At 40.8% G+C, this 72,089-nt stretch overlaps 1 long non-coding RNA gene across 1 annotated transcript; it reads right to left on the bottom strand.

Moving 5' to 3' along the window:
• Nucleotides 1-39,205: 39,205 nt before the first annotated feature.
• Nucleotides 39,206-57,431, bottom strand: LOC129821201 (uncharacterized). Its single transcript, XR_008754283.1, has 3 exons — nucleotides 57,279-57,431; nucleotides 39,565-39,731; nucleotides 39,206-39,405 (listed from the first exon to the last, which is right to left on the bottom strand). It is a non-coding gene; the product is annotated as an uncharacterized LOC129821201 (long non-coding RNA).
• Between the last annotated feature and the right edge of the window lie 14,658 nt (nucleotides 57,432-72,089).

Below are 72,089 nucleotides of genomic sequence, written 5' to 3'. Positions count from 1 at the left end.
CTTCTGACAGCTGGTTTAGCATTTTCTTTTTTATGAAAGCATTTTTGGTTCCACTTTTTTTGTCAAGTGATATTAAAACCATGTCTACATAGTTATAGAGGTAGGTACAGTGCCATTTCAGTCAAGTCACACATTGTATTTACATCTGCGAATGCCCCCTTGACGATTTACAAAATAATGTCCACTGCATTTACCTACAAACAGTATAGTGGAGCAAGCCCCAAACAGTTACACTTACTAGGGCACACTGTCAATGTATTTACAGTATCACTTGATTTGGCTAATTACTGTATTTTCCTATGAAATGGCGATCTGTCATGGCTGGTTGAGCAACACTCCAGATTCCTTGTCGAGGTTCAGCCCAATGCTACTGTGTCACACCAGACAATGAGATGTGCTTGATCTTTATATTAGACATCTCTTGGGAAACTTCCATGAACCCCCATCTAGTTCCAGTCTATATATTACTATATACCAATCTCTCTTTAGCGTTATAAGGTTGTTGCTATCCTGCCCTCGTTTTATTCCCTACCTGATATTCTAGTTTGTGCCATTGGCAGTAAATGGACAATTAAAGTGCAAATTATTACATTAGCTAGTTGGTTAGTTAAGAGCAGGGGCAGATGGCCAGTAAATTATACCTGAACATCTTAGTCTGGGTATCCTGGCAATTCCTCTCAGGAAGAGTGCAATTTTAATGACTGGGTGCCTCAGCAGCTCAGCAGAGTACCAACATTAGTACCTCAGTCTCTGGGGTATCTTATTATGTGGGAAGCAACATTCACCTAATTGGTAACATAACACAGTTATATTTGGCATCATTATGTGACGATGATCTTGTGTAGGAGAACACATTAGGGACCAGGTTTCTAACGAGGTGTAGCAACTTTTTTGGGCTATGCTAGCGGGTAAAATGTTGCCTAACTGTCAGTCCTGGAGGTGTTGTCTCATAATAGGCTTCCTGGAACCTCTGTTTCCTGCCTCTAATGATCCCTCTCTAGACTTACATTGAGGAAGCCCTTACCAACCCCAATGTCAATTACCACATACAGACTTTTGGGTTGTCTCAGCATTAATCATAGGGAAAAACTATTTTATGGGAGTATTCACGGACATATTCAATCTCATCATATCCCAGTCTGTTGACCCACTCAAGATTTCCACCGTTGTTCCTGTACCCAAGACAGAGAAGATAACTGATCTACAAGAGTATCACCCCGTTGCATTCACTTCTCTCATGAAGTGCTTTCAGAGGCTAGTTAAGGACCATATCACCCCCACCTTATTCTACACCCTAGACCCACTACAATTCACATATCACCCGAACAGATCGCCATTGCAATGCACACTGCCCTATCTCACATGGACAAGATAAATTCCTACAGTGCATTTGGAAAGTATTCAGACCCCTTGACTTTTTCCACATTTTTTTATGTTACTACAGCCTAATTCCAAAATGGATTAAATCGTTTTTTTCCACCTCATCAATCTACACACAGTACCCCTTAATGACGAAGCAAAAACAGTTTATTTGACATTTTTGCAAATGTATAAATAATAAATAATGTAAATATCACATTTACATAATTATTCAGACCCTTTACTCAGTACCTTGTTGAAGCACCTTTGGCAGCAATTACAGCCTCGAGTATTCGTGGGTATGACGCTACATGCTTGGCACACCTGTATTTGGGGAGTTTCTCCCATTCTTCTCTTCAGATCCTCTCAAGCTCTGTCAGGTTGGATGGGGAGCATCGCTGCACAGCTATTTTCAGGTCTCTCAGAGATGTTCGATCTGGCTAAGGTCCGGGCTCTGGCTGGGTCACTCAAAGACATTCAGAAACTTGTCCCGAAGCAAATCCTGCATTTTCTTGGCTGTGTGCTCAGGGTTGTTTTCCTGTTGGAAGGCGAACCTTCACCCCAGTCTAAGGACCTGATCGCTTTGGAGCAGGTTTTCATCAAGGATCTCTCTGCATTTTGCTCCGTTCATCTTTCCCTCGATCCTGACTAGTCTCCCAGTCCCTGCCGCTGAACAACATCCCAACAGCATGATGTTGCCACCACCATGCTTCACTGTTGGGATGGTTCCAGGTTTCCTCCAGATGTAACACTTGGCATTTCAGGCCAGATTTCAATGTTGGTTTCATCAGACCAGATCATTTTGTTTCTCATGGTCTGAGAGTCTTTTAGGTGCCTTTGGGCAAACTCCAAGCAGACTTATGTGCCTTTTACTGAGGAGTGGCTTCCATCTGGCCACTCTACCATAAAGGCCTTATTGGTGCTGCAGAGATGCCCTTCTGGAAGGTTATCCCATCTCCACAGAGGAACTCTGGAGCTCTGTCAGAGTGACCATCGAGTTCTTGGTCACATCCCTGACCAAGGCCCTTTTCTCCCGATTGCTCAAATTGTCTATTAACCTGTTTTCACTTTTATATTATAGGGTATTGTTTGTAGATTGATGAGGAAAAACATACATTTTAATACATTTTAGAATACGGCTGTAACACAACAAAAATGTCCACATTTTGTTGTGTTACAGCCGTATTTTTAAATATATTAAAATGTACATATATACACACACACACTATCGTTAAAAAGTTTGGGGTTACTTAGAAATGTTTTTGTCCATTAAAATAACATCAAATTGATAATAAATACAGTGTAGACATTGTTAATGCTGTAAATGACTATTGTAGATGGAAACGACAGATTTTTTATGGAATATCTACGTAGGCATACAGAGGCCCATTATCAGCAAACATCACTCCTGTGTTCAAATGGCACGTTGTGTTAGCTAATTCAAGTTTATAATTTTAAAAGGAAAATGTATCATTAGTAAACCCTTTTGCAATTACGTTAGCACAGCTGAAAACTGTTGTTCTGATTAAAGAAGAAATAAAACTGGCCTTCTTTAGACTAGTTGAGTATATAGTGTATATATTTACACTGTATATTTACAAAATAATATACATGGAGGATTGGAATGCAGACAATTACATTGATGGAAGCAACAATCTATTTGCAATATTAAAGCTGATCTACCCCCTACAAAAAAAGTTACAAAATAAATACCAGATGATTGTGTAAATACAAGATGAACGATAGTTGATCCCTTATAATCAGATCGCCGTGTGACGTTATGCATTTGCCAAAAACTCCATCTCACCCAAACAGCTCTTACAGAAAAGGGTCATTATCATCATTTGCACAATTTCGGTGTTATTTCGACGTCATTGTGTGGACTAAAATTAAAACAGGAAAAATCACATTTTTGACTACCCTGGGCCTTTAACTACTATCGATATTAACACAAAAATTGTCAAGATGTTCCAACCACCCACTTCTCACATCACATATCCTTCTATTCCATCATCTCGTTCACAAACGTCTGTGTCATGGAGGTAAACCCATACCTGTTGAGCAGAGCTTTCAGGGACTATTGTGTGGTGTGGATGGGATAGTTTTTATGTTGTACCACCAGAATCTTCCATTCATTTTCAAGACATCTTGGTGGAGTGATCCTGCCTCTACACACCACAACACAGCGCTATCTCTGGTGTAATTTGATTGGCAGGCTCTCTCTCCCCCATATAGTTATCTGATCTCACTGCAACGATGCTGTGGTTTGATGGACAGCCAGTAGAGGTATAGCAAAAATCGAACCTCTCTTGACTTTTCCATCTTAATCACATTGTGCCCACAGTACCTTGATATGATTGAGTTCAGAAGATAAAATAATGTGTCAGTCGTCTTACAAACTGCGAAAGGAGAGATCATTTGTAGACGTCAAACACTGATGTAGAATTTTGATAATTAGGCGCTTCCATGCAGATAAGGGCGATACTTGGTTAATGCATTGGCCAGACTGATAGACAGGGATCTTTGAGTACAAAGAACCTGCAGCAACCAGCATAATTAAGCATGTAAGGTCATGAAAAATTATGGCGCAGCAATCTGTTGAGACTGTGAATGCTGCCAATTACCAATCCTCACAAAGTGAAGCACGTAAAACGATCCCTTACATAGGGAGCATGATTATATTCCGTGCTGTAAAATTGCATGCATTAGTGATATTAATTGTTTATAAGAAGCTTGCAATGGTTGGTGAATAGTTCCTGAATATTTGCGAATAATGGGTAAATTCTGTAAAGAATAGTAATTACTATTCACAAAGCAATGAGCTACATTTTATGGACACATAGGAACACTTACTATATAATTGTTTTGGAATTAATGCTTCATGTAGTGTTGTGGTGTCTCTCGTCATGATGTGTGTTTTGTCCAACTTTTTGTTTTGTTTAATCCCAGCCCCCATCCCCGCAGTAGGCCTTTTGCCTCTTGGTAGGCTGTCATCGTAAATAAAAAATGGTTCTTAATTGACTTACCTAGTTAAATAAAGGTTAAATTAAAAATAATAAAAACTTCATCAGAAGTATACCATCATTCTCTCAGCAAGCAGTGTTATGATAATGTCACAGTCACTGTTTCGAGGTGCATGCGATAATATACCATAAGAAGTAGTCTACTTTCTAAAAACAATGTAGCCTATGGATTTTCTGGAGTAAATTCATACATTTCGAGTCTGAACTTTGACTTCTGTGGCTACAGTATACAGGTCAGGTATTTCTCTGCAACCTTACAACTGGTCTCCATACATTTTTCATTATGCTAACAATTTTGTGTGCAATGAAACTATTGAGGCAAAGCTAAAATTTCATTAGTCTCTCAAAGTGGACTTAATGAATGCCTGTCTTGATTTTGAATGATTTATAACCAAAGTGAGATTGCAGTGCCAAATCCTTTATGAGTTTCTGTAAGCTTCAAAGGCTTATAACTCAAAAGGCTTATAACTCTAAATGAAATCTTAAGGGTTTCAAGATGTCAAAACTTCACAATGTCTTTTTCCAACATACTGTAGTTCAATCTTGAAAACTCTCAGAGATAGTTCACCATCAAAGTAAAGACATCAAAATCAATAAACAGCTTTAGGCAGAACATAAAAATAAGACATGTCATGACCAACACTTTAAGCCCAGAACTGCCCATAAAAAGCATTAACTCACAGTGTATTTAAAAGTCTATGTTTGTTTCACTTCGAGGCATCACTTGCATATAGTGCTGCAGTGTCTGCTTTATTGATGACAAGAACTGCACTTCATTGATTTATTATACGATTCATCTTTAATTGATTATATATGTCAATACGTTTTTGTCAATGGTAGTAGAACTCCATTACTGTAGATGGACAATGGCATGGTACTTACGTGTGAGCTAAAAACATCAATACATACAGTTGAAGTCAGAAGTTTACATACACCTTATCCAAATACATTTAAACTCAGTTTTTCACAATTCCTGACATTTAATCCTAGTAAAAAATCCATGTCTTAGGCCAGTTAGGATCACCACTTTATTTTAAGAATGTGAAATGTCAGAATAATAGTAGAGAGAATGATTTATTTCAGCTTTCATTTTTTTCATCACATTCCCAGTGGGTCAGAAGTTTACATACACTCAATTAGTATTTGGTAGCATTGCCTCTAAATTATTTAACTTGGGTCAAGCCAGCAGCATACCACCCTGGATACCACTGCTGGCTTGCTTCTGAAGCTAAGCAGGGTTGGTCCTGGTCAAACCCTAGATGGGAGACCAGATGCTGCTGGAAGTGGTGTTGGAGGGCCAGTAGGAGGCACTCTTCCTCTGGTCTAATAAAATATCCCAATGCCCCAGGGCAGTGATTGGGGACACTGCCCTGTGTAGGGTGCCGTCTTTCGGATGGGACGTTAAACGGGTGTCCTGACTCTCTGAGGTCATTAAAGATCCCATGGCACTTATTGATAAGAGTAGGGGTGCGAACCCCGGTGTCCTGGCTAAATTCCCAATCTGGCCCTCAAACCATCATGGTCACCTAATAATCCCCAGTTTACAATTGTCTCATTCATCCCCCTCCTCTCCCCTGTAACTATTCCCCAGGTCGTTGCTGCAAATGAGAACGTGTTCTCAGTCAACTTACCTGGTAAAATAACGGTAAAAAAAAAAAAAAAAAATACGTTTCAGGTAGCCTTCCACAAGCTTCCCACAATAAGTTGGGTGAATTTCGGCCCATTCCTCCTGACAGAGCTGGTGTAACTGAGCCAGGTTTGTAGGCCTCCTTGCTCGCACACGCTTTTTCAGTTCTGCCCACAATTGTTTTATAGGATTGAGGTCAGGGCTTTGTGATGGCCACTCCAATGCCTTGACTTTGTTGTCCTTGCTTTCTGACCGATGTCTTGAGATGTTGCATCAATATATCCACATAACTTTCCTTCCTCTTGATGAAATCTATTTTGTGAAGTGCACCAGTCCCTCATGCAGCAAAGCTCCCCCGCAACATGATGCTGCCACCCCCATGCTTCACGGTTGGGATGTTGTTCTTCGGCTTGCAAGCCTCCCCCTTTTTCCTCCAAACATGATGGTGGTCATTATGGTCAAAGAGTTCTATTTTTGTTTCATAAGTTTCTCAAAAATTTCTCAATAAAGTACGATCTTTGTCCCCATGTGCAGTTGCAAACCGTAGTCTGGCTTTTTTTATGGTGGTTTGGAGCAGTGGCTTCTTCCTTGCTGAGCGACCTTTCAGGTTATGTCGATATAGGACTTGTTTTACTGTGGATATAGATACTTTTGTACCTGTTTCCTCCAGCATCTTCACAAGGTCCTTTGCTGTTGTTCTGGGATTGATTTGCACTTTTCTCACCAAAGTACGTTCATCTCTAGGAGACAGAACGCATCTCCTTCCTGAGCGGTAATGATGGCTGCGTGGTCCCATGGTGTTTATACATGCGTACTATTGTTTATACAGATGAACATGGTACCTTCAGGCATTTGGAAATTGCTCCCAAGGATGAACCAGACTTGTGGAGGTCTACAATCTTTTGAGGTCTTGGCTGTTTTCTTTTGATTTTCCCATGATGTCAAGCAAAGGGCACTGAGTTTGAAGGTAGGCCTTGAAATACATCCACAGGTACACCGCCAATTGACTGAAATGATGTCAATTAGCCTATCAGAAGCTTCTAAAGCCATGACATAATTTTCTGGAATATTCCAAGCTGTTTAAAGGTACAGTCAATTTAGTGAATGTAAACGTCTGACCCACTGGAATTGTGATACAGCGAATTACAAGTGAAATAATCTGTCTGTAAACAATTGTTGGAAAAATTACTTGTGTCATGCACAAAATAGATGTCCTAACCAACTTGCCAAAACCATAGCTTGTTAACAAGAAATTTGTGGAGTGGTTGAAAAACAAGTTTTAATGACTCCAACCTTAGTGTATTTAAACTTCCGACTTCAACTGTAGATATCAATACTGCCAGGATAAGTTATAGTCCCTTTTCTAATTTACTATCCCAAAGAACAAAATCCAAGATATTGTATCAACCCTGTTATTATTATTAGTTGTATTATTACCATCATTCATTTGAGTAGGGACAGATGCAATAACATTGACACATTGCAATTTAGATCAGTAATCTGCATTGCACCGTAACGTGTTAACTTGCAGTGCCTGTCCCTAGACAAAACCAATTTATACACCAATACTGCAACACCACACCTCTTTTAAATCGTTTAATTTCAATTGGAAAGCGTAGATTCAATGTCGATGCAATGAAAGGCATCGCACGGCCATATGAATCATTCTGTGGTATGGGGAACAATGTAATCCCAAATCTTTGAAGTTCACCAAACGGAGGCAATCTCTGTACGAGCACTCTCAGTCACTCATCGGGGCGTTTGATAACTTTAGTAAAGGTTGATTGTGATCAATATGTTTGGACTACAGAGGCAAGTTCAAAAGCTCTGTTTTTGCACGTTCAATTGTAGTTCAAGGCACAAAGTTTTTGTTCCTGTACTTTTATGGATTTTTTGGTTTTTCATTTGTTTAAATATAAAAAATTGCAGACATGGTACTGAATGCCATGAGTGAAGGTTGATTAACAGTTCTGTATTAGATTGACTGACACAATTGAACAGAAGGTCAAGGAAAAATGACATGTTTAAGGTGTCCTTCAGATATCCTACTCTATCCTCAATGGAAAAAGACAAGGAGCCTTCATTTGCATTGTGATTGCAATGACATGGGATGCTTTTCACACACAATGCAAGATGAGTCCTCTGGCAATTAGCACAGCTGCTGCTGCAAATCAATACTCCTAAATTATAGATTACCTTGTTAATTGATTTTACTGCAGAGTGTAGGAGTGTGTCTGGTTACGTTGGATATGCAGGTGTCTAGGACTGCATTAGAGTCTCAGAAATGGCTGATGTCCTTGGGATATCTCCTCCATGCTAATCACATGGTGCTGCATGTTTTTTGCTAATCATGTGGTGTCTGGGTCCAGCATGTTCCATGGGCATTAGAAGAGGACAACAGGAGATAAGTTGACAATCATGAATCTGTCTTGAGCAACGTACAATGTCTCTCTCTATTCCTCTCTTTCTTTGACTACCAGGTCGACCTTAATAGTCTTTTCAAAAGTGAATCCCACCCCTTTGCTTTTGAACGGATGTTGTGTGTCAAATGTTTTGACATGTCAACTGCTCTCCGCTGCCTTTCTCCCTAGTCATCCGGTTGATTCTCCCCAGGGGCAGATCTGTTCAGCCAGCCATCCCCACAAATCACCTGATGCTCCCTACTCCTCTCACTGCAGAGACCAGCTCTCTGGGCCAAGGCCCAACAGGAAGCATCTCAAGTTCCTCTATTTTTCTAGCCTCGATGAACCAGCCCATGACACAACCTGACCTTTCAGTCAAAAGAGACGTTTGGGGCTTGTACAGCTCACTCTGGTAGATCCTGTCCTGGCACAACCAGTTGGCTCTCACTCAATCCCCTCAACAGTATCATACCATTCATAGCCATGAGGGGAATCCGGAGGCCATACATAGATTTGTCAAGCATCCATATATACTCAGCTGAATGCACAACCATCATGCACTGTGTGGTTTCAACTACCATTCAACTACCATGCATGTTCCTCCTTCAAGTTGCCAAGACGCTAAGTCTGTCCGGCAAGAGGGGGCTTTCCTGTTATTTGATAACATCCTTTGCTGGAACTACAGACAGGGGAGATTTGGGGGTGGTCTTTGCACCTCTCCTCAACAAGCTAATGGGAGATGTTTCATCTCACCCCTCATGTGGCGTCAGAGGAGGCTAAAAGCTGTCATTTTCTATTGGGTCATTCCACTGTGCTGCTGGGAGTGCATAAAATCAGCCAGGAAATGGAGCAGAAGTGAGGACAGAGGGTGAAAGAGTGCCCGACTGCCTACTCCAACTGTGATGAGCCCCCTGTTTGTAATAGTGGCCCAGGGACCGATTATCCCATTTTCTACCTTACCAAAGGGCCTTCCCCCACCCCAAATCAGCATGTCCATGTCCTCAGTAAAGGGGAACTAAATTGACATGGGCTCTGCAGAAGAGTAAAACGCTAACAAAACATACAATTTCCCTGCTCTGACGGCAGCTTTGAGGAGTTAGCAAGGTAACAGGTCAACTCTGAGTTCGACTCAAGATAACAGGTCATAAGAAAGTGACTCACCTTTTAGCCAGATAAATATTTTGGGGTAATTAATCCTTCAGAACTAACCTGCTTCGGGGCAGACTAACTCAGGGTTAACTCCCCCAGTGGAGGCTGGTGGGAGGAGCTATATGAGGATGGGCTCATTGTAATGGCTTGAATGGAATAAATTAAATGGAGTCAAACATGTGGTTTCCATATGTTTGATGTGTTCGATACCATTCCATGCATTCCATTCCAGCCATTACAATGAGCCTGTTCTCCTATAGCTCCTCCCACCAGTCGCCACTGAACTCCACTTACCGTGAATTAAATGACTGAGCCGCGAGTTGAGGACCAACAATGAAATCTGATTCCCTCTCTCTTGCAAAGATTGCGTCATCGTCCCCTTCATTTGAGGAAGACGATTGATTAAATATTTTATTAATCAAATGTTTTTTTCTGTGTTCAATTTTATAAACATTTAATAATGACAGAATGTATTTTACATGACATGTAACATGTTTGTATGACTTATTAAAAACAAAATGAGTGTGAAAAAAGGTGCTTGTGCATTGATAAGCACATCAAAGACGGCATTAACGATAAAAAATAAAGACACCACTTCTAAAAGCCTATTTCACACCATAGCCTGCTGAACTTGCAAGATAACTTTTCTTTCATTCCTATTTTGTCACAAATGAAAATGCGTCACTGACTCTCCCATTGATTGATGTTCCACCATTGTCTCAATGAAGAGTTTGGCGTTCCACTAGCCATGTGCGACATGTACGCACTGTTACAAGCCTGCTAGAGTTAGCGGCAGGCAGACTAACAATATCCACTGTCTAGTATGGATGTGAAATGTGAAGTTAGCTTAAGCCGGATAGCTTTAGAAAACTCTGTGTAGATCTAGTTGTAGTATAGACCTCTGGAGAGCTGCTATGAATGCTACTGTAAGTAGTCTGGCTACTATTTGCATTGACCCCCAACTGTATTTGTTAAAAACTGCATTGTTGGTTAGGGCCTCGTATGTAAGCATTTCACTGTAAGGTCTACATCTGTTGTATTCGGCGCATGTGACTAATACAATTTGATTTGATAAGTCATAGCGAATGGATAACAACAGTTCTTCTCCAGTTAAATTTGTTATGGCTATTGGATTAATGTTATAACACTGTCATTCCTCACTGAAATAGCTAGTGGTCTTTGTGAGTTTAATCAAATCAAAACATTCTGTTAGATAGAATTGCACTTGTATACTTCTTGCATAATTGGGTGGTATTAACATAGCTAGCACATTTCCAAAAACAAACCAATTGATCTAAAACTTTCATCAAAGCTAAGTTTCTAAAGCTGTGAAGCTGGCACAACTAATGCCCTAGTTTCACAGTTGGCAATATATTTCAGTCAGTTGCACAGTTGCTCCTTACATTAATTTCCCTCCTCTTTATCTTAGCAAGTTGTATTTGACATTTTTCTTCTTTAGAACTAGCATACTGTCAAGTTATTATCTCTGAAATATTGATAATTTCAAGGGGACACTCTATGAAAATTAAAACGGAAATCCCAGTTAAGAGAGTGAGCATTACATACTTGAAAATGTAGCACTCTGTTTGTATCTACATATATTTTGGTTTGAGAAACATCAGGGATCCCTAACTCAAACCGGTTCAAAATCATTGTGATTCAACACAGCACAACAATTTACCTTGCAACCTGGCCCCGGCCACCTTCCTCTCTGTGAAGTGTATGTGACAGAGATCAGATCAACATTGTTGTTAATGTTCTAATTTACTTCTATTCCAATTATCCCCATCGGGACTTCATGTTAATGAACATGGCCCAGTCAATACAGAGATTCTCGCCAGCTCCACGGTTAATTAAAGGAACTCTTTGTACTTAATGAGAAACATGTCCTTCACCCAGTCAGTAAACAAGACAAACACCCAGGATTCTACACAACACACAGAGTCACATGGTTGACCATTCTGAGGATCCTACACAACAGTAGTGTCACGTGTTTGACAATTCCGAGGGTTCTACACAACATTATCACATGGTTGACCTTTCCGAGGATTCTACACAACACCATCACATGGTTGATCATTTCGAGGGTTCTACACAATGCTGCCATATTATGGTTGACCATTCTGTGGATTCTAAACCATGCTGTTATGCGGTTGACCACTTAAATGGAACTGCATCAAACTTGCATAAAACACACAAACTTGTCAGAAATAACTTGGTCAGTGGATTAGTGTATTGAGAGTAAAATCCTAACAAACACAGCAACCAAATAATGTTGTAATAAACAACAAATGAATAGTCCTTTCAGAGACAACAGTCCAAAGGACAAAACCACAATGTAAATAAATAAAAATGTCCTATTAGAACTCCTGGTCTGAGTTTTTGAGTCTTTGAAAGGAAGTCCAAATCCAAGGACTTGCTGTGTTCATACGGTACATCTTGTAAATTCGTAAATACCAGCATACGACTGGGGAAAATCCACTTTAACGCCTCTCCAACTGGTAATTACTCATGGGAAACTTGTCTGTCATTTCTCAGATCCGACTTTTCCCAAGTCACAAACTAACAACAACAAAACATAATTTAGGAAAAATAATCTATTAATTAATATGGTTTTTCAGCACTGTAATATGTTTGCAAGCGTGAAAGCTGTACTTTTAGTTTATGGTTGATGCAGCTTGTTTGCCATTAGCCAATTAACGTTCTCAACGAGTTCAAAGCACGGGAACTCACACAACTCGTTGCTCCCGGTTTACAAGTAGTATTTTCGGAGTTTCCCACTTATGAAGGAATCATTGATCCAATGGAAAACCCCCAAAATACATAGAAAGTCATTACAAAGCATTTCCAGGTATAAAGGATTGCCTAACTGATTGCTGCTCGGCAATTTAGTTGCTTCCCACTAGGCAGCTGTATCACGGTGTCACCAGCGGTAGCTAACGTCGTGGCCAGTGTACTGCCGTTGTGTCAAGGTTCTTGCCGACTTGAGGTGCTTCCCACTCTGCAGCTATATCCCCATGTCACCGGCAGTAGCTAACATGGCCATTTTATTTCCCTTCCATGATTTTAGTTCAAGTAGTATACACAATAAATAACTAAAATTGATAACCATCTAGATGTCACCTTGATACAGTCTACTTAATGGGTAGAGCATGAATGGCAGCGGGAACAACACTGGAACACAGCGGCAACAACACTGGAACACAGTGTCATTCCCTCCCGGTTGCCAAGCACTGCTGTCCCACAACAGCATGGGAGCTAGCCTAGTGTAGCCAATATCAGGGTGACAGTCACAGTAAGCACACGTACTGTATACAACGCACACAAGCAACACTACCCCCATCAGTGCTTTTAATAAAAATAAACAATCTTCAATTTTATTAACTGAACATTTGCAATTATTTGTGAAAATGAACACTCAAATACGACTCAGACTCATCCTCTGACATCAAAACTCCAAACTCTCGCGGTAGTTCCATGGTAAGTAATTGGAAACAACACCGCTCAATCAAAACCGTCAAAAAAATCACAGAGCACTGATGTTACACCCAATCACAGAGTTACACCCATCGCTGATTATCCACCCACTTATTTCACCATACCCACTTCAGACACATTCCAAGGATGCAGTAACAGATCCACAGATGACACAATCTCAATTGCACTTCACACTGCCCTCACCCACCTGGACAAAAGGAATACCTATGTATGCTGTTCTTTGACTACAGCTCAGCGTTCATCACCATAGTCCCCTCCAAGCTCAGGACCCTGGGACAGAACACCTCCCTCTGCAACTGGATCCTGGACTTCCTGACGTGCCACCCCCAGGCGGTGAGAGTAGGCAACAACACATCCTCCATGCTGACCATAAGCTCAGGGGCCTCTCAGGGGTGTGTGCTTAGTCCCCTCCTCTACTCCCTCACAACTGCGTGGCAGTGCACGACTCTAACACCATCATCAAGTTTGCTGACGACACAGTGGTGGTAGCAGTGATCACTGAAGGCAATGAGACAGCCTGTAGGGAGGAGGCCAGCGACCTGACAGTGTGGTGCCAGTACAACAACCTCTCCCTCAACGTCAGAAAGACAAAAGAGCTGATCGTGGACGACAGGAAATGGAGGGGCGGAAACACCCCCATCAACAACATGAAAATATTGGGCGTGGGCCCTCAGATCCTCAAAAAGTTCTACAGCTGCACCAATGAGGTCATCTTGACTGACTGCATCACCGCTTGGTACTGCAACTGCAATGCTCCCAACCAATGTTCCCTCTCATATTTTTCAGCACTGAGCAAATTTCAGGTCTGCTGGGTGCAAACTTGAACATTGGGAAAATTCTGTGCAACTTCTGGCATGCGTTTACTGTGAACACTGAGGCTGTAACCTCTAAGTTACAGTTACCACAGTGGACAAGTAGGCTACTGTGGCTATTTGATCATAATGTAGGCCTACCAGACTGGCCTACCATCTAAAACAATGGAGAGAATGCATCCCACAACATTTTAACATGGGAATAGCTGTTCTATCATTCAGCCTACAGTAGCAGCCAATGTGTGGTGTTCAATGTAAGCCTACATTCCATGAGACTTTTGGGAAAAAACATGCAGGACTTGACATAAATCTGTTTATCCACTTGTCCATCAGACAAGGAGGTGACTAAAATTGTGTTGTTTGATGCTAAATAAAAGGCATTATTATTCCCATACCATTATTACAGAGAATCAGACAAATGATGCTACCTTCTGCCTATTGGCTACTTAGCTTATTCAAGCCTGTGTCAAAATACAACATGGTCCCTTTAAGACAGAAAAACTATTTTGCTTTGACTTGCACACTGGACTCTACCCACACACTCACACATACTTACACTGACACCCCGACTCACACATTCGTGCGCTATCTCTCCTTCACTGACTCTATGCAGACACACTGGACTCTATCCACAGACTCACACATACTACATACGCCCACACATAAATAACACGTGCACATATGCATACTGATGCCACACACAAACACACAAGCACACCACATATGCTGCAGCGACTGTCTATTATCTATCCTGTTGCCTAGTCACTTTACCCCTACATGCTGTATACAGTGCCTTTGGAAAGTAGTCAGACTTTGTCCACATTTTGTTACATTACAGCCTTATTCTAAAATGGATTTTTTTTTTCTTTCCCTCAGCAATCTAAAAACAATACCCTTTATTAAAACCTCTACAGAGTACCTAACCCGGATCCGGGAGCACCCCCCACCCCCCCACACTGATTAGCATCGCTAGCATAGCGTCACAATTAAATAGTAGCATCTAAATATCATTAAATCACAAGTCCAAGACACCCAATGAAAGACACAGATCTTGTGAATAAAACCACCATTTCAGATTTTTTAAATGTTTTACAGGGAAGACACAATATGTAAATCTATTAGCTAAACACGTTAGCAAAAGACACCATTTTCTTACTCCAACAGTTTCTTACTCCATCAGGTGCTATCACCAATTCGGCTAAACTAAGATATTGATAGCCACTAACCAACAAACAAATTCATAAGATGACAGTCTGATAACATATTTATGGTATAGCATAGTTTTTTTTTTTTAAATGTGCATTTTTCAGGTATAAATCACAGTTCTACATTGCAGCTGCAATCTGATATAGTGCTGATGCAGCTAGAACAATTACAGAGACCAACGTTATATAACTAATTACTTGTCTTAAAACATTTCAGAAAAAAATACACAGCGTACAGACATTGAAAGCCCAACATCTGGTGAATCCAAACAATATTTCAGATTTTTTAAATGTTTTATAGCGAAAACAAAATGTAGCGCTAAATTAGCATAACCAGGCCAGCCAGAACCAGCTGGACGCGCCCGACCAGTTCACATGCACGACAGATATATGAAATAACATCGTAAATTGGGTCTTACTATTGCTGATCTTTCATCAGAATGTTGATCAAGGTGTCCTTAGTCCTGATGAGTCGTTCAATCCATTCACAATGGCAACTTCCCCTCTTCATTTAGCCTGGGTACTGGTCGACTAGCACGGTCCCTGTCCAAAGTTAAAAAACTCAAAGAACGGAACACGGCAAAACTCCCGAAAAAATTCTAATAATCTGATTAAACTATATTGAAAAAACATACATTACGGTGATATGGTCACATGTATCAAACAAACTTCGAGACGGAGATAGTTTTCATCCGTAACGTCAGCATAACAAAAGACAATGGCACCTCTAAAACGCGCGTCTCAGAAAACCGGAAGTTGTCGGTCACGCTAAAGAAATAGGTCTTATTTCACGTCAGTACAAGATAAACAAAAAATTTATCCTCTGACAACTTCCTGACACCCAGAGGAAGAAGAATGAAGTGGGTTTCGGGTCATAGGTGGCATGACCATATATAGGCAGAGCGTTGAAGCGAGCATACACATCTTGCAATCTTCTTCTGGCTCAGGGAAAGTGCTGTGAAATGACCTGTGTTTCACTCAGAGACGAAATTGGAACGGTTTTAGAAACCATAGCTTGTTTTCTATCCAATGGTATATGGTTATATGCATATAGTAACAGCAATAATTGAATAAGAGGCAGTTTAATCTGTAGAGGCAATTATGCTAATGCGAAACAGCACCCCCTGTATTCTCAATTAATGACAAAGCATAAACAGGTTTTTAGAAATTTTTGCAAATGTATTAGAAATAGAAAACAGAAATACATTATTTACATAAAGTTACCATTCAAAAGTTTGGACACACCTACCCACTCCAGGGTTTTCTTTATTTGTACTATATTATACATTGTAGAATAATAGTGAAGACATTCTTCACAGAGTTTAAGTAACAGACACATCTCAACATCAACTGTTCAGAGGAGACCACGTGAATCAGGTCGTCATGGTCGATTTACTGCAAAGAAACATCTATTAAAGGTCACCAATAAGAAGAAGAGACTTGCATTAAATTATTTTGGTTTTAAGTATTTTCCAAATGAAATGAGAATTAGACCATAAATCACGAGATTGACTTTAATACCATAATTTACAATTATAGTGTAGATTCAACAGCTGTCTGAGTACACTATCGTAATAGGTTATAAATAATAATCTGTTATTTTAGTCGTGAAACAAGGAAACTGCAGTCGAAGAAAAGTTTGTATTGGCTGTCCATTCTGAATTCCAGGGTGGCTAGGGATTAACTGGCATTGGAAAGTTGAACATATACTGCTGCTTTTGTGTGTGGCATCTGCAAGCATGAGGTTATTTAATAAGGTGCTTTGTAGGTTAAATGTTTAATTATAGTATTGTGTTCACTGAGGGATTACCTCTGACTCTTTTCATGAGTCAGCATCTCATCCCCAACTAAAATGCAGATTGAGTTAATTTTTGTTAAATTACATGCTAGCCTATTTATTTTTTGTTATTTTTTATAACCACATGTAAACTATGGATTTAGGTGTCTTCAGCTGAGCATCAAGAGTGGCCACACATTTCATTTCCATCAATGCACTGACACATTCCTAAATAAAATAAAATGTGAGCAATCTTGCAGGGCCCTGGGACTTGATCTTAAAGTAGCTAGTGTTCTGTGCAGTGTGGCTGTTGGGCCTGACTCTAGAGATTGGTTTCACTGTTGAGCAGTCCAGAGCAGAGCTGCATCCTGGAGGTATTTTCCTATTTGACTGACACCCCCATCCATCATCTGGTTTATCGTAGTCCAATCCTAAGTGACAGAACTGTAAGAGTCCTACAGCTGTCCATTAAGTACAGAATTAGCCTTCAGAACAGTGATAGTGGAATATTATAGTGGACTGCCACGGAAACACAAACTGATGACCTTTGAGAAAAGCCAATCTTCAGAGTGAGAATCTGTTTTTAGTGGTGCATAGGTTACAGAAGTCTGATATCTTTTAGGGATGAGCAACAATATCCATGACTATCCGTCCCTCTTCTGGTGAAAAAAGATTTGGTCACACTTAAGTTGGATAGTCCGGATTTTCCATCTGTAGAGTCATACTATCTGTTGATAAGCAACTGCTTGCTAAGGTTATGGTTAGTTTTAGAATAGGGGTTAAGGTAAGGGTTAAGGTTAGGGTTAGGATAAGGGATAGAGTTAGTAGATAGTTGAAATGTTACTGATAGTCTGTAGTTTATAACAGAAGAAATTGACTGTATATGAAATGAACAGGAAATACAGCTGATATCTCAAGACAAACAAGGACAAAGGATGTTAAGGGATAATTTACTGTATGTATGATAGACAAAATGCATAACATTAATGTATTTAATGTGCTTTTTGGCAGGATTCTCCAAAAGTTAACATTGTGTTCCCTTGTGAACATGCAGGTTGGCGTTTATTGTCTCAAATCTTGCCCTGGAGGCAGAACTGAACTATTTCTGCTAGATGGGCCATCTGCAAAGTCAAAATTGGCTATATCGTAAAAATATAAAGAAAAATTAAATTTTTGGTCTGAATTTAAGTTTGGGGTTAGGCAGTGTGGTTACGTTTATATTTTAAATCAGATCTTATGACTTTGTGGCTGTCTCCAGGGCAATAAATGCCAACCTGCTGTGAACACTTGGGCCTGCTGCACAATGGTTTGGGGAAGGTGTGGCAGAAGATAGAAAGAACCATTTTATTTTATGTATTTCACCTGGCGTCACCCGGTAATAATGTTTTTGTCCTGTTGCAGTAGCAGGCCTGATTGATGATCCAGTGTGATTGTTTTCATCCATCATGTCTTAAGAGGCCAGGTCAGGAGCCAGGCAAGAGGGAACTAAGAAATCACAGGCTAACCCATGATTGAACATTGTGGGGGGGGAAATTGTCAAGCCTCACCTCTCTGTCTGCAGCCTGATTTCATATGGTTGGGGTGATATCTGCTCTTGTGATCACACTCAAGAGTTTAACAAAAAACCTATACAGAGGGATGAGAAGTGGCTTTCTAATCTTTCCCTATTGTTTGTCTTTGTTTTTCACTCACTGCTTATATATTTGTATATTTTCTAAATCGGCCCCAAGTTCAATTCCAACTGGAGTGTCACCTCAATCATTTGATGGGAACACTGTAAAAAGTGATCATTCTCAAATGTCAGTGAATCTCATTCTCCTTAGAGACCCAATTTATGCTGTTTAGTTGGGGAAATATTTTCACAATGATTCACTCACATAGCAATTTTGTATTTTATATTTACTCAATGTCCTAATTACATCCTAATCCTACTTAAATCAGTCAGTTGTGAGTTAACTGCACTTTAACCTCCAGGTCAGTGCTGAATCAATATTGAATATAATTCCCAGCTAATCACTGTCAACATATCATTGATCAAAATGAGTGATACAAGATGTCTATGAAATGCTGTATCAGTTTGGACATGCTAAGAATATTCTATTCCAATTTCATGTTAGAAATATGAGTGTGATGGGAAAATTAAACATTTTAACATTGTTGGAAACCCCAATAGAAGATTTACAACCAGCACAAGACGCACTGTGTTCCCAGTTATGGAAAATGAAATGGAGAATTCAGCAGTGTAGGTCCTGCACCCAAATGTGCTTTGTCACCTGGGACCAAATGGCCCAAAACCCAAAATACTATTTTGGGAGTAATCAGCCCTTCCCTTGTCAAGAGGAAAAAATGTCCCTATCTCTCTCTGTTACAGTATCCAGATAACTGACTACTGGAATGTGTGATAGGATAATACTACTGCAGCCATGTTTGTTATTTATTTGAAACTTCTTCCCTGATGAGAACACTGATGCCATCTATATAGATGTATGATCTACAGTATGTGGTAACTGTTATCTGTACAGGGTGAACGCTAAACTACTGTATGCAAGGATTGCTTTGTCTTCTCAGGAATGCTGAATTATCTGTGTTGCTCTCTCCATCTCCACAATCTTGACACCTCTGCAAACCAGAGGTGTACTGTTGGTCCTGTAGGTATATAGTGATTGGAGGTAAACTCAACAGTAATCCTATTGGTCACCAACTCAGACTTTGAATCCAAGCAGTCAAACAGTTACAAAAGGGTCTTAGATTAATTTGCTCTGTTTTTTTTGCTCCTGTCCTTCTCTGGTGAGGTAAGTACACTGTCTCTCTCTCTCTCTCACGCTCTCTCGCTCTGTCTCTCTCTCTCTCTCTCTCTGATCATTGCTAGGTTAATATTGCTAGTAATGCTAGTAATGCTGTGTATACCTTATAAGTGAATCCATACATTTTACAATGTAATTAAACATATTTGCTTTTAGCATTACATTATCAGTCGTTTCTTGATAGACTATTCCTGTAAATCAACAATAGTCCTGCTTGCACATTGATGAATAATCTTTATTGAGTCAGATAAAAAAAAAATTATAGACTGTTCATGTTAATTGCATAGTCTTATTACAGGTTGCATGGCTCACTACAGTGGTACACCTGTTGTAGTGTGCAGTGGGGCTAAAGCTTCAATCCACTTTTCTGCTTGATCTACAAAAGCATTGGTTCTATTTTTGGAAGGGCCTTAAAACCCTAGAGTTGATTGACGTACCTCTGCTTCAATCTAAGTTACATAACAAAAACAAATGGATAAAATCAATTTTTATAGTCTAACACGAAACATTTTGTAAACCGCGTTTGTGTCGTGAATTCCGTCTCTATCAACTTTCGACGAAGCATTCGATGTAATTACAGACACTAAACATACGCTTTTCCAGTCATGGTTGGTTTCATTGCAATCCTCTGGTTGTTTGTAACACAGCCGGACTTGATGGTTCTTTTGCGGGGCGTATTGACTCAAAGGAACTGATTTGAAGACACCGAGCAATGACCTCATTGCGCACCAATAATATTAGCGAAGTTTCGTTGATTGACTATTTCGGCCCAATGACCACTGATCGTCTTAAAATCTAGCTTGGTAGATAGCCAACGAGCTGAGTTAACCTCTACCGACCCCCCCCCTCCCGGATCTGGGATCATCCTCATCAAAAAAGCTGACTAGCATAGCCTAGCCTAGCGCCACAGGGATATGCGCCAGTATGTGATGGTTATGGGTTGAAAGACCAGCCCTTGTTAGTAAACACACGCGTAAGAAGGTTCATTCGCTATTCAAGATCAGATTTTTTGCAGGCACATGTGTTACGCACAGCAGTATTTTGTAAAGAGTATTTTCAACAATTGTATAGAAAACATTATGGCGACTAAATCGGGAAAAGCAATGTCAAAGTCTAGGTATACATATTTGCACCAAATTTTAGAAGGAATTGATAGGGAAAGTGAGACAGAATTGTTACAAGAAGACGAGTCTATGGGTGAGCATAGCTTTGACTCACAGGCCGACGAGATGTTTCTGCACGGAGAGGACATAACTTTGGACTGGAAAGTTCTAATGCTAATGCCGTTGTTTGAAATGAATAATATGAAATATTATTCATTTGAGATTTTTATTTTTTTGTGTATTTATAGAAATATAATCAGTATTGAAATGGGTAATGAAATGTGTAAAGTACACATTGGCTATACATATTGTGTGTATGACCCATAACCTGTTTGTGTGTGTGTGTGTGTGTGTGTGTGTGTGTGTGTGTGTGTGTGTGTGTGTGTGTGTGTGTGTGTGTGTGTGTGTGTGTGTGTGTGTGTGTGTGTGTGTGTGTGTGTGTGTGTGTGTGTGTGTGTGTGTGTGTGTGTGTGTTTGTGTGTATATATATATATATTTATTTTTTCCTTCATTTTTTATAAAAATGGAATGGAGTTGAATTGAACAGCAAACACACGCACGGTCATTGTGCCGAGATGCGTGCGCCCGCTGCTCCACCACCCCATTCCATATGAAACAGCCATTGGATGCTGTTGGGGGGAGGGCAGGCCCACAACAATGGCCGGAGTGGAATGGAACAGCACTTCACCATAGTGACTGTGTTCCCTCCGCTCTATATAATACATATCTGTTTATTTTACGTGATCATACAAGGCTCATACATAACAAATATTATTTTCTGAAATGTTTTCTTTCACAGTGATACCGACTCCGACTGGGAGCCCCCGGTGCCAAGGTGCCCATCTCCCACTGAAGCTGGTTCATCCAGCCGGACCCCTGCTGTCTCCGGCTCCACACCTACCCCCGCCCAGCCATCTAGAGGTGTGAAGACACTAACAAAGAAGCGGAGGAGGGGAAGTGTGGAACCTGCTGGTAGAGAGGCAGACGGGCGTTGGCACACTGTGTTAGAAGATGATGTGGATCCAATTCTACCAGTATGTAGACCGAAAAGGCAGCCAGGACCTCAACTAGACATGACTGCAAAGTACAGCCCCCTTCAACTTTTTCAACTGTTTTTCACCCCATCAGTTGATGATTCCCTGGTGTCTAACACCAACAAGTATGGGGCTAAGAAGCAAACATGGGGCTGATGAAGTTAAAAACCCTCAAGGATTACTGGAAAACATCCCCACTCTATCAACTGCCTTTCCCCCCCACTGTCATGTCTTGTAAACGGTTTCTGACTATCTCACGGGCGCTTCACATCAGTAACCCAAAAGTTGATGAGCACAATGACAAGAGGAGAGGCACCGCAAGGTTTGATAGGCTCTGCAAATTCAAACCTCTCTACCCCAGCATGGTTGAGGCCTGCAAGACCTATTTTCAGCCCGCTCAGAACTTGTCCATAGATGAGACGATGGTAGCCTCAAAGGCCAGAATTGGCCTCAAACAATACATACGTAACAAACCAACAAAATGGGGTTACAAACTGTTTGTTTTGGCTGATTCTGTGTGTGCATACACTTGCAATTTTTTGGTTTATGAGGGGAAAAGCAGTTTTGCGACTGGTAAGGGACTCAGTTATGATTCCGTTATGGAGTTATTGGATTTTGTAGCCCTTCCCCAACTGCTGGGGAAGGGCTACAAACAGTTTGTGGACAACTTCTACACAAGCCCTACCCTGTTTACAGACCTGAGGAAGCTGAATATGTGGGCTTGTGGCACCATTCGTACCAACAGAGTGGGCTTTCCAAAGACAAAAGTAAACGACATGCCTAAGCGGGCTGATAGGGGTACCATGCGATGGATTCGTGAAGATGGCCTGCTCTTTGTGAAGTGGATGGATACCAGAGAGGTGGTTATGTGCAGTACAATCCACCAGTCCTTCAGTGGCGATCACGTCGTCAGGCGTGTGAAGGACGCTACTGGGGCATGGACCACCAAAAATGTCCCCTTTCTTGCAGCTATAAAGGACTACAACAAGGGCATGGGAGGTGTGGACCTGTCAGATGCGCTGATAGGTTACTATAATGTTCTCCACAAGACAATGAAATGCTACAATACATTGTTTTATCATTTCATCAACATTGCTGTGGTGAATGCCTTCATCCTCAAGAAGAAAATGGCTATGAGCTGTGGACAGCCCCCCATCTCACAGCTACCCTTCAGGGAGCTGCTCATCCTGGAGCTTGCTGGCTACAGCACAAAGTCCACTGCATCATCTTCTGCCCCCTCTACTTCTGTCCCCTCTACCTCTGTCCCTTCTACTCCTGCCACCAGTGGTGTTCACATGCCAAAATTCATAACTGCAGGCATGAATGTGCCTCAAGGCCAAAAGGGCACAGCATGGAGGCGTTGTTGTGTTCTTTGTCGCATGAAGTCCCCCATCACCTGCACCACTTCGGTTTGCCTCTGCAAACCGAAGTGGTGCAGGACATGGCATCAGCAGCACAATATTGTGTAGAGGCCTGAGGGTCTTCCAAAGGTGTACCCTTGTTTTTTTTATTTTTTTTATTTAAAAAAAACTAAAATTTGTATTAAATTTTTGATGTGTTGGAATAGCATGTTGTATATAGTTATTTGCATAAAAATGTATCACTTCACCAATTCGGCCACTTGGGTACATTTGAGCATCTTGTGTGGGACACCTGGGTGACTTCACGCTAAATGTCATGTAGCTCACTCATTCCTGAAGTTATCAGTCTGAAACTTTGCACAACTACAGTTGCCCTCTTGTGTTCTTCATCTAAATTATCCCCAGCATCCTATCTGCTTTTCTTGTACATGTGAAAGATGATGCAACAACAACAAAAATCCAGAAAATCACATTGTATGATTTTTAAGTAATTAATTTGCATTTTATTGCATGACATAAGTATTTGATACATCAGAAAAGCAGAACTTAATATTTGGTACAGAAACCTTTGTTTGCAATTACAGAGATCATACGTTTCCTGTCGTTCTTGACCAGGTTTGCACACACTGCAGCAGGGATTTTGGCCCACTCCTCCATACAGACCCTCTCCAGATCCTTCACGTTTCGGGGCAATACGGACTTTCAGCTCCCTCCAAAGATTTTCTATTGGGTTCAGGTCTGGAGATTGGCTAGGCCACTCCAGGACCTTGAGATGCGTCTTATGTCCACTCCTTAGTTGCCCTGGCTGTGTGTTTCGGGTCGTTGTCATGCTGGAAGACCCAGCCACGACCTATCTTCAATGCTCTTACTCAGGGAAGGAGGTTGTTGGCCAAGATCTCGCGATACATGGCCCCATCCATCCTCCCCTCAATGCGGTGCAGTCGTCCTGTCCCCTTTGCAGAAAAGCATCCCCAAAGAATGATGTTTCCACCTCCATGCTTCACAGTTGGGATGGTGTTCTTGGGGTTGTAATCATCCTTCTTCTTCCTCCAAACACGGTGAGTGGAGTTTAGACCAAAAAGCTCAATTTTTGTAACATCAGACCACATGACCTTCTCCCATTCCTCCTCTGGATCATCCAGATGGTCATTGGCAAACTTCAGACGGGCCTAGACATGCGCTGGCTTGAGCAGGGGGACCTTGCGTGCGCTGCAGGATTTTAATCCATGATGGCGTAGTGTGTTACTAATGGTTTTCTTTGAGACTGTGGTCCCAGCTCTCTTCAGGTCATTGACCAGGTCCTGCCGTGTAGTTCTGGGTTGATCCCTCACCTTCCTCATGATCATTGATGCCCCACGAGGTGAGATCTTGCGTGGAGCCCCAGACCGAGGGTGATTGACCGTCATCTTGAACTTCTTCCATTTTCGAATAATTGCGGCAACAGTTGTTGCCTTCTCACCAAGCTGCTTGCCTATTGTCCTGTAGCCTACCCAGCCTTGTGCAGGTCTACAATTTTATCCCTGATGTCCTTACACAGCTCTCTGGTCTTGGCCATTGTGAAGAGGATGGTGTCTGTTTGATTGAGTGTGTGGACAGGTGTCTTTTATACAGGTAACGAGTTCAAACAGGTGCAGTTAATACATGCAATGAGTGGAGAACAGGAGGGCTTCTTAAAGAAAAACTAACAGGTCTGTGAGAGCCGGAATTCTTACTGGTTGGTAGGTGATCAAATACTTATGTCATGCAATAAAATGCAAATTAATTACTTAAAAATCATACAATGTGATTTTCTGGATTTTTGTTTTAGATTCCGTCTCTCACAGCTGAAGTCTTCCTATGATAAAAAATGACAGACCTCTATATGCTTTGTAAGTAGGAAAACCTTCAAAATCGGCAGTGTATCAAATACTTGTTCTCCCCACTGTATATATAATATATATATCTTTCCTGGATTAAGGACAGACACTTTTTTTTGGTCCTTTTGCCATTCATGAATTCATGCTTTTCTATGGGTTTTAGAAGTAAAGGCCAAAATCAATATTTTATCAAATATTTTTTTATATATTTTTCTATAACTAAAGCGGTCCTAAAATTCAAAATCAAATAGCTAAATAATACATAATATGACCATCTTAAAACAATTCCATATGTCAGATTAGCACCCCGCTCTCCCCCCAACATCTTCGACTATAAAATTGAATTAGCACACAAAAACAAATGCATAACAGCAAGCTTAGATTATTCAATTTATAATGCACATTTAAACAGGCGTTTAGAACATTACAAAGTTATTGCAACAGGAGGATGGGTAGATAATTACACCATTAATCAATTGCAATCCATTATATTCTGGATGCAGTGTTATAATGAAGCCCTAGCCAAATAGGGATCTGTCACATTGTTTGTGTACACAAACGATAAGATTAATTGCCCTATTTTCTGCAACAAGGGCATTCCTAACTCATTTTGAGTTATGCTTAGATATTGACGATGTAGTGTGCTAACCTCTTAAAACCTTGCAGGGATAGTCGTCCCGCTAGCTGCACTGTCTGATTTACAGTAGCCATTACAGCGAAAGCATGCCATGCGATTGTTTGATGACGGCGCCCATCAATTTTTTTTCCCAGCGGTACAGGTTTCATAAATTCACAAATAGCGATTAAATATTCACTTACTTTTTGAAAATCTTCCTCTGATTTGTCATACAAAGGGTCCTAGCTATAACGTGACGTGTTGTTAGATAAAATCCTTCTTTATATCCCAAAAAAGTCAGTTTAGTTGGCGGCATTGATTTGAGTAATCCACTCGTTCAACATTCAGAGAAAGGAATCTGAAAATCTACTCCTAAACTTTTCCGGGCAAACCTTTCTACTCCTAAGCTTCAACAAGTCAAAATATGTTTATATTCATTCCTCAGATACCCTAAAATGTAATCAAACTATAAAATTTCTTATGGGAAATAAGTATGTTCAATAGGAAACCGATTTTAGCAGGTGCTTCTATCCATGGTGCGCGAAAACACGAATTTTCAAGACTGTGTCCCTGTACTAAAAGTGTTATTTCTTATTTGTTTTTCAAGTTACAAGCCAGAAACCTTGAAAATAGACTGCTGACACCCAGTGGAAGCCATAGGAATTGAGTGTGCCCTTATACTTGCCATTAGAAGAGCATGGTCTCTCCCATGGTTTGGTTTGTTTTTATTTGTATTTTCTCCTACCAAATCTATTGTGTTATACTCTCCTACATTATTAAAACATTTCTACAAACTTCAAAGTGTTTTCTTTCCAATGGTACCAATTATATGCATATTCTGGCTTCAGGGCCTGAGTAACAGGTAGTTCACTTTGGGCATGTCATTCAGGCGGAAATTGGGAAAAAAAGGGGCCTAGCCCTAAGAAGCTCGCCTCTTTTTTTCAATTTTCGCCTAAAATGACTTATCCAAATCTAACTGCCTGTAGCTCAGGACCTGAAGCAAGGATGATACCATTTGAAAGCAAACACCTTGAAGTTTGTGGAAATGTGAAATTAATGTAGAAGAATATAACACATTAGATCTGGTAAAAGATAATACAAAGAAAAAAACAAGTAAACAGGTAAATAAGTATTTTTTTGTACCATCATTTTTGAAATGCAAGAGAAAGGCGATAATGTATTATTCCAGCCCAGGCGCAATTTAGATTTTGGCCATTAGATGGCAGCAGTGAATGTGCAAAGTTTTAGACTGATCCAATGAACCAGTGCATTTCTGATGAAAATTTTGTATCAAGACTTCTCAAATGTGCCTAATTTGTTTATTAATAACTTTCAAGTTCATAACTGTGCACTCTCCTCAAACAATAGCCTTGCATTCTTTCACTGTAATAGGTACTGTAAATTGGACAGTGCAGTTTAAGCTTTCTGCCAATATCAGATATGTCTATGTCCTGGGAAATGTTCTTCATACTTACGACGTCACGCTAATCACATTAGCTCAACCGTCCCGAGGGTGGGACACCGATCTGTAGAGATCCTTAAGAGGTTCTAAAACAAAATGTCAATAAATACCAGAAATTAATATATGACTGAAGGACATTGTGTTAAACCATCTGTTTCAACGCCAATTTGTCTTCAATGTGAGCGCTTTTTCTTCTCCATCTGTGGCAGGCTTATCATCTACAAGTAATAGATACTGTATTTATCCCCATGCTACAGTGTGAGCACATCTGATACATAATAATATCTGGGTCATTCCACAAAATGAGTGCATTTTGCATCATTTTCACATTTTAAGAACAAATTGTGCACCAATATTCCTTTTTTTTAATACTTTGTTTTTATTGTAGGAACACAAAGAAAGTACAATCAAAGTAAAATAAAATAACAACAAAAAAAGATCTGGCAGTTACAGTAAAAGCATGTTATATTCAATGAAGTACCCTTTAATATAGACCACATGGAGACTTCAATAATTATTTAAAATACAAAACGACAGTTCAAGGTTGACCTTAACATGAAGGACAGTTTTTTTAACCTTAAAGTGAATAACTTATCACATAAAAAAAACGTCTGCATAAATTACTTTGTCAAAGCAACAAAATAACTAGGGTTTTACAATGATGGCGGTGAAACTATTCCTTTATGTATATATATATATATATATTTTTTTTTTTTTCAAAATAAACATTGAACATCTAATAGCTCAATCATAGTGTAAAAGCAGGTGAGCTGATTCTACTCCTTTTTTCCCCCAAAAAAACTGAGTGGGTCGAGCATGTCCTAACATATTTTTGGGGTGAAGCTTGCAATCAATTTTGTCAGCGTGTGTAAAAGAGGCGAAGTCAGGTGCAGGAGAGTAGCGTGATGTAAACAGGTGCACTTCATTAAAGTTCCAAAGCAAGAGCACAACATAAATAAAATGCGCTCAAAAACATGCAACATAACAAAAGTAAAGCGCGTAAAAGACACCACAGCAACAAGAAACAATTACACACAAAACATGATGGGAAACAGAGGGTTAAATACAATTAGCTTAATTGGGGAAATGAAAACCAGGTGTGTATGGAAACAAGACAAGACAAATGAATATATGAAAAATGGAGTGGCGATGGCTAGAAAGCCGTGACGTCGATTGCCGAACGCCGCCCGAACAAGGAGAGGAGCCAACTTCGGTAGAAGTTGTGGCAAATTTCCCCTCCATGTTGCACACAACAAGCTTCCATTTCCCCAGTCACAATGCTATTCAAGGATGATTTAAGAGGAAATCCTCTATCTTATTTCTTTATCTGGCACATAATAGGCATTTACTATAGTATTTTTTTTTTATTTGATCTCGAGATGGGAAAATGTGTCTTTTATTAAGTTGAACATGTGCTCTTTATGACATAATGTTACAATTTGGTGAAATCAACAGGTTTTTTTTCAACAAGTTACACATCTCAAAAGGCACCGAATTGATGGAACGACCCATCTGTAATAGGGCCATGTGAATTCCAACAGGCAACCTCTCTCCGTGTGAAGCTGCAATCAATCATGTTTTGAGAGCATCTCTTGAATTTAATAGCATGGGTGGTGGAGGATCTGGCATAATTAAGGAGCTTGTTTTAGATTAAGCTGTCAGAGACCAAGACATTAGAGACCACCATGGTCAAAATGATCTTATCCGAGACCAGAGGATTGTGTCTCACATACATTTTTGTTTTCAGACCAAGCTGAACATGATGGTGAAAGAACAGCTCTTAACCATTGCTTGCTTTGTGAACTAAAAATGTCTAAAATATTTCTAAATCAAATTATATAGACAGGCAACCCACCTGTCTATATAAGGTCTCACATTTGACAGTGAATGTCAAAGCAAAAACCAAGCCATGAGGTCAAAGGAATTGTCCATAGAGCTCCGAGACAGGATTGTGTCGAGGCACAGATCTGGGCAAGGCTACCAAAACCTTTCTGCAGCAAGGTCCACCACCAAGACTCTCCTAGAGCTGGCCGCCCGGCCAAACTGAGCAACTGGGGGAGAAGGGCCTTGGTCAGGGAGGTGATTATGGGGTATTGTGTGTAGATTGATGAGAAAAAATGTATAATTTAGAAATAGGACTGTAACGTAACAAAATGTGGAAGAAGTCAAGGAGTCTGAATACTTTCTGAATGCACTGTATGTATATACATTTTATGGACACAGTATATTTTGCATTAATTATCTTGTTATTTTTAGTCCCACACTTCAGCTCCACTCAACCCCTCCCATCTATCTCTGAACACCATCCAGGTTTTATGTATATTTGCTATATATTTGAAATGTGCTGTGAGTTTTCACAAAAGTTCTGAACCTTTCTATTCTCATAGATTCTACAGATTGTAAATTAAAGATAAAAGATTTTGCTAAGAGTGTTATGTTTTTGATCGATTGACTATGACTTTTTAAATCACACAGCAGGGCTCTCATGGCCATTGTTACTTTTGTCTCTAAAGGTAGGCTACCTTTGTCCCACATTCTGCATTGTATAGGCTAGTTTATTGCTTTTACTATACATTACAGTAATGTCGTTTTGTTATAGTTGTGGTCTGAAATTTTTTGTGTTTTGGCCTGTACACAGCATAGGCCTACAGTATGTTACTGTGTCCTGTTTGTGCAATCTTTCTAATTAGTTTTCCACTGGGAGGCAGGGCGTAGGCATGGGTTGGCTGGACACAGGCACACCCACTTGGGGTGCAGGCCCTGCAAGACCCACCCAATCAGAAAAAAAAGAAAAAAAGAACACATTATTAGTACAAAAATGCTCCTCACCACTTGCTAGTTGTGAAGGGCCAGTTTAGAATCTCCCTAGGGGTGCCTACTGAACAGGTTGTCTCTGAGAGAGGGATGTGAGATGGTGTGCTAAAAGCCACCATAAGGGAATTTAGGCTGGGTGTTATCTTTTGGTATATTGCCTTTATATGACAGTAATGTAGTTCAAAATTAGTACATTATGCAATGATGTGTATCTTACAGCAATATTGATCACTTTTATATTCCTTTATTTTACTCCCCACAGCAAGCGCCGGTTAAGGTCTTCACCCTTTCTTGCCAGATACACAACCCCCTCTACAATCTCTAATGCTGTGTCTACTGATGATTCAAGCTCCACCACTCAACAAAAGGCCCCACTCCTATTCCACTGCCCCCACTGCAGGACTTGGCTCCACTCCCCTCTCAGACAGTTCATCTTGAGGTGCGGGAGCAGAGAGGACACCTAGCCTCAACAGAGAAGAGGGATGACAAGATGTAGGGGCACTGAAGCAGAGGGAGATTAACCTGAGGACAGATGTCACGAAGCTATTGAAGATTATGTGGAGCCCGTACCACCCAGGCTCACTTGGATGTCCCCTGGATGTCCCCTAGTTGTCCTTTGACACCACCACAATGTTTGAGAGAGGTTGATATTGTAGAAATTGTGTTTTTATAGTGACCAATAACTTATAGGAACATTCAATGTGTAATAGCAGTGGAATTACCTAATTTACATACTTAGGACACTTTGGAGAGGGTGAGGGGACACTTGGAGATGTCCATTGACCGCACCTGACACCCCTTACTAAAACGTATGTAAAGTTTTAGCTGTTGTGTCTATCAATCCCACTTTTTTAAAACTTTCCTGTTCATGCTGAATTTATTTATTTGATGCATTTTGGAGAATCCTCAGAGGAGGAAGCCAGTGGAGACTCCTCAGAGGAGGAAGGGGATGATCATTCTCTTCAGTGAATTTAATTAAAAAAAACTGAAACATTTAAAAGTTATCCGTTTAAGATAAAACTGTACAAAAATATTCACATCACAAAATAATTGATTAAAACACATTGTTTTGCAATGAAGGTCCCCAGTAGCCTCAACATCACTCTGTATGGTAGCATTGTGTAGCCGGAGGACAGCTAGCTATCGTCCTCCTCTGAGTACATTGACTTCAATACAAAACCTAGGAGCTCTTGGTTCTCACACACTTCCATAGACTTACACAATAATTATGACAACTTCCGGTGGACATCCTCCAACCTATCAGAGCTCTTGCAGCATGAACTGACATGTTGTCCACCAAATCAAAGGATAGGAGAATGAATCTAGTACTGAAAGCATAAGCTAAAGTAGCTATCACTGCAGTCCATAGAATGAGGTGACTAGTTGACTCAAAGAGAGAGAGACAACAGTTGAACAGTTATTTTAGTTTCTTCGAAAATGCCATGTTAGCTAGCTGGCTATGATTATCCAACACTGGAACTCTTCCAAGTCAAGGTAAGCTTTTGGTTTCACTAATTTATTGCCCCCGGGGCCCACTGGTGTAACTGTTAAACTAATTACTGACTGTACACTGTACTGCATGATTGTAGCGAGTTTACTAACACATTAGATCTATTAGTTATGTTGACTAAGATGCTACTTTAGCTAATATGGTGACAACAATGTAGGCTGTGTGTAGCGGTTATGATATGAAGGTTTGAAGGGTGAGAGGAGGAGAGCATGTAGATGTGAGAAGGAATACAACAAGCTGTTTGTATGTGGCTATTAACCCTTGTGTTGTCTTCAGGGTCAAAAAATGACCCAGCACTTGTTTAACACCAGAGAAAACCACCTAAATTATATTTTTTCTACTTGAAATGTGATTACTTTTCTGACGGTGACCCCAACATTAGAAAAAGTGAAACATTGCCTTTGTTCATATTTCCATGAAAGCTGTACACCACCAGGGTACAAAGATCCTCTGAGATCCCCAAAGATTGGAAAGCTGCCGCGGTCATCCCTCTCTTCACAGGGGGAGACACTCTAGACCCAAACTGTTATAGACCTATATCCATGCTGCCCTGCCTTTCTAAAGTCATCGAAAGCCAAGTTAACAAACAGATCACCGACCAATTTGAATCCCACTGTACCTTCTCCACTATGCAATCTGGTTTCCGAGCTGGTCATGGGTGCACCTCAGCCATGCTCAAGATCTTAAACGATATCATAACCGTCATCAATAAAATACAGTACTGTGCAGCCGTCTTCATCGACCTTGCCAAGTATTTCGACTCTGTCAATCACCCCATTCTTATCGGCAGACTCAATAGCCTTGGTTTCTCAAATGACTGCTTTGCCTGATTCACCAACTACTTCTCAGATAGATTTCAGTATGTCAAATCGGAGGGCCTGTTGGCCGGACCTCTGGCAGTCTCTATGGAGGTGCCACAGGGTTCAATTCTCGGGCGACTCTTTTTTTCTGTATATATCAATGATGTCACTCTTGCTGCTGGTGATTCTCTGATCCACCTCAACGCAGACAACACCATTCTGTATACATCTGGCCCTTCTTTGGACACTGTGGTAAAACCTCTTACAGCTACCCCCCCCCCCCCTTCTTTCAATTTCCTCCTGAAGACATACCCAAATCGAACTGCCTCTAGCTCAGGCCCAGGAGCAAGGATATGCATATTCTTGGTACCATTTGAAAGAAAACACTCTGAAGTTTGTGTAAATGTGAATTGAATGTAGGAGAATATAACACAATAGATCTGGTTTAGATAATACAATGAAAAAACCATACGTTTTTAATTTTTAATTGTTGTATCATCATCTTTAAAATGAACAAGATAAAACAAACATTCAGATATGAATATGGGGACAATTTCAGTGAAAAACATAAGAGGGCAACAGTACTTGTGCAAAGTTTCAGAAAGATAACTTCCAAAATACGTATGCTACATGACATTTATCATGAAGTCACCCAGGTGTCCCACACAAGTAGCTCAAATGTACCCAAGTGGCCAAATTGGTGAAGGTATACGTTTTGAAACAAATAACTATATACAAAATACCAAAATGGTATTCTAACACACCCCCTAAAAAAATGGAGGGGGAAAAAGGAAAAAGAAAATGGGAGAAAAAAAAATAAAGAAAAAAAGTATATACATTTACAAAATAACATGGGTAACTATTTACACACTTTCAATATTTGGAAGACCCTCAGTCCTCTATCAAATCAAATCAATGTATATAGCCCTCAAGAGTAAATACCTCTAGATGGGCCGTGAGGTGTGGAGCCAGAGACAGCAGGGGTCCAGCTGGATGAACCAGCTTCAGAGGGGGATGGACACACGTTGGGGATGGACACGTTGGCGGCAGACACACACATCTCGACCATGCTCCCTCTAATCCATAATATGTAGACTGAGTTGAGGAAGCATGCGCTGGAGGAAGTATAGCCAATATGTACTTTACACATTTCATTACATTTTTATATATTGCAAATAAAATGTAAAAACAATCACAAATAATATTTTATATTATTAATTTCAAACAACGGCATTAGCATGAGAAGAACTTACCAGTCCAAAACAATGTCCTCTCCGTTCAAAAAATATGCTTCCATTTGAGTCATGGTCGCTAACTGAGTCATCTTCCAAAAGCATATGTTTCACTTTCACGATCAATTTCCTCTATAATTTTGTCTACATTTTTATATCTAGTCTTAGATTTATCTTTCCCTGACTTATTCACCATGATTTTCGATGTATAAACATCTGCAGATACTTGTTACCGAAACAGTGCTGTGCGTAATGAGTTTGGCTACTTCCAGTATGAAACTTCAATGGCGAAGGATAATCTTTACACCGGAGTTTACTACATGGGTTGGTCTTCCAAAACACAAACATTAGATATTGCCGTTTACCTCTGCTCATTGGCTATCTACCCAGCTAGATTTCAAGACGATCAGTGGTCATTGGGTTAAAATACAGTCAATCAACGAAACAGCGGTCATATAATTGGTGCACAATGAGGTCATTACTTGTTGTCTTCCAATCGTTTTTTTCGGGTCAATACTTCTCGCGGAATGACCCATCAAGTTAAGTTGTGTTACAAACAAACAGTTGATTGCAAGGAAACTAAACATGACTGGATAAAGTCAGGTTTAGTCTGTGTATTTACGTCGAATGGTTCGTAGAAAATTTAATGACACGAAATTCAACGAGATAAGCGTTCACAAAATGTTTCGTGTTAGGGTATAAAAATGGATTTAACCGAACAAAAGAGCATTCATTGTGTAACAATGAGCCTTGTGATTGCAAACAGAGCAAGATCTTCAAAGGTAAACAATTTATTTCATTGCTATCTGTGATTTTGCTACACCTGTGCTGGTTGAAAAAGTAGTTTGGTATCGGGCTCTGTGCTCAGATAATCACATCGTATTCTTTTGCAGTAATTCCTTTTTTAAATCTGACAACGCAGTTGGATTAGCAAGATTCTAGGCTTTTGAAGCATGTGAGACACTTGTATTTTCAGGAATGTTTAATATGACTATTTATATGACTAACAAGAGCTTTTGGAATGACGTGACCAGATTTTTCATTGTCTTGGAAGGCGCGAGAAGGGACCCTCAGATTGCATTCTGAAAAGCTTTCGGTATAGACGATAGAGAACCGGCTCTGATTTTATTTGATATATGTGTTAAAAACATCATAAAGTAGTTATTTTAAACCAAGTTATATCAGTTTATATCAGTTTATTGAGTTTTTCGGCATTTTCTTTTCTTTGCGTTATGTGAAGTTGGGCACCTTTGTGCCACATGGCTAGCTTTGGCTGCTAATTCGACAGGAGAAGACGACATTCTACAACCAAACAACGATTATTCTGGACAAAGGACAACTTGTACAACATTCTGATGGAAGCTCATCAAAAGTAGGAACCATTTATGATGTTATTTCGATTTCTGTTGAAAATGTTTAGCAATATTTTCCGCCCTGATTTTGGGCGCTGTCTCGCTATAACGTAAGCTGTATGTCGTACTAAAGTTATTTTAAAAAAATCTAACACAGCGGTTGCATTAACCTTTCACGAGCCTCAACCCCGGATCCGGGAGCACCCCCCCCACACTGATTAGCATCGCTAGCATAGCGTCACAATTAAATAGTAGCATCTAAATATCATTAAATCACAAGTCCAAGACACCTAATGAAAGATACAGATCTTGTGAATAAAGCCACCATTTCAGATTTTTTAAATGTTTTACAGGGAAGACACAATATGTAAATCTATTAGCTAAACACGTTAGCAAAAGACACCATTTTTCTTTGTCCACCATTTTCTCTCCACCAGTAGCTATCACCAATTCGGCTAAACTAAGATATTGATAGCCACTAACCAAGAAAAAACCTCATCAGATGACAGTCTGATAACATATTTATGGTATAGGATAGGTTTTGTTAGAAAAATGTGCATATTTCAGGTATAAATCATAGTTTGCCATTGCAGCCACCATCACAAATCTCACCAAAGCGACTAGAATTACTACAGAGAGCAACGTGTTTTACCAATTACTCATCATAAAAAATTTCTTAAAAATACACAGCACATAGCAATGGAAAGACACAGATCTTGTGAATTCAGACAATATTTCAGATGTTCTAAGTGTTTTACAGCGAAAACACAATAAATTGTTATATTAGCATACCACATATGCAAACGTTACCCGACCATTGATTCAAGCCAAAGAGAGCGATATCGTTATCATCGCCAAAATATATTAATTTTTTCACTAACCTTCTCAGAATTCTTCCGATGACACTCCTGTAACATCATATTACAACATACATGTAGAGTTTGTTCGAAAATGTGCATATTTAGCCATAAAAAAACGTGGTTATACAATGACAATACTAGCAAAACTAGCCTGAAAATGTCGGTCGCCATCTTTCACAGTGATCTTGTCTCATGGATATCTATTCATAAACTTGACTAAAAAAATATAAGTTGGACAGCTATCGAAAGACAAATTAGTTCTTAATGCAATCGCTGATTTACATTTCTAAAATTATCCTTACTGTGCAATACAGGGTTCGCCAAGTGAAGCTATACCAAACAAAACGGCGGAATATGCGTTTAAAATTTTTCGACAGAAACACGATTTATCATAATAAATTGTTCTTACTTTGAGCTGTTCTTCCATCAGAATCTTGGGCAATGAATCCTTTCTTGGGTCTAATCGTCTTTTGGTCGAAAGATGTCCTCTTGCCATGTGGAAATGCCCACTGCGTTCGGCATGAACTGGAAACGTGCCCAGAGGTTCAAAGTGTCTCAGAAAGCAATGCCTCAAAATCGCACTAAACGGATATAAATTGCTATAAAACGGTTTAAATGAACTACCTTATGATGTTTCTAACACCTATAACGAGTAAAAAGATGACCGACGCTATATTACTGGCTAAACCAAGGCTTGGAAAAAGGCCAGTCAGATATCCTTCTTGCGTTGAGCGCAGAGTCCAAAAGAACGCTACTTCCGGTATTTGGTGATTTATAGAGCCCATGATTGCGCAATCGACTCCATTCAAATTGTCACCACTTACTGACATCTAGAGGAAGGTGTGGGCAGTGTTTGTATCCTCATAGGATTTACAGTGGCTTTAAAACTGATCTGGAACCAGAGGCCAAGAGTTCTGAAAACTCACTCACTGGGAGGAAAAGTGCTGTAGAATGAGTTCTGTTCCACTCAGAGACATAATTCAAACGGCTATAGAAACTAGAGAGTGTTTTCTATCCAATAATAACAATAATATGCATATTGTACGAGCAAGAATTGAGTACTAGGCAGTTTAATCTGTAGAGCAAATTATGCTAATGCGAAACAGCACCCCCTATATTCTCAACTGGTTAACTTCTCACGAGTCACAAACCCAGATCCGGGATCCCCCCATCAAAAAAGCTGACTAGCATAGCCTAGCCTAACGCGACAGGGATATCATATAATATAATTTTCATGAAATCACAAGTCCAAGACAGCAAATAAAAGATAAACATCTTGTGAATCCAGCCATCATTTCCGATTTTTAAAATGTTTTACAGCGAAAACACAATATGTATTTCTAATAGCTAACCACGATAGCAAAAGACTCAACCGCATATTTTCACCATTTTTTTACCTCATAGGTAGCTATCACAAATTTGACCAAATAAAGATATAATTAGTCACTAACCAAGAAACAACTTCATCAGATGACAGTCTTATAACAGATTTATTGTATAGCAAATGTTTTGTTCGAAAAATATGCATATTTCAGGTATAAATCCTAGTTTTACATTGCAGCCACCATCAAAAATTTCACCAAAGCAGCTAGAATAACTACAGAGACCAACGTGAAATACCTAAATACTCATCATAAAACATTTATGAAAAATACATGGTTTACAGCAAATGAAAGACAAACATCTTGTGAATCCAGCCAATATTTCAGATTTTTTAAGTGTTTTACAGCGAAAACACAATATAGCATTATATTAGCTTACTACAATAGCCAACCACATAACCGCATTCATTCAACGCAAAGGTAGCGATAGCGAAAAAAACAGCAAAAGATATACATTTATTCACTAACCTTCACAAACTTCATCAGATGACAGTCCTATAACATCATATTACACAATACATATATGGTTTGTTCGAAAATGTGCATATTTAGAGCTGAAATCCGTGGTTATACATTGTGAAAACGTAGCAACTTTTTCCCAGAATGTCCGGATATATTTCTGACACTCACCTAATCTGACCAAATAACTTATCATAAACTTTACTAAAAAATACATGTTGGACAGCAAATGAAAGATACACTAGTTCTTAAGCATCTACAATCCAAAATGAAATCTAGAATTGGCTTCCTATTTCGCGACAAAGCCTCCTTCACTCATGCTGCCAAACATACCCTTGTAAAACTGACTATCCTACCGATCCTTGACTTTGGTGATGTCATTTACAAGATAGCCTCCAACACTCTACTCAGCAAACTGGATGTAGTCTATCACATTGCCATCCGTTTTGTCACCAATGCCCCATATACTACCCACCACTGCAACCCACCACTGTATGCTCTTGTTGGCTGGCCCTCACTACATATTAGTCACCAAATCCACTGGCTCCGGGTCATCTATAAGTCTTTGCTAGGTAAAGCCCCGCCTTATCTCAGCTCACTGGTCACCATAGCAGCACCCACCCGTAGCACGTGCTCCAGTAGGTACATTTCACTGGTCATCCCCAAAGCTAACACTTCCTTTGGCCGCCTATCCTTCCAGTTCTCTGCTGCCAATGACTGGAACAAATTGCAAAAATCACTGAAGCCGGATTCTTATATCCCCCTCTCTAACTTTAAGCATCAGCTGTCAGAGCAGCTCACCGTTCACTGTACCTGTACACAGCCAATCTGTAAATAGCACACCCAATTACCTCATCTTTATATTGTTATTTATCCCCTTGCTCTTTTGCATGCCAGTATCGCTACTTGCACATCATCATCTGCACATCTGTCACTCCAGTGTTAATGCTAAATTATAATTATTTTGCCACTATGGCCTATTTATTGCCTTACCTCCCTACTCTTCTACATTTGCACACACTGTACATAGATTTTTCTATTGTGCTATTGACTGTACTTTGTTTATGTGTGTCACGCCCTGACCGCAGAGAGCCTTTTTATTTCTCGATTTTGTTAGGTCAGGGTGTGATTTGGGTGGGCATTTTATGTTCTCTATTTCTTTGTTTTTGGCCGAGTGTGGTTCCCAATTAGAGGCAGCTGTCTATCGTTGTCTCTGATTGGGAATCATACTTAGGCAGCCTGTTTTGCCACCTTAGTTGTGGGATGTTGTCTTCGTTTAAATGCATGTTAGCCTTACGGAGCTTCACATTAGTTTTTGTTGTTTATTGTTTTGTTGGCGACATTTTAAAAAATAAAGAAAAATGTACGCACACCACGCTGCACCTTGGTCCGGTCATTTTCAAGACGACGGTCGTGACAATGTGTAACTCTGGGTTGTTGTTTTTGTCACACTGCTTTGCTTTATCTTGGCCAGGTCTCAGTTGTAAATGAGAACTTGTTCTCAACTGGCCTACCTTGTTAAATAAAGGTGAAAAAAAGTTTGTCTTATGGTCATTTTTGACCCGGCAGTTATAAAATAATTTACACACCACAAAAACCATAAAGACACACACACACAGACACACACACACACACACACACACACACACACACACACACACACACGCAGCTCCTGAAGAGGAAGATCACCAAAGTTGGCACAGTTAGAAAAAAGAAGCCTGAGCTCCCCCCTGCACTCCTCGCAACAAGGGGGAGAGAGACCTTCTCATCAAAGTTTGCCTTCACCCACACCACCACTGTAGTTTCTTACCTCCCAAAGAAGAACAAGAATGTGGTCCTCCTGAGCACACTGCACAAAACGGCTGAGATCAGTGATCGTGAGTACAGGAAGCAAGCCATCATCCTGGACTACAACAACAACAAAGGAGGCATGGACAACCTGGACAATGTGAGTGGAACGTACAGCTGCAGGAGGATGACTGCCCGCTGGCCCCTTGTCATCTTCCATAACATCATTGATGTGTCCTCATAGAATGCCTTCGTAATATAGAACAAGATCAACCCTACCTGGATGCCTGATTAGCGGAACAAGAGGAGGGTATTCCTGGAGCAACTGGGAAAGGCACTTGTAACCCCACACATTCAAAGAAGGGAGCGCCTCCCCCGCACAGCAGCCTCTTCAGCGCTTGTGAAAGCTGTTCAGGGGGCTGAATCTTGTCCTGATCCACCTGAGGCTGCAGTTGGGGCAGGTAAAAGGAGGAGATTACAATTCTGCCCCCCAAAGAAGGACTGTAAAACAAATACTATATGCTGCACATGTGAGAAATACATCTGTAAAGTCCATGCACACACACTTGCATACTCTCCTACATGTGGTAATTAGAGTTGATTGACTTATGTTCCTTGCATTTGTGTTTTGTTTAATATCTATTATGTTATTTTATTCTTATTTATTGTTGTTGTTTATACACCTTGTGGGTGGGGGCAATGGTTAAAAAATGGGAGTTGAATTCCTCATTGTACAGTATATAAGAATATATCTGTAACGGGTGACGCTCTCCTCATCCTCGGAAGAGGTGAGGAGAGAAGGATCTTCAGACCAAAACGCAGGCTCAGGGAAATAAGCCATCTTTATTATAAATTACGATGGCACACGAAACGAAACAAAAACACTTTCCAAACTACAAAATAAGAAAACGACGTTGACGCAACCTGAACATAAACTTACATAACTAAACATAAACTTACGTACAGGAAAACAGACGACATCGAAACGAAACGAAACAAACAAACGCTACAGTCCCATGTGGTACGAACATAACATACGGACACAGGAGACAATCACCCACAAACAAACAGTGAGAATGCCCTACCTAAATATGACTCTTAATTAGAGGCAAACGCAAACCACCTGCCTCTAATCAAGAGCCATACCAGGCAAACCGAAACCAACATAGAAACAGATAACATAGAATGCCCACCCAACCTCACGTCCTGACCAACTAACACACAAAAACTAACATAAATAGGTCAGGAACGTGACAGTACCCCCCCCCACAAGGTGCGAACTCCGGACGCACCAGCACAAAGTCTAGGGGAGGGTCTGGGTGGGCATCTAACCACGGTGGTGGCTCAGGCTCCGGGCGCGGTTCCCACCCCACCATAATCCATCCTAGCCCCCTCCCTTCAAGAATGTCCACCCTCTTACTTCCCCCACAAAATCCTCCTAATAACATATCTAATAATGACAATACCGGGACAGAGAGATAAACCAAGACAGAGGGATAGATAAGACTATAGAGGTAGATAAAGATAGAGAGGGAGATCAGGATAGAGGGGCAACTCCGGACTGAAAGGCAGCTCCGGACAGAGAGACAGCTCTGGACTGATGGGCAGTTCTGGGTATCTAGCCTTTTCAGGCTGAAGGGCAGCTCATGGCTGACTGACGACTCTCGATGCTCATGGCTGGCTGACGGCTCTCGACGCTCATGGCAGGCTGACGGCTCTCGACGCTCATGGCAGGCTGACGGCTCTCGACGCTCATGGCAGGCTGACGGCTCTCGACGCTCATGGCAGGCTGACGGCTCTGGCTGCTCATGGTGCTCTGACGGCTCTGGCTGCTCATGGCGCTCTGACGGCTCTGGCTGCTCATGGCGCTCTGACGGCTCTGGCTGCTCATGGCTCTCTGACGGCTCTGGCTGCTCATGGCTCTCTGGCGGCTCTGGCTGCTCATGTCTGGTTGGCGGCTCTGGCAGATCCTGTCTGGTTGGCGGCTCTGGCAGATCCTGTCTGGTTGGCGGCTCTGGCAGATCCTGTCTGGTTGGCGGCTCTGGCAGATCCTGTCTGGTTGGCGGCTCTGGCAGATCCTGTCTGGTTGGCGGCTCTGGCAGATCCTGTCTGGTTGGCGGCTCTGGCAGATCCTGTCTGGTTGGCGGCTCTGGCAGATCCTGTCTGGTTGGCGGCTCTGGCAGATCCTGTCTGGCTGACGGCTCTAGCGGCTCCTGTCTGGCTGACGGCTCTAGCGGCTCCTGTCTGGCTGACGGCTCTGTAGGCTCATGGCAGACGGGCGGCTTTGCAGGCTCATGGCAGACGGGCGGCTTTGCAGGCTCCTGGCAGACGGATGGCTCAGACGGCGCTGGGGAGACGGATGGCTCAGATGGCGCTGGGGAGACAGATGGCTCAGATGGCGCTGGGGAGACGGATGGCTCAGATGGCGCTGGGGAGACGGATGGCTCAGATGGCGCTGGGGAGACGGATGGCTCTGGCCGGATATGGCGCACTGTAGACCTGGTGCGTGGTGCCGGAACTGGAGGCACCGTGCTAATGACAAGCACCTTCCTACTAGTGCGGGGAGCAGGGACAGGGCACACTGTATTCTCAAAGCCTACTCTATCCCTGATGCGTGGTACCGGCACTGGTGACGCCGGGCTGAGGACAAGCACATCAGGATTAGTAGGGGAGAATATACAGTGTGTACAGGGCTCTGGAGACGCACTGGTAGCTTAGTGCGTGTGGCCGGAACTGGAGGCACCGGGCTAGATACACGCACTACAGGGAGAGTGCGTGGAGGAGGAACAGGGCTCAGGATACGCACTGGTAGCCTAGTGCGTAGTGTATACACTGTAGGTACTAGGCTGGGGCGGGGAGGTGGTGCCGGAAATACCGGACCGTGGAGGCGTACTGGCTCTCTTGAGCATTGAGCCTGCCCGACCTTACCTGGTTGAATGCTCCCGGTTGCCCGACCAGTGCGGGGAGGTGGAATAACCCGCACCGGCCTATGTAGGCGAACCGGAGAAACCATGCGTAAGGCCGGTGCCATGTATGCCGGCCCGAGGAGACGCACTGGAGACCAGACGCGTTGAGCCGGCCTCATGACACCTGGCTCAATACCCAATCTAGCCCTACCAGTGCGGGGAGGTGGAATAACCCGCACTGGGCTATGCACTCGTACAGGAGACACCGTGCGCTCTACTGCGTAACACGGCGCCTGCCCGTACTCCCGCTCTCCACGGTAAGCCTGGGAAGTGGGCGCAGGTCTCCTACCTGCCCTTGGCCCACCACCTCCTAGCCCCCCCCCAAGAAATTTTTGGGAATTACTTACGGGCTTTTTCGGCTTCCGTGCCAGACGCGTTCCCTCATAGCTCCGGTTCCTCTCTCTGGTAGCCTCCGCTCTCCTCAGTGCCTCCAGCTGTTCCCATGGGAGGCGATCTCTACCAGCTAGGATCTCCTCCCATGTGTAGACACCCTTTCCATCCAAAACATCGTCCCATGTCCATTGCTCCTTTCTCTCCTGTCCCTTACTCCGTTTCGTTTTCCCTTGCCGCTTGGTCTTAGCGTGTTGGTGGGTGATTCTGTAACGGGTGACGCTCTCCTCATCCTCGGAAGAGGTGAGGAGAGAAGGATCTTCAGACCAAAACGCAGGCTCAGGGAAATAAGCCATCTTTATTCTAAATTACGATGGCACACGAAACGAAACAAAAACACTTTCCAAACTACAAAATAAGAAAACGACGTTGACGCAACCTGAACATAAACTTACATAACTAAACATAAACTTACGTACAGGAAAACAGACGACATCGAAACGAAACGAAACAAACAAACGCTACAGTCCCATGTGGTACGAACATAACATACGGACACAGGAGACAATCACCCACAAACAAACAGTGAGAATGCCCTACCTAAATATGACTCTTAATTAGAGGCAAACGCAAACCACCTGCCTCTAATCAAGAGCCATACCAGGCAAACCGAAACCAACATAGAAACAGATAACATAGAATGCCCACCCAACCTCACGTCCTGACCAACTAACACACAAAAACTAACATAAATAGGTCAGGAACGTGACAATATCATTATGTTGCCAAACCAAAAAAAGTTCAGGACTGTTATTGTTTCCCTTCAATGTATGTTTACACCTATGCAGTACCGTTAGCAATAATAATAATAATAATAATAATAATAAACCTCTACTTTAGTAAAGAAAACAATTATGACAGGTGTGCTGTAATAAAAACGAGTGGTATCCACTGATTAAATGCAGTCTTTCTGCATTGTGAAGAGGGAAAACCCAGATATTCACAAAGTTTGTGATGAATGACAGGTTGTTTCTTCAAGCAAAATAGATTTGGAGTTTAACATTCAATTAAGCTGCTTTATTTTAGGGATTTATTGAAGGCGGGTCCTTTGTGACCCTTAGGACAAGGGGACTAAACAGAATGTTAAGACTAGACAGGGTTTAAAGTGAACTGTTTGCGCGTGATCAGGGGTATATTCATTCCGCCGATTCTGTTGAAAGACATTTCTTAAACGGAAGCAAACGGCACAAAACAGGGATAAAATACCTGAATTTGTCCAATAGAAACTCTCGTTTGCAACTGTTGGTCTAATAATTACACCCTAGATCAGCTAGATGCAGGCAAGTCCATATTGATTGGGTCACTGTCTTTCCATATATCACTGTCTGTCACTTCAAATCTTTCTCTCGACCTGTGTGCACCTATGTTGTAAACTTTCATTCATAGGATAGGTTGTAGCAACTCGTGATGGGTATAGGGAAAAATGTTGTGTAAAGTAGTAACCTAAACCAATCGATGTTACATTGAACTGGGTGAATGGAATATGAATGAAAGGAAAGGGGGATACATAGTCAGTTGTACAACTGAATGCATTCAACTGAAATGTGTCTTCCGCATTTAACCCAACCCCTCTGAATCAGAGAGGTGCGGGGGGGCTGCCTTAATCGACATCCACGTCTTGACAGTCATCCAATATGCTGTAATAGAAATAAGGCCATGCTCATAAATGTTTTTTTGTCCTCCCTCATCTAAAACTGCATTGATGTACACTGTTGGCATCCTACAAGTACATGTTTTCAAAACATATCATTTGAGATGGATAATGTACCCGTAACACCCCCAACAAAAAATTACATAACAAGTACAAATGTGGTCACAAAAAATGTGTATATTCAGCACACTCAAAGGAATCACACCTGCAAAGCCTGTTACGCACCTGCATAAATTAAGTCTGAATACCAACTACTGAGAAGTGCGTAGGAAAGGTGTGCGTAGGAAAGGTGTGCGTAGGAAAGGGGTACATTTCCTGCATCTGAATAGGGCCCCTAATGCATCAATTCAAGGTTTTAAAGGAATTACACATACATGCTTTCCTTATGATTATATTTTATATGCACTATTTTAGCAATGTGTGGCTAGGTAGTACCGGAAATAAAGGTAGAGCTAGTACAAAACACAAGCCATTATATTTGAGGTACAGCCATGAATGAATACCACTTAAAGGGGTAGCTAGATCACGCAATCAATTTAAACAGAGATGTTGCCAATCAGTTCTATTCATTTCTGGATGAGGCCTTTCGATTTTTATTAACATGCATTGTACAATCTAGACAACAATTAGCAGAGAATATGGACTTGTTTGATAATTGGGTAACACTTTACTTGACATCTAGCACCATAACACGTTATGCCACTGTAATAACCATGTCATATGTCAAAACAGCTGACATTACTTGTCATAACCTGTTATAATACGGTCATAACACTGTCATGACACATATATTTAGACCTGTTGTGTTATATATTGTGTAATTTTGTGTAAAAACACACAAAGCAAAACATTCCAATACACCACAGACTAGGTGTCAACAGTATGTTTATGTATTGTTGTTGTAAAAAAAAATATGACCATGTTAAATTATCAATTGCGTACACAGGTCAGACATGCACCTACCCCCATGCACCTACCCCAGTGCTCTGTTGCTGATGCCTGGGAAGAATGCAGGAGCAGATTTCAGGAGCAGGACAAGAAACGTTATTTTTGATGACTAAGGGCATGCAGTTAAATGAATGGTAAATAAAGGTTAAATAAATAAATGAATGTATGGATGTGTTCGTAAATTCAATCTGGAGTACCAGAGTGCACTCAGAGGGCGCTCTGGGTGTTCGTAAATTCAATCTGGAGTACCAGAGTGCGCTCAGAGAGCGCTCTGGGTGTTCGTAAATTCAATCTGGAGTACCAGAGTGCGCTCAGAGGGCGCTCTGGGTGTTCGTAAATTCAATCTGGAGTACCAGAGTGCGCTCAGAGAGTGCTCTGGGTGTTCGTAAATTCAATCTGGAGTACCAGAGTGCGCTCAGAGAGCGCTCTGGGTGTTCGTAAATTCAATCTGGAGTACCAGAGTGCGCTCAGAGGGTGCTCTGGGTGTTCGTAAATTTAGAGCGTTGTCAGGCAGTCAAGCCCCCAAGCTAAATGGCTAAAGTTGGCTAGCTTGCTAGCTACTTCCAGACACAAATGAGAGAACACATCTCTCTGACCATTTTTCTCGCCCTAGCAGAGCTGGTTAGGCTATTTTCATGTTATCCAGAACGTTGGTGACAGTAACTGTGCTGCTGGCAACAATTGAATTATGCTTTTTTGCCGATGTTTACTGGGTGTTATATTCAATGGGTGTTGAGTGTTTGTAAATTCAGCAGTTATTCTGCGCTCTGTCACACTCAGACGAGAGTGCTCTGAAATCTGAGAAGATAGCCAAAGTGAATTTATGAACACACCCTTAAATGATTATGATGGTCATAATACTTCTTGACAGTGTCATAAAGTGTATTTTCTTAGCCCAAGTAAAGTGACATAGGATGGACATAATGCTTCATGACAGTGTCATAAAGTGTATATTTTACAAGTTATGTAAAATAAGATAAATTTGACTTTAAAGAATTCACTACAACAAAAACAAAGGATTTAAGAGACAAACGTTCAAATTAAATTAAACTTCTTGGAAGGAAAAACAAATATTTTAATTAATATGGGTTTTGACTCTAATATAGGTGTCATAACCAGCCATAATATAACGCTATATATGTCACAACAGTTGTAAATATATGGGTAATGACGGTGTTATGACCGTATTATGACAGGTTATGACAAGTTATGTCAGCTGTTATGACGGTTGGTTGTGACCATGTCAGAATGTGTTATGACTCTGGGTGTCAAATAAAGTATTACCGATAATTGTTGTTGGGATTGATCTTGGGTATTCTGCATAATTTCCTTTCAGATATTTTGCTCAGGAAACTTACCCCATTCATCACAAAGATGGCAACCCTCTGCGTTATTCATCAATAAGGATATAAACTCTTGAAAATAAAAAGTGTATTTATTTATTTAACTTCTCACAGCTACAGAGAGAAAGGAAGAGAAAAGGGGGTAGAAATGATCAAATATCAGAGCTCGATAGGCTCACATCATACACAAGAATATGAATTATTATTCATACAAAGTAGCAATATATTAATTAGTATAATATATTAATAATAAACGTGTTTAAAAAATTAAATAACATTACAGAAATGGGAAGTTGGACATTTTATTCTCGTGGTATAAAAAAGGTGTGGAATTCTCATGTTTCATACAGTGTTTAATCAAGGCATGATATTCACAGTTAAACAAAGTGATACAATCAACAGGTCTAAAAAATGTAATTAGCTTAAGGAGACGGGGCGGCAGCGTAGCCTAGTGGATAGAGCGTTGGACTATTAACCGGAAGGTTGCAAGTTCAAATCCCCGAGCTGACAAGGTACAAATCTGTCGTTCTGCCCCTGAACATGCAGTTGACCCACTGTTCCTAGGCCGTCATTGAAAATAAGAATTTGTTCTTAACTGACTTGCCTAGTTAAATAAAGGTAAAAAATAAAAATAAAAAGTTGTGTATCTTATTAATTATTCATTTGTAAGGTGTGTATCTTATTAATTTGTTAAGGCCAGTGCTTTTCCAATATGCTGCCCGTCTGCCCCTGACTTGTTTTTTCAGAGGATAGAGGAAGTCCAAAACAATCTGTTGGTAGTCTTGCTAGCCATTCCCTCAGGTACCTCTCCCTCACACGCTGGCTGGATGGCTGGCCGGAGAAGCAACCTTCAAAGAACTAGTGGACTTGTTACATTCCAATTGAGGGCAGAATAGAAATCGACTTCTCATTAAATTTGTGAGGCTGTAAAAACAGTAGGTCTTTCAGGACTGACCAAGGAAGGACTGCATTTATGGTATGGCTCAACCTTTTGTAATTCCACATGGTCTGCGATCAGTGTGACCATAATTAAATGACACCGCGCCTTATGAGTCCACCATACGGGTATATTTCATTCACTTGGCTCTTGATCTGCAAGAGCAGTTAGAGGACAAAGCATCACTCAGTGTTACAGTCCTTTAGCAGGAAACTTTGTTGACAGTATTTTAAATTACCTCTGTTCATCGTAGGTGTTTGGGAATCAGGCTGTGCACCATCCAGTTAGATGCTCTCTTGGGTGCTTACCCTGCTTGTCTTATCCCAAATGAGCTACTTTCTGTCTATTAGTGTGACAAAAGTACATAATTAAAAGTGGTATCTGTGCTTACAGTGCTTGCTTCCTCTTGATGTGTTTCCAAATCAACCTTTGCATATCAACGTGACATTGGGAAATTCAAAAAAGCTTTTCTAGTTATTTTACTTCGGCTGAATTTTCAAAAAAACAATCTCCCTATTAACAAAAATATACTGTTTTCATTTAAATCACAATATGCTATAAATAAATCTCCTTGGAAGCGTAGAATTCTTCATGCAAAGACAAGTCCAGCCAAGTTAAGTTGAGGATGATGCTATAAATATGAACGTTTGTCAACAATTATTATTATATTATATACATATATTAATTGTATTGTGCAGGGAGACACACATTTCCCTTCCCTCATTTCCCCTTCTTCCGTTGACCCTGAAGTAAGATTGATAAAATGTATTTAGCATATTGATAAACTCCCAGATGCAAGCAGGCCCATTAAGGTGGTAGGGAACTGGGCTGAGCAGAGACCTCTCAGGTCCTTCCGGTAGGACTCCCCTTCCCCTTTTCCCATGTTCTTAAGTGATAACAGCCACAGCCAATATTCACGCTTCATTTCATTTCATTATCGCATCCCATTCGCCTCATCGCCTCAGTTCCCAGGCTACCCTTTCATCTCAGCATGCAGCCAATCACTCATAGACAGCAACCATAATGGGGGGCTTCTAATCCAAGGTTTGTGAAACCAATTTACTGTCCTCCTAAAGAATTTACTAGAGAAAAAATGCTCTGCACAACTACACATGTAGGCACACTAGATGCAAACGATTTCATGCCTCACCTTGTACTTTTCACATATGGTTTTGCATTATCATCTTATATGCATACAGTGGCAAGAAAAAGTAGTATGGGAACCCTTTGGAATACCTGGATTTCTGAATGAATTGGTCATAACATTTGATCTGATCTTCATCTACGTCACAACAATAGACCAACACAGTGTGATTAAACTAATAACCCACACACAATTCTACGTTTTCATGTCTTTATTGAACATACCATGTAAACATTCACAGTGCAGGTTGGGAAAAGTATGTGAACCCTTAGATGTAATAACTGGTTGACCCTCCTTTAGCAGAAATAACCTCAACCAAACGTTTACTGTAGTTGAGGATCAGACCTGCACAACGGTCAGGAGGAATTTTGGACCATTCCTCTTAACAAAACTGTTTCAGTTCAGCAATACTTTTAGGAAATCTGGGGTGAACCACTCTCTTGAGGTCATACCACAGCATATCAATCGGGTTGAGGTCAGGACTCTGACTGGGCCACTCCAGAAGGCGTATTTTCTTCTGTTGAAGCCATTCTATCGTTGATTTACTTCTTTGTTTTGGGTTGTTGTCCTGTTGCATTACTCAACTTCTGTTGAGCTTCAATTGGCGGACAGATAGCCTTACATTCTCCTGCAAAATGTCTAGATAAACTTAATTAATTTAACAAATATTTCTGTCAATGATAGCAAGCTGTCCAGGCCCTGAGGCAGCAAAGCAGCCCCAAACCATGATGCTCCCTCCACCATAGTTTACAGTTGGATGAGGTTTTGATGTTGGTGTGAAGTGCCTTTTTTTCTCCACACATAGTGTTGTGTGTTCCTTCCAAACAACTCAACTTTAGTTTAATCTGTCCACAGAATATTTTTCCAGTAGCGCTGTGGAACATCGATGTGCTCTTTTGCGAACCTCAGATATGCAGCAATGTTTTTTTGGACAGCTGTGGCTTCGTCTGTGGTGTCCTCCCATAAAAACCATTCTTGTTTAGTGTTTTATGTATCGTAGACTAGTCAACAGAGATGTTAGCATGTTCCATAGATTTCTGTAAGTCTTCAGCTGACACTCCAGGATTCTTCTAAACCTTGTTGAGCATTCTGCGCTGTGCTCTTGCAGTCATCTTTGCAGGATGGCAACTCAGAAATCCAGGTCATTCCAAAGGGTTCACATACTTTTTCTTGCCACTGTATGTGCATAATGATTATATGCATTTTTTAAAATCTTGATTATAATGGTAATGATGATAATGATGATGATGATTATGATGATTTTCACACAAATTGTCCATTAAAATCAAGGCATGGATTATGCAAATGCTCGAGATACTCATATCTCAACTAAAGACTTGGCCAAGTATGATTAAAGGAAGACTTTGCCTGTTTGCATGGTCTGAGACCAACAAAAAAATGATAAAAAACATCAGTGGGTAAATGGGGTAACCTGTGAAGGTCACCATTTCCTTGGCCCCCATATCTCATAATTTTGAGGTTTCATTGAATGTCACCTGGTCAGATGGAGCTTGGGTTGCTTTTCCCACACCGGAGCTTAGAAGACAAATGGTCTAGAGTTGTGATCAATAACACTTAGCCTAGCAGACCATACTGCTCCTTGTCCTCTAATTTTCTGTTGACCTTGACTTCATCCAACCTGAAAATTGTAGCTGCCATAAAATGTATCTCTCAATAACAATTGTTTTCTTCTTCACAGGGCGGCATGGACTCCAGGTTTCTCAGGGGGAACCCGCTGCGTGTGCAGGTTTTCATTTCAACCAACCACTCCGATTTTAACAAGGTTAAATTAAATGGCCATAGTTGGACTACTTGAAGTATTACCAGTAGCTATTTGAAAGCTTCCAGGTGAGTCAGACTGTTGCACGTAACCAATTATACTTACTAATTAGTGTCTAATTGATGCTCAGAAGGAATAAAACTCACTATACCCAAACATGTACTCTGTAAATGACTATCTTCTTTGGTTCATAGGACAATAACATAGATAAAGAATACTGAAGCAACATAGTGGCGATTTTAGCATGTACTGTATATATTGGTGTGGCAAACCCAAAAACTATATTTTAGATGCATGGTAGCAAAGCAACTACAAAACCCAACACAACACTAAACTGCACATTCAATGGACCATAACGGTGACAAACGGTGCCCACAAACTGTTAGGGCTTACACAAAGCTGTCCCAACAGCAGAGTCCCAACACCATACCACTGTTACACCTGGCTATCAGCAGAGCCTTGTCTGACAGCGAAACAGTTCATTCAGCCTCATTTACTGCCTTTAAAAAAATGCTGATATGGCTAACTTGCTTAAACAAATGTGGTTTCTACTGACAATTGAGATGTACAAACTATGGCATAAGGGGACGACAAGCGGATAAGAGGCAATTCATAATTTCAATTAAGACATTATTGAGCGAGCTAGGACGGACATAGTCAATATAACTATTTGATCAGCACTTTTGAAATGTACTGCGACAGAATTCAGAACATGGGCTGTTCTTACAGTATTCTCCCTGTACACCAAGTCAGACCGTAGGATAAATAAAAGGTGCATGTAAGCAGACAATGAAAGCGCTTACAATATTCGATGATGACATTTCTCTAAAACAGGCTATAGGCTACATGTGCACCACCAAGTCAGAACAGTAGGCTAAATTATATGTGGAAAAGGGACCAGATTATTTGGAAGAGGCACATGGGATACTAACAGCATACTACACAACACACACTTAGTATTACTTTCTTAGCTACAGTATACATACCTCTCTGGCATGCTGCATAATTCATGCAGCAGCATACAATACCATTTTGTACTCACCTTGTTGTGCTGTGCTCACTTGAACAGGAAAGTTGCGTGGCGGACCTTCGTGGGCAAATGTTGTCATCAAACTTGTTCCAAGTCCCTGACTTGGAATTCTGAGTTGGATGACGGACTTGGAATTCCGAGTTGGATGACGGACTTGGAATTCCGAGTTGGATGACGGTTCAAAATGTATTTTCGCAGTCGGAGCTCGTTCTTTATCGAGTTCCCAGTTATCTTGAACTCACTGAAGTCTGAGATTTCCCTATTTCCGAGTTTCCAGTTGTTTTGAAAGCGGTAGAAGTCATGCTGGATTGACAGCATGGCCTATGTTAAATGTTTATCATGTTAAGCTTGGAAAAGAGACCCTTAAACCCAGACTTGAACCACACATCCACTCCACTGGATAGCAGGATAGTGATTGCTTTGCAATGTTTACACTTAGCCACTGATTCCTTACAAACCACTCATTGTTGAATTTGCCATTTCTAACTTGTTGCGTAATGTTTATGTCCAATGGCCGATGAGCACCGATACGTTTTATCTACAATTTCTCTTCATAATTTTTCTTCATATGACAAGGATCGAAAAGATTTGCCAGTAGATTGTCGACTTGATTCATGACAATAACTGCTAGCTTGCTAGCTAAGATTTTGATCAGTCCAATCAAAGCTACTGTAGATATAACGTGCTTTGATGTCATTTTATTTGTGGCCAATAATCTTGAGCCTTCTTGTATGGGCACCTCTAATAACTCTATGGCAGCGTGCAAGGGGCTTGAATTTTCGAGCTCTCCCCAGAGATTTTGCAGTGACGTAGTGTCCCCATGAGTGACAGAACACTGATCCAATCATGGCGCAACTAGAGAACATTACCAACCCCTACGCTCCGTATTTTCCTCTGGCTGCCCCAACACCACAGAAAGCACTGAGCTAGGCTGAAACACATGTATTTTGGAGATGCCTTAATTAAGAAAGAATAAAAGAGACCATGTTTGTATGCAGCTTTATTAACTCAATTATGTATTGATTTTTCTTACATTGTTTACGAACTGATATGTAACACATATTCATCCCAAAATAACAAGCAAAACAGGCAATCCCCCCAAAAAAATATATAGTCTGTATATATATATATATATATATTTTCCAGCTTAACAGATGGGGCTTAAAACTGGTGGTTCTGTGCCCCAACTGCCCTGAATGACGGGTCGCCACTGAATGTACTGTATATGTGACCGACCGCCTTGATTCGGTCCTATGTAGCAAAATTTGAAATTCTGTTTTTTACATTGGATAAAAGTAGAAACTCTTAGCTAGAAAATAGTATATAATTGTCACGCTCTGATCTGTTTCACCTGTCCTTGTGCTTGTCTCCACCCCCTCCAGGTGTCACCCATCTTCCCCACTTTTCCTCTGAGTATTTATACTTGTGTTTTCTGTCTGTCTGTGCCATTTCGTCTTGTTCGGCAAGCTTACCAGCGTTCGTCCTGTCAGCTCCTGTCTTTTCCCAGCCTCTCTTTTTTCTCTTCCTCATGATTTTTGACCCTTGCCTGTCCTTACCCTGTACCCTGTCTACACCCCATTCAGCATCGTTCACACCCTCTGAAGCCTTAGCCCCACCCATCTCTTTAAGGATTCACGTGAAACCATTTGCTGAACAAAGTGATTAGTTTAGTAAACAACCAAAGATTTTAAGACTAAAAGTGGGGAAAGTAGTAGCCTACAATAAGGAAAATTTCAGGTAAAAATACACTTTATATAGTCCTTGGCCTGTATCCCAATCTGACTTTGGTGCCGGTCATGTTGTTCTTCACATTACCGTCTCTGGTAAACACTATATCACATAAAATAAAAAGTTGATTTGTCACATGCAGAGGATTCAGAAGGTGTAAACAGTGCATTGAAATGGTTACTTGCATAGTAGCAATATCAAAAATAGATAGTGTCCAGATAAAAATATTTAATACATTTTGTGTAATATTAGATGATGCTTACCTGACACACTTGTCTAAATTGATGGGTCATGTGAAACAAATGCTATAACCAACCCCCGGCCACATCTAGCTAAGTGGATGAGTCAGTATTGTCTAGACATGTACACATCTTCATGAAATACAATAGATGGCCGTAATCACCCCCAGACACCTGGCTAACTTGATGGGTCATGTAATCATCTCGCAAATTTTTTTGTATAGACATGTAGTCTTTTGTCTTTTGTTTTTACATGTAGCTAGCTAGACAATGAACCCAACTCATACTACTACCAACCAATACTAACATAGTCATAGCTGTAGTATGAATCTGCTGGTAGCAAAACCAGGTCCAATGTTAGCTAGCTAACATTAGGCTATAACTAAGAATGCAAATGGAATATTACTACACAGATCATACATGTAACGATAGCTAGCGAGCCAGCATGCTAACATTCTCTAGATAACAGTACGGCATGAACAGCCCATCCATTATCTCAGCCAATCATGGCTAGAGGGAAGGTTCCTGACTTTTTCCGTGGCTAAACCAACTAGGGTCGTAATTTAACAATTGTATTTGTATTTACGGATGGAATACAAGTTTGTTAGTAATGAATGTTTACGTTCAAATGCCTCTCCTGTGAAGTAGTGACGTGCGACATACGCCTAGTTTCCTGAAATGAGTCACATATTATAATTCAGGAGAGATTCAAATAAAAAAATAGACGAAGAATTATTATTAAAAAAAAATCAAAGCTTTAACTTTTAACCCTCCAAAATCATAACTTTTTTATTACACTGGGCCTTTAAATTGCCTCATCAAAGTCTTAGTGGATGTAGTAGTACAAAAGTAGTTGATGGATGTAGTTATCTTCCATTGGCAGAAAAGGTGTGACTGAAAGTCCAGTAAAATTGATCTGGCACCCAGTGACGGACATTACATGAGTCAACTTATTAAAGGAGACATCCAACCCCTCCACCTGACCCCAACCAAGCTCGGAGCAGTGTTTCTTACAGCAGTCACTGCCACTAGTCTAATGGCATAAGGCATTGCCCAGTAGGACCTTGCTAGGCCTTCACATTTTGTCATAGCAGAGTCCGCCTCAGACCACTGTATACAAGGAGCCAGTTTAACTTAAACATGGTTCACTCCAGGATGGTATGGACATTCGGAATGGATAAAGACTGCAAAATAGACTGATTGAAAGATATACTGATAATGTGGATGCATGAGGATCTTGCGCAAAAATAACTTTACTTTTAACAGACATAGCTGTGTGATTTATAAGGACATTTCTGTTAAGGTAGATCTGAGGAGAAAGGACAAGACTTTTACAGTTCAAAATAGTGCATAAGCCTTACACAATTGCTCCAATTCATAGCCAACACTTGCCTACTGTTTAAGTACATCAGTCGGTGTGAAATCTGCTCCACTTTACTGGGGCAGGCTAATTATTCATGTGCTGTCATAATTGCATCAAAGCATGCAGCCTCGACCTCCCAGTACTACTTAAGTACACTCCAGCCATTTTAATTTAACAGTCAGCTTCACACTCTGTCTGGGCATTGGGAGGCATGCTAACTAACTATTATGGATTAAAACTTTTGGAACAGCTACTTTGAAACCAATTGTTTTTTGGTGATTTGATTTCGAATTGAAGTTGAGTATTCATACATTGAAATGAAGAGCTAGAAGAGAGGCAAGACAACCTCGCATAGCTATGGAAATGTGAAAACCTAAGCAATGCTATTGTATAGATCTTTTTTCATAAATCACTTGGATTAGGAGAGAGATGTCATCCATGTCAAGGCCTTACTATACATTCTGGTAATAACCATGCCTGTAAAATTTGTCTTGAGTTGTTTTTGTGCTTCTCATAGCAGCATGAGGAGATTGTGCAGAGGGACAGAATTCGATTGCAGGGCACTGTTTCCTCCATCCCCAAGTTCATGCTCTGCTGAAGATAACTAATTTCAAGCCACACCGAATCAAATCCATTAAAACTGAATCAAAACCTGTCCATATCAGACGAAGAGAGAAAACTAAAACATTCCGTTTGTGAACCCCTCTGGCCTGAAAATGAGAATAATACCCCAATTCAGTCAACTGCAGATAAAGGTTTGACGTGTATGCAGAACTAGAGGTGATTCATGCATGGAAATTGACACACATACCTGTTTGTTAGTGAAATTGTATGGACATCCTAAAGTTGTTCTCATAGTGGACATAACTGACCTGTTTACATGTTACACAAGATATACAGTATGTTTTTGACATTGTTGAATGAACCCACTGCCTGCTCGTCGTCCCGTCGTCAAGTTCGCTACCATCCCACACCCAACCAGTCAGTTGGTTAAGTCTGTTAGTCTGCCCTGTACAGAGCTCGTTTCCCAGTCTGCCCTGTACGCGATTGCGGGCGCCCGGTATCCAAACATGCATGGCTTGAGATATGGTCACCGGTCGAGTATGTGTAGCAAGCTACTTAGTTTAAATATCAACAGTACTGCAACAGCAGCTGCAGCATAACATTTGATTAACACTTGATAACATCAATATTCGGTCTGGTTGCCTGATAGTCTACGCACAGCAACTTGAGGCATAAAGACATAAAAAGGAGTGGCTGCCTCTACGACCCTCCGACCCAAGTCAATCCCTTCTTCAGTCGGGAGTTGCACATGTGTGTCAGGACAGCAGCAGCACAGGTAGTCGTAGTCTAGGCTCTAGTTAGCCACCACATACTAAAAAAGCCACTAACCATATATCATGAGTTAGAAGATTATGAATATAATATTTAAGAGCATTGTAGATACATCACAATCAAGTAAAAATAAAAGTATTGAGCAATCTAATTAGCAGATTAACATCAATCATCAACATCAGTGATCACATGATAGCCCACCTCTTTTCCCAATGTCAATCATGTCTTTAGGAGGCACTGTAACTACGCTCTTAGAAAAAGGGGTTCCAAAGGGTTCTTCGGCTGTCCCCATAGGAGAACCCTTTTTGTTTCCAGGTAGGGGGACAGAAGTTGTGCCAGTAGGTGCCCTTTTTTTCGTTTTGAGCATCTGCCCCTGTAAGGTCTGTGCAAGGCCCTATTGAGCACTGGAAGTTTGAACAGTTCAGTGAACTTCCAAATGACGGAGATTCGCACTGTAGGTTACTTTAAAACATCAGCAGCAAACTGTTACTTCAACGGGATCTACTTTTAAGGTGTATGGTCTGATGATTGAGTCTTTTTATTCCGAATAAATGGACAGTGCATTAAAATTTGACGGATACAGAATTGATGAACGCCATTGATTGGACCTTATAGTAGTAAATCTATTCTAGACAGATTGAAGCAATGACACTCGTCTAGTGGGTCACACTCACATTACAGTAGTAAAAAGTTATTATTTCATAAGGATTGCAAAGGTCTCAAAAGGTTGTTTCTAATCTACATGTAGTCACATCCCTTTCATCACTGAATACTCAATGATTGTGACCACGCATTTCGTGAAATTAAAAAGTACAAAAGGTGAGGACGCAGTTGGAAGTCAAGACGATCATTTGAAAATCACGACCTGACCCTGTTGTCTATCTAATTCTATTCCGGAATCTCACCAAGAAAAACACATGCAACCAATGGCGACCTCTAACAGTCCTTGTCCATTGCCATAGCTCTACACTACTGGTAATGCTTTTGATCTTTGCTTTTTCAAGTCATTCACATAACAAAGGAAGCCCATTGTTCTCAGTAGGGGGTTCCCCACAGGGAAACAGATTGAAACCGGTTTGCATCACTCCCATTTGTTCCACTTTCAGGAACCTGAGGCACTGTCATCCACTCAGACTCACCTTGTCACACCCGGATCTGTTTAACCTGTCCTCGTTATCGTCTCCACCCCCTCCAGGTGTCGCTTGTTTTCCCCAGTGTATTTATCCCTGTGTTTCCTGTCTCTCTGTGCCAGTGTATTATCCCTGTGTTTCCTGTCTCTCTGTGCCAGGGTGTCCAAGCCTTCCCGTTTTCCTGCTTTGCCTTTTCTCCTTTTTCTAGTCCTCCAGGTTTTGACCCTTGCCTGTTCTGGACTCTGTACCCGCATGCCTGACCATTCTGCCTGCCCTGACCTCCAGCCTGCCTGCCACTCTGTACCTCCTGGACTCTGATCTGGTTATGACCTTTTGCCTGTCCACGACCATTCTCTTGCCTACTCCCTTTGGATTTATTAAACATCTTAAACTCCAACCATCTGCCTCCTGTGTCTGCATTTGGGTCTCGCCTAGTGTCATGATACACCTAGCCATCATGGCAATTGAAAAAGGTATAATTGGGTTAATAGTAGCAGATTCTTTTGAAGACACTCTCTATGTTAGTATGGCTGAATAAGTACAGCTGAGGCAATACCATCTAGTTATCGACAAAATGCTAAGTTATGCCTCCTCTCTTATTACAGGTGATTGACATACGCATGACAATAATCAATTTGATACGGCAGTATGACAAAGTCATATCAGGTTTTCCAATGTGTTGTTATACAGTGTGTCATTTGTGGCACAAGGCTAACGGTCTCCTTTGTCAGAACACAGTAATTTAAAATGGATGGCTAGGGATGTCCCTGCGGGTTCATGATAAGTATTGGCATGTTAATTAAACTGTCATGTCCATGTCATAATGACCATATTAAATCTATACCATGTCCACCCCCGTAATTCCGTTTCCAGCCTTGCAACCTTTCCCCTATTGACTTCCATTCATACCCTAACTGGAGGATGAATCTGCAGGGGTGAGACTGAGGGAATAAAATTACAATTAAAACACGGTTAAAATCTCTGCCTTCGCTAACATTTGGAATGTTGGAGCATCGATGAATCATTATTTCTCCCAGGGCTATCGCGGGAATCCATTCAAATGCAGTGAGAAACAGTTTGTTTAGGGGGAAAGGTTATGCAGAGGGGATGGTAGCTGTGTCTGAGTTTGATTTGATACCAGGACGTGGGAGAGTGGGTGGTAATGGTACACACAGCATTGACGCACACGGTTTTAGCCTGATGGATTGGAATATAAATTAATTCAAGGTAAATGTTAAGAAGCCACTACGGCCAGGGCACAGTGAGGCAACATATTCTCCCCTTTTCCACCCTCACCTCAGAAAGCATTTAAAAGTTCAGTAAGAATAGCATGCTTGAGGAAACTAAATGTCAGGAAGCTCCAGGGGACGAAGTATTGCCTTGCTCACACGCAGATACATAGAGGCAAGCACACATGCGCACACACACACACAAACCTACACGTATACAAACACACAATTACACACACACACTTATGCACTTATGGATACACACATACACACAGAGTCAGATACACTGTCAAAACCAGGAAATTAAGTTCAGTGAGGACAAACATAAGACAGCTCAACATTTTTTTAAAGGTTTCCAATTTATATTCACAACACATTGAGAAACATTTATGAGGCCCACTGGATACTGTGGCTTGTGGAAAATGTACCTGGTTCAAGGAATAAGAAGACAACAAAATATAACAAGTTCTCTAAAGTCCTATCACTTTTTTGATGTGGTACATTGTAGTTTACGAAATGTAGGGTTGCTCTTTTTATCAGCCAATGATTTCAGCAGAAAATAATGTCTTACCAGGTGAATGACATTTAAAAGTACCTATTGTTCATAACTATCAGCAATATAAAGAGAGTGGTCAAGGTTCGACTCAAAAGGCACTCACAACTGCACAGCCACATTTTTCCCGGGTAAGCGCCTGAACAATAATCCCAACCATTATTGACGGCCACGTATTTTGATGCTGAAACAAATGGTCAGAGTTTTCTTTTTCTACTTTCCTTCCGCCCTTAGTCGTTATTTTGTAGAGGCTGCAGCAATTGCATGGCTGGAACCAGCTAATACTTCTCAGTGAGGTTCAAAATGAATGGGGATTATTCTGGAAAATACTATTCATAAATCACACATTGGATTTAAAAAATGGCTTCGCTTATGAATTGGAAGGCCTAGCTGCCTGGTTGAAAGTGGCCTGAGTTGTTTTGTGTGGAAGCCAGACAATGAGGGCACTCGCATCCAAGTGCAAGTGAGATAAATGATTCATGAGCAGCTGCTGTTGTTTGGCCGCCCTCCCGTGACTCTGGTGGAGGGTAAACACAGTATTTCCTGCCGCCCTGTCTGAGGGTAAAGGAAGTACACTACATTACCAAAAGTATGTAGACACCTGCTTGTCAAACATCTTATTCCAAAATCATTGGCATTAATATGGTGTTGGTCCCCCTCTTTGCTGCTATACCAGCCTCCACTCTTCTGGGAAGGTTTTCCACTAGATGCTAGAACATTGCTGCGGGGACTTGCTTCCATTCAGCCACAAGAGCATTAGTGAGGTCAGGCACGGATGTTGGGTGATTAGGCCTGGCTCGCAGTCGGCAATCCAATTATTCCCAAAGGTGTTCGATGGGGATGAGGTCAGGGCTCTGTGCAGGCTAGTCAAGTTCTTCCACACTGATCTCGACAAACCATTTCTGTATGGACTGTACACACTGGCATTGTCATGCTGAAACAGCAAAAGGCCTTCCCTGAACTGTTGCCACAAAGTCGAAGCACAGAATCATCTAGAATGTCATTGTATGTTGTAGCAGTAAGATTTCCCTTCACTGGAACTAAGGGGCCTAGCCCGAACCATGAAAAACAGCCCCAGACCATTATTCTTTCTCCACCAACCAGCTTTACACCGCTCCAGCCGACGCTTGGCATTGGGCATGGTGATCTTAGGCTTGTGTGCGGCTGCTCAACCATGGAAACCCATTTCATGAAGCTCCCGATGAACAGTTCTTGTGCTGACGATTTTTGTGCGCTACACGCTTCAGCACTCGGCGGTCACGTTCTGTGAGCTTGTGTGGCCTACGATTTCGCAGCTTAGCCGTTGTTGCTCCTAGCCGTTCCCACTTCACAATAACAGTACTTACAGTTGAACCGGGCAGGGCAGACATTTGACGAACTGACTTGTTGGAAAGGTGGTATCCTATGACGGTGCCAAGTTGAAAGTCACTGATCTCTTCAATGTTTGACTATGGAGATTGCATGGCTGTGAGCTCAATTTTATACACCTTTCAGAAACGGGGTGTCCACATACTTTTGTATACAGTATATAGTGTATTTTCGGTGTATTGGGTCACAGCCAAAGGTGTGACATAAAAACCTCTATAATTTGTTACATTATATAGCATTTGCCATTTAGTAGCATTTTCCATTGTTACTTACTGTACTGTACAGTGCCAAGAAGCCTAATGTATCTTGTGGCCAAATGTTGTGTGTATGAGTGTGTGTACCTGTATGGGCCAGTAGTGTATTGAGGACTGGGTTAACAGGTCACTCTTCTTGTGATGGAAACAATGGGCCATAAATCATTTAAGTAAGAGGTAATGGTACCAGATATTTCATGAAAACTGTAAAGGTCTGCTTCCAGTCCCTACCAGCTGCTGTTAATGTCACTCCCTCCAAACAATACCTCAAGAGACATTCATATTTCTCTCTCTGCAAAGGGCATTGATTGCGTTTCATGGCAAGGCATTTATTTTGCGGCACTGTTTGTTACCATGACAAAATGGTACTGTCAGTTCTTTCCCAGAACTTGATTTTGTACTGGCTTTTATCCAGTGCAGTAAGTGCAAAGGTTAAAGTACACACTAGAGTAGTTCATTGACAGATACAGTTCATTGGAACGAGTCATGCAGCCAATTGAGGATGGCTAAGAGAAATAAGTTTCAGTCAATATCACTTTGATATATAACCCATTGTGACTCAAAGGCCTTGGGGAGAAGGGTGTTCCTCAGAAAGTGTGAACAATATTGATCAAATGAATCCCCATAGTTATAAAGACTCTCACGAAACCTTAAATACTCCACCTCACTCCAGCGTGAGAAATCGTTGCTTGTATAGAACTTGATGCCAATTCTTTACTGCAGTCCCCCTTACGTCTTCATTCAAAGTAGTCACTAAGGACAGAGACAATAGAGAGTGTCCAGAGACAAAACCACCACACAGCTTGTTCTTTACTGTATTTAGCTTCTGACTCGGGTTGCAAAGGGAGGGTATATTACTGGAAACCTTCAACATGTACCAGTAAACTACCAGAATTGTGGCATCTTTCAAGAATTTTATGTAATCTATCACAAAACAACTAGTGGCTTTTTTGGGTAGTTCAGATTATTGCAGGTGTCTGTAATTATCTCTGGCCCTCTGTGTGGCCTTAACACATGTCAAATATATAAAATATTTTTACTTTCACTTTTATTTATTTGACTATATCAATATGTATTTGTTGTCAACGGTGTATCTACTAGAAATGCATGGACACAGATATAAACAATTTACACTGTACATTAACACTTAAAAATAAAGTTTTGAAGTATAGATTCCCAGTGTTACAGTACATGTTCTGTTAATTATCAAAATGACTGAAAATTCCAGTAACTTCCGTAAATTTCCAGGAGCTTTGCAACCCTACTTCTAGCACACTTATTCCACTAAAAATAGCTTTCACAGTTCATTTAAAGTATGAGTGATGCTTTCACGCTGGAACAAGCAATGATGAATGCAGCACCTTGAACACTAGTCAAGGCAATAAGCACATGGAAGATTATAATTACATCATGTCGAGATCAGTATCTGGAAATGCACCTCATACAGCACCACTCTATGTGAGATTCACAGCTCTGCGTGAGGGCATTTCTGATTTAATGCATTATGTTTTTTCGCCTGTCTCTGACTGGCATCCCGCCCAGCATTCATTTACAGTAGGTTCCAAAGTGCTTCTTAGGCCATTGTTAATTAGAAAACATGTCTCACTGTCCTGCTAGGAACTTCAGAGAGCTCTCACATTTGGCTTTAAACTGAGGCACTTGTTGTAAGAGGGTTTAGTATTTGCTAAACCCATGTGTCTTGCTCACAAGTCAAAACAAATAGGTTTTTACTAACATAAAATACAAATAAAGAGAAATATAAGTATTATTTAGAAAGTCGAGAGATGGGGATGGCAAGAATATTTTTCTATTTATGTAACGAGGCAAGTCAATTAAGAACAAATTCTTATTTACAATGACGGCCTACCCCAGCGACACTGGGCCAATTGTGCGCCGCCCTAATGGGACTCCAAATCACAGCCGGATGTGATACAGCCTGGATTTGATCCAGGGACAGTAGTGACACCTCTTGCACTGAGATGCAGTGGCTTAAACCGCTGCACCACTTGGAAGCCCCAGAAGAGGAGAAGAGAAGAAGAAGAGATGTAATGTTTTGTCCTGACATTCACATCTGGGAGCATGACAGACGTCAATGTCAATTCTAATACTAGTTTTTATTAGGCATGGATATGAAGTAAAGGTATAATATGATTTAGGCCTATGTCTCACGAGGCAATTAAAGTGTACGTTATTCTTGTTTTACCATAACCCCCTTTTCGGACGTGTACAGTATATCCATTTGTTTCCCTTGTTATTTGCATTCCTACCTGAACCATGGCATTCAAATGTGAATTACGGACTGTCAAGATTTGCATATTCACAGAGAGCTGCATAATTTAGAACACAGTGCCTTGGAATGTAACAACATAGCATTCATGAGAAGGTTGGTATGAAATGGTTCTCACTGGATAATAGATTACTCAAAGCCAAGTCTGACATTTTAGCTGGGTTTACCATCAGTACTCAAAACACAATAACCCAACAGAACCCTGACAGTACCTGTATTATTCACCATTCATGGTTACCAAATGAGCCTTTATAGCCAAGAGCAAGTCATTCTATATTTAGTGTGTTTTCTTAATGGGCCTAATTAAAACGTTATATTTTTTACATCCCTTAATTCAGATATTAAATCACAACAATTGTAAACCCTTTGCTGGGTTGATCTGGTATTTGTTTTGATCCTGACTTCAGGCTATCCTGACCTTACATGTACAGTAGATACGTTCTCACTATCTTAGCAACTTTCTGCTGTAATGTTAAACATCATCCAATTTGTATAAATAAAGACTTGTTTTGTGCTTAATGCAGTCAAGTTCAAATGTTGTGATTTGCTAAGTGATTATGTGTCCATAGCAATCAGCTACCACTAATACAAGCCAAATTGTGGTTCAGTAGTGTTTTTCCTGTAGGGGTAAGAATGATGCTATGATGTGCATTCAAAGCTTTGCTGTAATGATTCTTTGATGACGCATATACCACTACTCGGGCAAGTGCATTGATTTAAACTACACTGAAGGTTAAAGTTCTTTTTTTTGTGAAAAAAAGGGCACCATGTTCTACCATCCTACTTTTCCCCCTGTTGCCAGGACATTACTTTGGCCACTTCATGTTCCAGATGGCTTCGTATAAAGGTCCTGACCCTCTCCAGTCATCAAGGACATTAAATGTGGACCGGGCAGAGGGGACATGGCACTCAATATGAAAGCATTGCCTCGTAACAAGATCTTCAGGGATTCTTGAGCACTGGCATACACTGAAAACACATTAGGGCTCATAGTCTGCACCCAATACCCATTTTTATCTAATGATGCTTTGATGGAAAAATCTACTTTAAAAAAGTACTTCAAACATCATCATTCATGTCTTATTGTTTCTGTTTTTATTTTATTTCTGTAAGAATGCATGGGTAAAGACTCGATGCCACAAAGTAGTGCAGTAGCTATATGGCCAAAATAAACAAATATCAAAGAAACAAAGAAACAAAAGCACCTGAAAAGATGTAGAACATTTACCATTCGGTCAAATTATGATTCTTGATCTTAATGAAGACCCGCCATGTTCGTTTGTTAATTAAGTTCGGAAACAGAACAAGCAAACAATGCAATCCGGTCAACGATGACTGCCAAATCCTCCCATCCTTTTCCAAGGACCCCTCACATCCTCCCACATGAAACTGGGAATGTGTTCATCTGATGTCCCATCTTTTCAAAATAGCTGAATGGGCAGCTGCCCTGCAGAGCTTCTACAGCCAACTTTAACTGCCAGGCATCTGTTTCTGCCTGCTGAGGTGCCAAAGGACCCTCCAAGGTGGTCAAATAGTTGCCTTGCAGGAACAAATAAATCATAAAGGCCTATGCTATTGGTTGAAATCAAGACAGCACACACGGAGAGCATGTTGGTCATTCATAATCATACTGTAGGTCAGAAAACAAAATTAACATGTTAAAAATGTGACGTGAAATGACTTAGAGGTAGAATAATCACAAAATAAAATTAACTACTAAGCGCAACCAAGTAGAATGATGGCTACTCCCCCAGTCAAGACAAAACACAGCTGTGCTGTATTTGAAATTCAAAATGTATATTGAACTTAAGGCTTCAGATACCTGGCCTGTCATTTAGACGTATGTATATCAGTGAAATGGAAAAAATGTTATTTAACACTGAAGGCTAATGGAGGACCAAGACCTTTCAAGAAAGAATTAATAGGAAACCCAAGGCTCCAGCCTTCAAGCCATATATCAGGCCGGGAAGAAACCTTTTGAACATTTAACTCCTCATGGAGAAATGGAATGTCATTTTCATAAAAATATTTTTTTGTCCAAATAAAAAAGTTGTTAGATGTTAGAAGTACATTTGATGTGAAATGAAAATGCACAATCGTTATATCAGTCCATATTGTTAGATGTCAAGAGATAGAGCAGATTACAATACCTTTTGGAGTTGATTAAAGAGAGCTGCATATGAAAAGCAAATAATCCCTTTGAAAACGGCATCAATATGAGTCAAAAACATTTATTCTGGTGTCAAAATTGACTACAAAGTGTAGATAGGATCGTTTTGGTGATAAAATCAGTGTTGTCTAAAGCAGAGTTTGGAAGGTAAACAAAGGTTGTGTTTGGTTTACAATTATGTCAACATATCAGGCCCCCTTTTGCCAAGCTCCACGTGCAAATTACCATGCCTCCACAGCCAAAGGTTCTGTAGTTTGCAAGCCCTGTCAAAGGACTCTAGTTAGTATGCGGAATAGGTGCTTGGAGTTCATCTGACCACAAGACTGCACCAGTAACGATAGCTAACGACGTTAGATAATGTAATTGCTCGATATAGGTAGCTATCTTTTGATAAAGCGAGGCAGGCTAGCTAACGTTAGCTATCGAGGCAGGCTAGCTAATGCTTTAGCTAACGCTAGTGTACCTAGCTAGCCAACTATCTCATTACAACTTAGTTAGGTCATAGCTCATACACGTTTATTGTGTATTGTCTAGATACTGCTGGTTATATAATATGTAACAGTATAATTTTATAATGCTAGCGAGGCAGGTTAGCTAGCTACAGGCTATCTGACGTTAGATAGCTAGATACGTTAACATACAAGTTGGATTTGCAAGTTAGTTACTAGCTCATAGAAGTGTATTCTGTATTGTCTATGGCAAAACTAAATAATGGATGCAGCTATGGTGGTAGCTAACTAATACAGTAAACTGATTACAGATTAATACAGTAAACTAGAAGCAACAAACCAAAATGACGTCACCGGCCTGAATCTAATCCAATCAGGAGCTTCTTCTTTTTATTTTCTGAGGTTTATTGGCAGACTATACTCATAAGGTGTATTGCCACCACCTACTGTACAGGGTAGTAAAAAATGGCCCAAAAACAAAATATGTTTTGGATGAACAAATCATACTAATTACCAAAAATTAAAAAAACACTATCCAAATTCACACTACTACCCTGAATTTCAAACAATAACAAAAACTGTACTATTCAGATCCCTACACAGGCTCAGGAACCTGGGAGGGGGGAACCTCATTCACTACCATTTAGCACTTTCAGTATTTTCACTGCCTCCACATAGAAGACCTGCTGGATGGCCCTGATCCTAGCTACTTCAACCTCCTTCATCTGTACAGGGCACTCTGGGAACTCGGGAACGTGATTCCCGTCACAATTACAAAATTATTAATCTGACTCTTCAACTACTACATATTTATTCCTTCAACAAATACTTGCCACGTGTCCCAACTTTTTACAATGGTAACACTGCAGTGGCTTCTGCACATACGGTCTCACCGCATATCTCGCATACCCAAGTTTTACATAAGTTGGGAGAACCACTTCATCAAACGACAGTTAAATTGATAGGCTTTGCTCCTTCCTTCTGTCTATCATTCGATTCAATTGACGTGCGTCTACTACTCATTGAATGTTTTCCTTAAACCACATAGCCTCTTTGTTCAACAGAACACCAGAGATGACACCATTCAATCTGAAGCTACAGTCAGTGTACATCTGTAAAGCATAGATTTTGATTTTCCACCAGTTACCACAGCCACAAAGTAAAAATGTCTATTTCGTAAATATTCATGATAATTTTTTGTTGTTGCTTTTTGGTCTTAAATTAAGGCTAGGGTTATGAATAAGGTTAGTAGTGTAGTTACGGTTAAAGTTAGGTTTAAAATCACATTTTAAGAAGAGAAATTGTAGAAATAGGCGGGCTTTATGACTTTGTGGCTGTGATAACTAGTGATGACCTAGAATTAGCTTGACCAGTGTTACTGCCCTGGTGACACAGATGGCTTCATCAACAACGGTAATGTGTGCTATGGGAAAAGTTGTATTAAAAAAGACATGGTTTCATAAACTAGTAGGTTAATTACCCAGACAAGCAGATACACGTAGTAGAGTACATTTTTTGTCAATTAATCAAAAAACTTTGTCCTTTCTTTAAAAAGAAATGCAACTGACCACTTCGCTGTCTATTGTATTATCCTGTCATAGGCCCTCCCAGTTAACACCACCTCATAAGATGAAGAAGTCACAGGAGGTTGGTGGCACCTTAATTAGGAAGAACGGGCTTGTGGTAATGACTGGAGTGGAATCGGTGGAATGGTATCAAATACATCAAACACATGGTTTCCAGGTGTTTGATGCCATTCCATGTGATCCGTTCCGGCCATTATTATGACCAGTATGAGGATTGCCTGCTGCAGCTGTTCAAGAGATTTGCAGCCGAACATGCAACATAGAGAAAGAACAGCAAGGGACCCTCAACATCACGCAGATATACCCTTGCTGTGAGCATTCCTATGAATGTAACAGAGAGGACACTTCAGGTTGGTGACATATGACCTGGTCAAAGGTAAAAACAGTCTAGAGTTTTGTCCCAATTTACCTTCATAACCTAGCCTGGTGGAACCAGCCTGATCGCTGTGTTTACCATTCTATTTCACTTCACATATCATGATATCTGAAGTGAAATGGAAAGGTGAATGCAGCAATCAGGTTGGTTCCACCAATGCTAATCATAACCACCACTGATAATGTAATCAGTGCTCTGTGTTTGTATGTGACCGACCAATATCTTTGATGAGGGGTCAGGAGCTGATCTACGCTGATATGCCGATCAATGGGGTGATGGCAATACCTTACCTCCAGCCTAATTTCTTTCCTGCTCACCCACGGTCGTCCATGGGGAAACCAGAATTAGGTAGGTTTCGTCTGACCTGCTCAAACTACAACATAGTATATGTTTGTTTGTCAGATATCCCGTATCCTAACTGCCATTGGTAAAAGAACAGTGACTGCATGTATGTGTTCACAGATGCATCTATGGAGTTAGCACTTGGAGACTTGCAAGATGTTGAGCTGGAGTCCAGACTGACAGGTGGACTTGATACCGATGTCTCGAAATGGAGAGAGACCTGGCACTCTGCATAACATTTTTATTAGACGCAACTTTTACTTGTATTGTCTTTATCTTTATTAATTATTGAATTGAATGGTATCAGTCAATAGGGGGATGGAGAAACCCTGTGTATTCTGCACTAGGATCAGGGTACTCCTGTTGCATACGGGACTCCATACAGGAAGATATGACCACTCTGACATGTTTGCCAAGGTAGCCCCATTACCACCAGACAAAATGGCAACAACCACAGTATCTGTATCGGCTGGGAATGACAATGAAAGGTGAAAGGTGTACATTGTTATATTAGCAGAACACTGATCCTATGGTATTATGTAAGGACTTTACATGGACCTGTTACTACATTTGAATGTTGTCAAAACACTTACATAAATTCAGCAATTATATTCCTCTCATATTACTTTGTAGGCTACTGACTTATGCAAAGCTTCCTCCCGCATCTCACAATACAGTACATCTGCCTGTAGTTATTGAACTCAACATGCAGGAGGTTTGTTTGTTGTGATTGAGTGGCGGGAAACACATCAGACCACACCTCCAAGTCAACTCACATTTGACTTCTGTCTGCATTTCTTGAGGAGCAGGCCAAAAAACAAGGCCAAATCAGAGGGTGCTGTTACCCTTAAGAATATCAAGACCATTTGATCTTTAGAGGGAACTTCACGTATAGGGAGATTAACACTGGATTACTAGAAAACGACACTTTGCATCATGATCAAGTCATTTCCCCAGAATAGCTTCCCGATTCCTTTTTAGTGACAAAAGCACCAACATTTCAGTGAAGGTTAAAGTGCTTTAAGTAGCTTTTTCTTGAAGGATTTTTAAAAGTGATTTTAAATTATGTCTGAAATATCTCAACGTACGAAGAGGAAAAAAGATTGACATTGGCAGTTAAAAGGGTCAATTTCAATGCCATGCTGTATTGATGTCCTTGACAGTATATATACATGTTTAGCCTTAGCTAAGTGTCTCTCATGTTATAACTAATTGGTAGAAGCTTTAGGCAGTTCATCTACTCTTAGTATAACAAAACTGCAGCTGTAATTGCAGTGACTTGATTATGTTAAAATCCCCCCATGGACTTCTAACCCTATAGTTTCTGTGGGAAGCATTCAATATTCTTTTGTCATAGTATTTCTATTTGTGTTCAACACATTCAATTCAATATTGCTTGTTCTCTCAGTCATTTTCATTTTCACACTGCAATGGTATTGACTGCTACCTGTATTTATTATTTAATTTTATTCAAAGAAAGAAAGTATACCAGGGGAGGGATGGGGTGAGAGGAGTGGTGGTGTATTTTACCATTGTCCACTCACACCCGCACAGTCGTGAAGAGGGTACGACAGCGCCCTGTCTATACCTTCATTTTATTCCTCTTGTGTTACTATGTTGGATTTTTCTTATTTTAAACTCTGCATCATTGGGAAGTGCTCGTAAAGCAAGCATTTCCCAGTAAAGTCTACACCCGTTGTATTTGGCTCTTGTAACAAATACAATTTAATTTGATTTGTGAGAGTCTGAAACTGAAATAAACGGCCTTTCAGCCACTAGCTCTCATGATGTGTGTTCATCAGCCTGAGCACACAGTCTCACACTATTTCCCCTTCTCACATCCCCTCCATTAACGTCCTTGTTTCTTACCCCTGTGGGATGCTTGGTTATCAAGGAGAAAAAATGATAAAAGGAAAGCAGCAGCTTTTCAAGGTCTTTAGACAGTCCACTCATTCACCACAGGGGAAGAATCAGCACACCGCACAAGCTGCTGTTGGAACCCATTCCAGTTCTGTCTGCATATCCGTTACTGCAATGTAAAAGTGGTTTTCAAAATCCTTTTTACATTAACTATGTAGAGTTAAAATTAATTACAAAAAGAGTTTGCTGAGATTGAGCCGTGGGAAAACAAATATCCTTCCCAAGACATGGTGTGAGAATGTATGTTTGGATTAATTTAGTCAAAAAAACTTAACTTCATAAAGTCAACATAAACAAATAGGAACAGCCCATGAGCTATTTCCCTCTTGACTTAACCTGGAGACCTAGCATCTGGGTTTGACTTAAGAGGTCCCTAAGCGCTATACTCTTTTTACACATTTAAAACAAATTCATCATGTAAGGGGTCAAACACACCAGCCAGATTGTCGGCATGCACAGTAGGGGGCTGCTCTCCTTACCTGGCACAACAATAGGTACCACCAAGGTTGTAATCATTACGTCTTGCAATGGAAACCGTTTACCGTTTAAGAACCAAATGGAAGCAAACAGAGCCGGCGTAAGGAATACACCCCTGCTGTGTGCCCGATGAACTGTGGCTTCTGGCGTTTTAACATGCATAATCGGCCTGGCTGTCAATGCCCAACAGCTTGACTTTGAGCCAATCAGAGAGTATGAACCTCCGTAAGACGCGAGCAGAAAGGAGAAACAACAAGGAGAAAAGAGGGCACTTTTCCTGGACATATTAGGTAGCGAGCTTGCTAGCTGAGCCAGTCACACTTCATATGAAACAAATGGGAAAAGCTTTCTCCATAAGCTAGCTATCTAGTCATGTTAGGTAGTAATATTATGAAATCTAAATTAATTTGTTTTCATGAAGTAACTGCCTATTCATCTGCCGAAAGTCAGTTCAGTACCGAGTCACAGATGAAAAGCTATCATATTTGACCAAGTTTTTAGCTAGCTAGATAGCAAATGACAATGCTAGACATTTAGCTAGCTACATCTTCGCTATCTAGCACTGCCAGTGTGAATGTCAATATGTTTTTAATCGTCTTGCTAGCTAGTTGTGACCATCTAGCTATCAGCAAGAGCTTTCTACAAATTCTAGCTAGGGATCAACATTAGCACAGATAGCTAGCCTTGGCAGAACATGTACACATATGCCAATGGAAACAAAGAAAGCAACACTACTGCCACCTTGTGGCCTGGAGTGTTTTTACCAGGCTGACGGCCAACGTCCTGTGCTGTTTGAAAACAAAAAAATGTGACTGCCGACACGCTTGGCAGAGGTGCTATGTACCGCGACCAACAGCTTTTCTGGTCTGTTCGAGCACTAAAAGACACATGGGCAGTCCTTGCAGTAACACAATAGCTGTCATGCCCATAGATGTCTGAGTAAGATTACAAATCTCTAGTCTGTACTGCATATCAAGCTAGTCAGTACTATAATTGGATAGGCAGTACAACTGATCCAAGCATTTTAGACTAAAGTCTGGAGAGACATGAGAGTGCTTTATGTTATTAAGACAGAATCAGCTCTATATTGCTGCAGGGAGTCAGGTGTAGTGTGAGGCATCTGAGGATACATGTCTTATTAATGAACACAGACCGGCATGTCTTGAGAGTCAATCGAAGTGGACCACACTGAGCTGGAGCTGGTAGGACTTTCTTAAAATGTTATTCATATTTTAGTGAGGGAGAGTGCTATTACCACAAGGTTATAGATCTTGATTGATGCCAGCCTATATAGCCCATGGCTTGGCAAGCGGTGCGAGTGAGCAGTTTTCCACCTTCATTTTCCACTAGAGGTGTTTTTAAGATGCTCCTTTTTTTTCAGATTTGCAGCATGGCTGTCATGAAGCTGACAGCTAGAGGCTATTTGACATGCACTCTCGCTCTGGGTTGCATGCCTCTGCTCTTACTCTGCCCTCAAAGGTTAAGTGTTTACATGACTGTCACACAAACATATTCATACCACACAGGCACAACACATGAAGCTCAGCCAACACACCATCGCAGAGGAAAGTGAGAGGCGTTGGAAAATGATTGCTTTTTGGATGGATGTCCATGTTATCTGTGGTAGTATAAGAACAACAAAAAAGGAGATTGACATTTTGATGAGGCAAACCCATTCAGAAAAATAATAGCCGGAATATTGTGTTAGGGCGGGGAAAACATGAAACAATTGAGGGTGTGCCAATCTGCACATCACTTTAGATCTACTCTCCCCCTAATGACTCTTCTAATGTCTTCTGCTTGGAAACC

Source organism: Salvelinus fontinalis, chromosome 23 (genome assembly GCF_029448725.1).
Source record: "Salvelinus fontinalis isolate EN_2023a chromosome 23, ASM2944872v1, whole genome shotgun sequence".
NCBI lineage: Eukaryota > Metazoa > Chordata > Actinopteri > Salmoniformes > Salmonidae > Salvelinus > Salvelinus fontinalis.
The sequence above is the reverse complement of the archived record's forward strand: the minus strand, read 5'-3'. Positions and strand labels throughout refer to the sequence as shown.